At 31.5% G+C, this 72,089-nt stretch overlaps 8 protein-coding genes across 10 annotated transcripts; 2 read left to right on the top strand and 6 right to left on the bottom strand.

Moving 5' to 3' along the window:
• Positions 1 to 1,597: 1,597 nt before the first annotated feature.
• On the bottom strand, positions 1,598 to 3,712 carry LOC114187147 (endo-1,3;1,4-beta-D-glucanase-like). The gene is made up of 7 exons (XM_028075289.2): positions 3,474 to 3,712; positions 3,225 to 3,246; positions 2,870 to 2,996; positions 2,638 to 2,728; positions 2,419 to 2,508; positions 2,237 to 2,337; positions 1,598 to 1,882 (listed from the first exon to the last, which is right to left on the bottom strand). The coding sequence occupies exons 1-7, from the start codon at positions 3,622 to 3,624 to the stop codon at positions 1,742 to 1,744; spliced, it is 723 nt and encodes a 240-aa protein (XP_027931090.2). The 5' UTR covers positions 3,625 to 3,712; the 3' UTR covers positions 1,598 to 1,741.
• Positions 3,713 to 11,569: 7,857 nt separating this feature from the next.
• Positions 11,570 to 19,356, top strand: RFR1 (REF4-related 1). The gene is made up of 12 exons (XM_028075543.2): positions 11,570 to 11,845; positions 12,936 to 13,046; positions 13,337 to 13,684; positions 14,003 to 14,322; positions 14,423 to 14,514; positions 14,652 to 15,018; positions 15,309 to 15,519; positions 16,087 to 16,201; positions 16,316 to 16,477; positions 16,738 to 17,392; positions 17,620 to 17,826; positions 18,076 to 19,356. Exons 1-12 carry the CDS (start codon positions 11,598 to 11,600, stop codon positions 19,191 to 19,193), a joined length of 3,954 nt encoding a protein of 1,317 aa, XP_027931344.1. The 5' UTR covers positions 11,570 to 11,597; the 3' UTR covers positions 19,194 to 19,356.
• Positions 19,357 to 21,059: 1,703 nt separating this feature from the next.
• LOC114187224 (uncharacterized) lies at positions 21,060 to 22,132 on the bottom strand. The gene has a single exon (XM_028075409.2). The coding sequence runs from the start codon at positions 21,934 to 21,936 to the stop codon at positions 21,319 to 21,321; it is 618 nt and encodes a 205-aa protein (XP_027931210.2). The 5' UTR covers positions 21,937 to 22,132; the 3' UTR covers positions 21,060 to 21,318.
• Positions 22,133 to 31,440: 9,308 nt separating this feature from the next.
• On the top strand, positions 31,441 to 32,906 carry LOC114186962 (uncharacterized). Its single transcript, XM_028075050.2, has one exon. The coding sequence runs from the start codon at positions 31,699 to 31,701 to the stop codon at positions 32,638 to 32,640; it is 942 nt and encodes a 313-aa protein (XP_027930851.2). The 5' UTR covers positions 31,441 to 31,698; the 3' UTR covers positions 32,641 to 32,906.
• Positions 32,907 to 35,273: 2,367 nt separating this feature from the next.
• On the bottom strand, positions 35,274 to 37,635 carry MEF18 (mitochondrial editing factor 18). Its single transcript, XM_028074966.2, has one exon. It carries the CDS (start codon positions 37,579 to 37,581, stop codon positions 35,440 to 35,442), a length of 2,142 nt encoding a protein of 713 aa, XP_027930767.2. The 5' UTR covers positions 37,582 to 37,635; the 3' UTR covers positions 35,274 to 35,439.
• A 2,665-nt stretch (positions 37,636 to 40,300) lies between these two features.
• Positions 40,301 to 46,185, bottom strand: LOC114187721 (Ribosomal protein L34e superfamily protein). Of its 2 annotated transcripts, none has more exons than XM_028076043.2 (2): positions 45,428 to 46,177; positions 40,301 to 40,680 (listed from the first exon to the last, which is right to left on the bottom strand). In XM_028076043.2, the coding sequence occupies exons 1-2, from the start codon at positions 46,105 to 46,107 to the stop codon at positions 40,638 to 40,640; spliced, it is 723 nt and encodes a 240-aa protein (XP_027931844.1). In that variant the 5' UTR covers positions 46,108 to 46,177; the 3' UTR covers positions 40,301 to 40,637. The 2 variants fall into 2 exon arrangements, with proteins under 2 accessions (XP_027931844.1, XP_027931843.1); XM_028076042.2 differs by lacking the exon at positions 40,301 to 40,680 and adding an exon at positions 41,074 to 41,396 and having other exon boundaries at positions 45,428 to 46,185.
• Positions 46,186 to 47,578: 1,393 nt separating this feature from the next.
• Positions 47,579 to 52,240, bottom strand: LOC114187719 (Serinc-domain containing serine and sphingolipid biosynthesis protein). Its single transcript, XM_028076041.2, has 6 exons — positions 51,944 to 52,240; positions 50,993 to 51,229; positions 49,651 to 49,762; positions 49,410 to 49,584; positions 48,275 to 48,512; positions 47,579 to 48,133 (listed from the first exon to the last, which is right to left on the bottom strand). Exons 1-6 carry the CDS (start codon positions 52,116 to 52,118, stop codon positions 47,844 to 47,846), a joined length of 1,227 nt encoding a protein of 408 aa, XP_027931842.1. The 5' UTR covers positions 52,119 to 52,240; the 3' UTR covers positions 47,579 to 47,843.
• Positions 52,241 to 60,491: 8,251 nt separating this feature from the next.
• On the bottom strand, positions 60,492 to 66,069 carry LOC114186914 (DUF21 domain-containing protein At4g14240-like). 2 transcript variants are annotated; one of them, XM_028074993.2, is made up of 13 exons: positions 65,747 to 66,069; positions 65,520 to 65,596; positions 65,082 to 65,165; positions 64,872 to 64,985; positions 64,378 to 64,461; positions 64,172 to 64,243; positions 63,443 to 63,510; positions 62,535 to 62,622; positions 62,362 to 62,435; positions 61,605 to 61,980; positions 61,463 to 61,509; positions 61,297 to 61,378; positions 60,492 to 60,896 (listed from the first exon to the last, which is right to left on the bottom strand). In XM_028074993.2, the coding sequence occupies exons 1-13, from the start codon at positions 65,967 to 65,969 to the stop codon at positions 60,822 to 60,824; spliced, it is 1,464 nt and encodes a 487-aa protein (XP_027930794.1). In that variant the 5' UTR covers positions 65,970 to 66,069; the 3' UTR covers positions 60,492 to 60,821. The 2 variants fall into 2 exon arrangements, with proteins under 2 accessions (XP_027930794.1, XP_085531303.1); XM_085675177.1 differs by lacking the exon at positions 64,378 to 64,461.
• Between the last annotated feature and the right edge of the window lie 6,020 nt (positions 66,070 to 72,089).

Raw genomic sequence — 72,089 nt, 5'->3', positions numbered from 1 at the left:
AAAACGTGTGGCACCTATACGATTTCTTAATTTAACTGTTTGACCGTTCGATTCAAAGAAAAATGTGGTAAGGATGCACAATTTCTCTTTTAGAAAACGTGTGGAAGCTGCACAGGTAGTAAGATAAATGTTTTCGAGAGAAATCAACATTTAATCTAGAATTTGAAAAGCGTCATTGTCAACCTTTTGTCCTTCTATGTTTTGCAAACCATTGTCATTCTTTGTAAAATTAGTTTATTTATAAATATGCGAAAATTCTGTTGTTTAGTTTCTTTATAACGAAATTATTTTTTTTAAGTTTTTATGATAAAATCGTGTTGAAATACTATATGAAAACACCAAAATAAAAGAAATCGCAAAAGGAAAAAAATTATAAAACTTAAATTTATTGTGTGAATATAAATTGGTAATGACATTTGATAAAAGGTCGCAATCAATAATGAAATAGAGAATTATGACAAAATGAAGTTGTTACTTGGTTATATAAAAAACTTCTATCCTTTTATCTCTAGGTCCAAATTCTTCAATGAAATAATTTAATTTAATTAAGAGTTGCTACCATTGTAATGAACTTTCTATTCAGCTAACTAAAAAAAAAACACTTCCATCACACAACCTTCCAACAACCAAAAAAAACACCAATACCCAACAACATTCATCTCTCACCAATATCCTTTCACCCAACTTCTCCATTATTCCCCACTATCAAAAACTTGTTTTCAAATTGTGAAATTCATGTTTTTCAAAAAGAAAAAAATAATAAAAAGAAGAAGAAGAAGAGATGGTTGTCCGAAAATGCTTGGTTTCAGGGTCTGGTATAAGATTAGAACTTGTATAGCTTGACCAATGGTGCACATGTGTTGTTCACATACCACAAATGAAGTTGTTGGACGACCTTTGGAAGAGAAAATGGGGGTGCAACTAGAAATAGTTGAAAATGTCACATCCTCACACGTTTTCTAATAAAGAAAACATGCACCCCACAGTTATTTCCTTTTGAATTTGTGTACCCCCATAATCAATCCTGTAATTGATTACAAACACTTTGTAATCGATTACAATTTGAAATCGTTAACCCGCCACGCGATTTCAGCTTTTAAAAACGTGTGGCACCTATACGATTTCTTAATTTAACTGTTTGATCGTTCGATTCAAAGAAAACGGTGGAAAGGATGCACAATTTCTCTTTTAGAAAGGTGTGGAAGCTGCACGATTTGTCTGCTTTCATAATTTTTACAAAATTTGTTCATTTTTGTAATATCGAAGACAAATTTGCCTGCATGTGAACAAAACCTATAATGGAATAGATAATTATGACAAAATGAAATTGTGAATTGGTTGTCTACAAAAACTTACCATGGTAATGAACTTAACTTCTATTATAGTTTGAGCTACAAATTTTTACTCCTTCTTGAAACAGTATAAAATTGAAGTTATCTATCTAATCTTGTTATCTCCATGTCGAATTCAAGTCAGTAACATAAAGCATGAATCTTGACAATGTTAATTTGAAATAAAATTGTGGATGTAAAAATCTCTTCACATTTAATCTGTAAGAGTATCACTTTTTACAATTACCGAACATTTTTAAGATTCGTTTGTTTAACGTATCAATTTTTCAATAAATGAACTTTTACAAGAGTCAGGGTACAATTTTAGTCTTTCATCAACCAAATCAATCACGATCAGATAATCTTCCACATCCTATTTCAATATATCACAGACATGCATATTCTAACCTTCACTTCACATGTTTGATAAACCAGTTCAACATGTCTTGATGAGCCTCTTTTGCACTCTTCACAGTAGCTTCATCATCATCATTGTACCGGATAGTCCATCCATGCGTAACGCCAGGGAATAGTTTCACAAAGCTCTCTACCTGATACAAAAACATTAACAATTTGGAGTGAACACAATATCTTATAAGTAGATTTTAAGTCTAACTCAACTTCACAAAATCGACTTGTAAGATGAGCTTTGCATCCACTTATATACTATGAAATTGTTTTATCTTTAGTCAATGCGAAACTTTGTACACTTACGTTGAAGTATATACATCTCGTGCGTGAAACTATAATTGGATGGTCCAATAACTGTCCGACAACGAATGAAACGATATGTACAAGATTTTTTGCTAGAATAGACTTTAAGCTTACTGTGATGCCATCTTAGATTTCGTGATATGAAAATCTCATTTTTATTGATTGATACTTTTTATAACACAATTTCTTACCTCAGATCTTGAAGACAGTTTTTCTTCAACTTGCTTCAACCTTTCTGCTGGGAAAAGATGGTCAACTTCGGCTCCCAGTATAGCAATAGGAATCTTGACCTCTGAAGTAAAACTAAATAAAGTTTGTCAAAAATCTTTTGAAGTTATTTATTTAACTATAAGAATGAAAAACACAAGTTTACCGTTAATTTCATCATCTGATATTGGACCAGGATGAAGAATAACTGCAGCCTGAATGTCACTGGAAATTGCCAATTTTATTACCACACCCCCTGCACATGGCTAATAGGTTAAACTATTCCAAATACAACCCCTGAATCACGTCACAGTATTGTCTTAACATTTTTCATGTTGTGAATTGAGACAACGAAGTTGAGTAAAGGAAAAAAAGATTGAGTTACCTCCCCAGCAAAAACCAGCAGCTCCTATGGATTTAATACCTTTTCTCTTTAGATCAGCAATTAGAGGTTGAGTGTCTTCCCATGCCTTACCCTATTTTAGAAATGTTTATGGAGAATTTCGTTTCATCATACTTAGTGTTACAAAGTGATTGATTACATGAATGGTGTGGTGTGAATCAGTGGAATCGATGTATAAACAATTGCAGTAGTAAGCACTGAACTATTTACAAACCTTTTCGTGAGCCTTTCGCCAAGAATCTCGATCGAACTGAGGATTAAATAAGTCAGCATAGTCACCATACAGAAGATCAGGAACAACAACCAAGAATCCAGATGCTGCTACTTTGTCAGCTAGTTTCCTTTACAGTGAGAGAATGTCATATGTCAAAGCTCATGCCAAATAATTCCATACAGAAAATCTCATGATGCAGTAATGAAGTATTAGACTCCAACATTATAAGCTAAGTTATTGAGTTTTCAAATATGTAGCTGTCACATAAAACTTGGTCATTCTTTGCAAATCCTTGTGCAAGCATGAAGGAAATCATGGAACAAGGAGTTCAATATTCATGAAAATTTTCATTTACCTTAGATTTGGTGCTTCATACCCTGAAATAATTCCAAAACAACTGACAGTTAGATTTATAAGGGAATCAGTATCTTCAAAATGTGATGTGTTCTAATGATCTTGACATTTCTCCACTTTCCTTGATCCAAAACATGAGTGAAGATTATTAAGGTTTGGATATACCCAGATTCAGGATTGAATCAGCAGACATATATATGATTACTGAAAAACATGTTGAAAGATAAGAAATTGGAGATGGGTTTCTTACCAAACACATCAGAAACTAGGATGAGTGCCAACTTGGAATCAAAGGATCCTGTGACATAAGAACCAAGTCCTCCGAGTTCTTGGACAGTTCCTGCTACATGGATACCTGAGTTCAACTTAGGTGGGTTCTGAAAACAATGAGAGCTTGACATGGCGAAATTGAGGAATTGGTAGACACTTAGGTTGTGTTGTCAGAGAAGAGAAATCATATAATGGATCCATGGAAGGAGTTGACTCAAAATGGTGTCACCAAATACTTTTACAAACAACATAAGCGTCACTGAATACGTCAGACAGAGAGATAGGTACATATTAATCATTTGTTAATGTCAACTCTATTCCATAATGAGAATGACAAAGCACAAATCGATTACACACTTAAAACTTTTGGAATTAATATGGAAAAGTATTAAAATTTGGAAACGGGTTTTACTTTAAATGCTTTGTTTTTTCTTAAAACTGTACAACAGAAGTTGATTTTAGTTCTTTAAGTTTATAAGCATACTCGCTTTTTTTTTTTTATTCTTTGATGCAGATATGGGAGTTCCAATGATTAATAAGCACACCACGTGAAAATTACATCAAAGAAAATTTGAGAAAAAATTAAAATAAAAGAGGCAATCATGAGTTCCCATCTAGAATTTGTCAACTTCTGAGAACATGTTGGTTGGAGTATTGTGGAAACAAAAATCTATTTTTTTTCACTGTAATTTTTTTAATTATAATAATATTTGCTTTCTTTCTCCATAATTTATTTATTAAAATCACATTATGTGTGAATAATAAACATAATCATACTTTTGATATTCAAAAATATTTCACTCTTAGTTTTTAATGAGATGTATGATATGAAGAAGGGTGACCACTAAATTTGAAACAATTCGACTCTTTATGTCCTTTAAGATAAAACTTAGATTCACACCGAAGAGAAAATTGAAAATATAAGGAGGTCATAAAAATTGACACTTCATATATTGGATAATATAGAATTACAACGAAGCTGTCTAATAAGTTTCGATTTCAACAAAAACATTTTTTTTGAAAACAATTTTTTTTTTTCAAAACGCGGTAATATTTTTGATATTATTTATTCAATTAGAGGTTTTGGTTCATTCTTTTTTTAGGATTAAATTTAAAAAAAAGAGTTACTTTTTACCACAATTTTTTTAGTAGGTGTGTTTTCCATTGAATCATTTAAGACTATATAATCAGTTAAAATTATATATATATATATATATATATATATATATATATATATATATATATATATATATATATATATATATATAAACATGCAAATATAGCGGCATAAAAATATAAGTGGATTTTTTATAGTGATTTATTGTTTCAACAAGGATAGGAGTTAAAATGTGCCAGAAATTTTTTACTTTATTTATTTATAATAATATTTTAAAATTTTATTCTATTTAAAAAAATTGTTTAATTATTTTGAACCTCAATAAATAAATTGTAAAAGATAAATTCGGTTAATTTTATTGTATTGTTAATGACGAAAAAAAAAGTAGATCAAGAATCTAATAGGAGTAAATATATAAAGAGAATATCCAAGTACTAAATAACATCCTAACCTAAGAGGAAGTAAAATGCTTAGGCATAGGAATAGGGATTTGTGGTGATTTATAAGAAAATGTTAGGTTTTTTTTAATACTTGAAAGTCTGCTAAATTAGATATCTAATGAAATATGTGACAATAAATCCACAAAAATCAAGAGAATTTTTATATTATTAATAACACTTTCAAATGATTTGGTTATTGTTTTCATTGACTTGAGTTTTGTTTTGTGTAAAAAAAATAGTATAAATAGTATATAATAAAATGGAATATCATCCTTATTTGTACTTTACTTCCAATAATCAATTAATATATTTAGGAGTTTTTTACCTTTGGTCATAATTAATCTAATTCCAAATCATTTAGGCTCCTATAACTACCTCCAACATTTTAAATCCCTTCGCTTCTCACTTGTTCACAATAGTTATTGAATTTCAGGTTTAAATATGGACACATAGTCTTCTTTTAGTCAGTTTCTTTTGTACCCATCAGTTTTATTCATGCATCCCATTATTTTGGATTTTATTTTCTAGAACGTACTGAATTAATTTTAAGAATATTTTTTCGGAATATAAATACTGAACGTGTGGTGGTGAGTGCCTTCCGAAAAAAAAAAAAGTTTTCAAAATTGATTTAGTACATATCAAAAAATAAAATCCGGAATAATGGAATGGATGAAAAATTCTGTTAGGATAAAAAAAAAGCTGCTCTTCTTTTATTATGGAGTGGACTTGTTTCATTTTCTTTTGGGCCTTTTCGTGTTCTGTTTACATTTGTGCGATTCAAAAAAAAAAACAACAAAGAAAGAAAGTGAGAGAAAACAAGTATTATTTTCCCTCTTTTCAAGTTCTTAACTTCACTTAATCAAATATCATAATGACAAATTAATCATAATCGTAAATTTCAAAGAAGGATTATTTTGTGAAGAAATGAAGTGATAAGATAAATTAGGAGCAGAAGAAATTAATGCTTTCCAAAGACTATTTTGACTCTCCAACCTACTTTATCTGATTAGGTATGAAATAGTTGCAATTTCAGCACCCAAAATAATTACAATGTGCCAATTTCACCTTGGTTCGGTTTATCTTTAACTGCTTCTTCGGACGCCATCACAATCAAGCCCCAAACACCTACTTTAACGGAAAAATTGAGTTGATCCCATTCCCACTTTTAAAATGGGATTGAAAAACTATTTGATATTTAACCGGAAAAAGGAAAGATAAATAAAGTGAAGATGATTTAATTTACTATTAATATTTTATTTACGATTTAATATAATTATAAGAAAATAAATAAATAAATAAAAACTATGATATTTAATTGTGAGTGTTTACTATTGATGGTCGACAATATTTCGAAAATGTAATGATGGTTCTTAATAAGTTTAAATACTTTATACTTTCTATTTGTTTTTTTTGAACTGACAATATCTCAAAATGTATAGTGATTGACCCTAAAGATATTCTGAGATCAGAACATTAGAAGGAAACATAATTATTTAAACCGTCTAAATTTTTAACTTTTAAACGATATCAAACTATTCGATGTGGTAAGAGCAATGATGACTAAAAAATATTAGACTTGCACTTTCTTCCTCTTCACTCCTCTTTCTGCTACTATTAAACTACTTGGTTTCTTATCACTACTCCTTCTGTTTACCACTCATACTCTATATTCTTTTCACACAAGCTTGAATCTGAGATTGTGACATCAGTAGAATGTGTGGTGGTGCCCTTTTAAGAAGTATAGCAGTTTATTACTACCCCACTTGTTTTTCTATATTCTCTTTACACAACCTTGCCATGTGATTGTGACAATTATTAAGATAATAAGTTGTGGTGCCCTTTTAAGAACAATGTCCAGGGTAAGAGAAAGGCATCAAACTTCATTCATTATTCAATATCTGTAGTTGTTATGCATATACCAATGGAGAAAAGGACATTAATGTATGAAAAATTATGAGTGCATTCAATCAGGAAAATTTTATAGAGATTATCAGAAAACATATTCACTAAACAATTTCATTGTATCTAATAATTTGCAGTTGTTTAGGCATAATTGGCCAAAATTTATTAGGCCTCTGAAAAAAATTGAACTGCATAATAGGCATGTATCCTTGAATTGAAATAATTGATAATTCGGGGGGTCACTATAACCTAGCTAGAGTATTTGGTTTCCTTTGACTGCGGGAACTAGAAAATATTCCACTCCTAAATGCCACCGATTTGGATTAGTTGCTTCTTTTGTTCCTTTATCTAATACTTGTAATTTATAAGATACAAAAGTCAAACCAAGTACATCAGTGGGATAAATCAAACGTTACTCCACACAAAAGTACTTTCAATGTTTTCTATATTTTCATAATAAAACACAAATATAAAGTCTCAACATTATAAACACTAACGTAACTTCTCATGCACCCAAATAAAAAATAAATGGCACTTTGCTTCTTTAACAAACTTAATTGTATATCTTAACTATTTCAAGTTTTGTTGTTTTACATTATTTTTTTCCTAAGAGGGTTATTGACATTTATGAATAGTGTTTGTGTAACATTCATTGAAATCTTAATAGAATAAGTAATGAAATGAAAAGTCAAGGGCTTTGTTATGAGTTGCTTTTATACGAATCACATCATTAAATGGCGTGACATATGCACATGTTGTTCCGTAAAATCTCACCAAACTCCATTCCCATGCCCATAGACTCTATTATATACATATAGAATGTGTGTGATTTTATTTAATGTTAAAATATTTAATATATTTTAATTATATTACATTTTTTTTCAATACTTACTGTTAAATTGAAAAATCTTTTTAGATATAATATTTTTGTACTGATATAAAATTATTTAATGTCTTATTTATGTAAATTAAAACTTGCGTAATATATATCTTTAACATATCAATTGTTGTATAAGCTAAATATATTATATTATTATTGTTTAATTATAAAATAAAACAAAGAATAATCACAAATAATATAATATGAGATTTCACCAAAAAGATTCACTAACTTTTCTAATATAAGTTATCAATAAAACTCTTGAAAAAAAATATATTATAGTATTATACTTTATAGTTTTTGCATTGCATGTAATAATTAACATTTTTCTTAGTCAACGTCTATCCTAACTAACTAATGATAGTTAAAGTATTTTGTTTCAATGATTTCTCAAAGAAATCGAAGAAACATTGTGTTTTTAGCGCCCCTTTCGTTTTCAGCTTTTTACCAATATACCAAATTATATTAATAATAAATTTTAAAATTATGTTGTCACTGTTCACTAATACAAAACACAAATACTCATAATATTTATAATATTTAGCAGAGTGGAGAAGGAAAACTAGTTTAAAATTGTATAGAAATTATAAAATGTATTATCGAAAAAAATCTAACAATTTCTAAAATATTCAAAGAGAATAGGCAAAACAAAGCTTTTAAATGTCAAAAACAACAATGTAACTATCAGTTTAATGGACCTTTTTTCAAAGAGAAGATAGAAGCAAATATGCGGAGCTATGTGGAAAATAACGAAGGAAAAGTAGATTCCAAATTTAGATCAATATTTATGAATGATTAATATAAAGACTTCTCTATGTGAATTATTATTGAAGCAACTTATAGATATTTAGCATGACGAATGAAATTTTATCTACCATAATAAATATATTTTATATCAATTTAAATAATAGTGGACCTAAAACTTTATAACATTTATCATTACACAATCATAAAATCTTATTTTTAATTAGTAAATTAAGAAACAAAATCAATAGTTCATTTTAAATCAGCTTTTTCGGCACCAAATACTAAAATCGCATTTAATTTAGATGGAAGTACCAGTATGTTATTAATTTCAATAAAGTGTTAATAATGAATAGTATATTGAAAAAATAAGCTAAAATGTATGTGACCGGCATTTCTTATTTTTTTTTTCAGGAGTTTTATATAATGCTCTAATTATATAACTCTTGTTTCACATTTTGAAATAATTAATTAATTATAAAACCTCTAAGTCAAAGTCAAAGATAGTGAGTGATCTTCGTCTTCAAATGATAAAAGAACATTGGCTCAGAAATTCAACTAATCCTAGCCTAGTCTCTACTATAATTAATGCGTACCCAAACTCAAACGTTGCATTATTATTTTTTTTTTCATTTTACCTTCTTCGTCTATCTATCAGAATAAGTATATATAAACTAATAAAAATAATGGAAAAAAAAATTAAAAACAAGATACAAAGAAACAGAGTAGTTTCAATCGAAAGACATTGACTCCCAATGATATAACACAAAGAAGCTAACCCAATCAATCAATATCCTTTTTTTGGTTGGTATTGGCCACCATAACAATATCTTAAGGCCTAATTCATCAAATATTCCAAGTTTTACTTTAGGTGAGCCACTATCTTCCACGCACATAAATCTGAAGCCCAATGTAATTTTTCACATATATTAAATTTCGATTACATTCCACTTCACTCAATTACGCTTCCTTGCTTGCCTTTGCCGTCATGGCTTAGGTATCAAGGTTCATTCCAAAGCCATCTAATGGATCTTATTATTTAAAAAAAAAGAATTATATATCAGAATATTTCGTTTTATATGTTCCTCCTAATAAAGTAGGAACTAGGAATCATGAAAATTAATTTATACCACCACGTCCATGCCATGTCCCCTTTTTTTTATGTCATCTAATCCAATTTGTCTCGGCTTCAAATCAGATCATACCAACTGTGACGTAGAGATGGTGGTGCAGTTAAGCACTATATGAACCTTCTCACCAAATTTTTTATCTTATTAGATTTACACGTACCATCTTCCACCTACAATTACTTTGGCTTGAAAACTAGTTTAATCCCTTGTAATTTTCTTCCCTCAACCCGGTATTTATTTCAGTACATCTAATAGTCTTACATCGTTTAAGAGTCTAAGTTAAATATAATTTAAACATTCAATTTTTTTTATCTTTCAAGACATTTTTTAAAAATAAAATTGTGATAGAACTCTCCAAAACGTACAATATCTCGAGAAACAAATGTGTTCGTTGTTTTTAACAATACTGTCAGACGAACTTGGATCAGATCAAATAAACGATATCGAACCACATGACATCAGGGGCGAAAAAAATGAAAGGGAATGGTGCTTTTACCTGGCATGGTGGCCCCCAAGCAAAGGGCAATGAAGCTGGTAAGTGGTAACTGATCAAGGCACTAGTCCTCACCTACCAACATGTCCCATTCAAAAGATGAGAAACTAGAGAGAGATATTTGTGAAATGGGGAAAGAGTAACTGAGAGACCACATTTTCTGGTGATGAATGATTGAAGGTGGACATTGGAGTTTCCCTTCTTATCTCATTTCAATAGTGGGCATAAAGAAGCAACCCTTTCACACTCACCTTTACTCAAACCCAACCACTTGATGTTCTGGACCCACTTTCTGTGGTGCGGATAACACATGCACCATCTATGTCATCATCCCTACCTAACCTAACCACTTTAGTTTACAAACCCCTCTCACCCAAAACTTCACCCTTAAACAAAAATCATAACCATAAATAAATTGGAAACTCCCACCAACTTAACTAGCTCATGCCCCCTTCTTCAACCCACCAAAATGTTGCTCTAAAATAATACTTTATTTTGTTTCCACACGGCCTCCTGCTACTCCCATTTTCCACTCATAATAGACTTACCCCATAATTGTGCAAACATGAGTACCATTCTCAAATTCAAAATCTTGCACCAAGTAAGAAAATTCCCATCCCGTCAAATTACAATCCAACCCTCTTTCGACAACGTAACATCATTTCAGTTAGATAGTGTGGACATGAATAATCAAATCCACCTTACTCAAATCATCACCTCATCAATATATAATATTTATTTTACTTACTCACTATAGTAACACTTAATCCTACTCAATAACATATCACTTCATTCGCTTTATAAATGAACTTCTAACGAACACCGTTCATTTTTTAAATTAATCACTTAAAATTAAAATTATCGTTTCTATAATAGTATAGAATTCACGTTCCAAAACCAAAACAGATTATCGTGAAGGCCCTTTACCAAACATATTCCTTAAAATGATATCAAGGGTAATGCACTAATTAATAAAACTGGCAATATCTATCAATCAATTTAGTGTTTTAAATTAAAAAAATAAATATCAGTTGAATAAATGAAACCATCAAGTATCAATAATTTTAATCCTCTTTTGTATTAATAATTGGAACGATTATGAATTTTGTTAATCAAAACGACCACGCAGCATGGGAAGAGGAGTGCAAAGTGAGAACCCGAAGGGTGTGTTGTTTTGTACATGCGTTTACTTTTTTGTCGCGTTCACCGAGGATCTAGATACCCGAAGGCGAAATTCCCGAAACGCCCCTGGGGTGGTTTGACTTAAAATGCAAAATCCAACGCAGAACTTTGCATTTGCATAGAGTGAGATTGCAGGAAGGGTGACGAATAAGGAGCGAGAGGAGTGTTTGTGTGTGTGTATGTATGGTGGGAGAGAGGTGAAGTGAGATTGTGGGGATGGACGGCGTGGCGGAGATGACGAAGGCGGCGCAGCAGAAGGGGAGTGATCCTCTGCTCTGGGCCGTTCAGATGTATTCCAATTTGAACTCCGCCGGAGAGGCTCTTCCCTCCGTTGAACTCGCTCATTTTCTCGTCTCTTACATTTGCTGGGACAACAATGTCCCTATTCTCTGGAAGTTTCTCGAAAAGGCATTGACGCTTCAGATCGTTCCTCCCATGCTTCTCCTCGCTCTCCTTTCTGTCAGGTCCTTCTCATCTTCCTCTTTCAGTTTAATTCTTAGGGATTGCGATTTTCCTGTTCTCTTCTGTTCACTGTTCCTCCACCTCTTTCTTCTTTATTCTATTTGCATAATTTTTTCACTATGCCACCCTTTTCTTCTGTCGCCATAACTACCTTCTGTTACTGTTTTTGTTTGTACTTCGCATACCGGATCCTGGTTGGGACGCTGCTGGAAAACTACCTTACTGTAAATGGATGTAATTATGAACCCCCCGGTTACTATTGATGCCGTGAAAATCATCGATGGTGCAGTCTTTGCCGTACGAGTGGATTTTTTCTTTTTTATTTGTTACAAGCTAATTATTAGTGATGTTTTTCTTCTTGAAGTTAATTGTGCTTACAGAGATAATCTACCACTTTTTTTTTTTTGGCTTTTTCCATTCTTAGGCTTCCGAGTCATAACCATCTGGCATCTTTTTATTGATTTTCGCAGTGTACTAATTTCTCTTAAAAAAACGACCTCCCCTGCTGCTGCTGCTGTGTGGGTTTAGCTGCATGGATTTTAGTATATATTGTCTGTGTCATACATTCGTCAAGTCCTGTGTGCCCAAACACTCTTAATAGTCTATCATCGTGTCTGTTTTTGTCACCCTTTTTCTTATTCAAAGGAGCATAATCTGAAATTGTTTGTGTAGGTCCTCTTCCTTCTAGCCAAATCATCTTACACGGTTTTCCATAATTCTTTTTCTCTTCAGAAGCCACTTCAGTCTTCTCCCTGCTAATCACATTCTTAATTGTTCCTTTTCGGATATGCTCACCCATCAATTGCAGCATCTTCATCTTTGTAACCTTCATCTTCTGCTCATGATTTTCCGTTCATTGTCCAGCAGTCTGATCCATAGCTTGAGCTTGTTTTATTGTCAATGCAACATAAACATCTATTTTATAGACTACGATTTGGTAGTTTTATTATTTAATTAATTATTACAGTTTAGTGTTGGATAGAGACTTGTTTTTCTGTAAGAGTTTGGAAACAACATCTATAAGCCTGTGTTCTCCAATATATTATTGTTTTCGTGTGTTAATATATCGTATATCTTTATTCTTTTTGGCAGGGTTATTCCGTGTAGACATGTCCAACCTGCAGCGTATAGGCTATATTTGGAACTCCTCAAAAGACATGCTTTTGAACTTAAATCTCAGATAAACAGACCGGATTATCAAAAGTAAGTACGCTTTTATTGATGTAATTCTTCTTTTTAAATAAATCTTTTCTTCGTGTTATTTACACTTTTCAAGTTACACATACTGTGAGGGTTTAACATCTCTGTGTAAAATATTTTCTAAGCGGTAAATAGTATAATGTGATATGGTTTTGTTATTTGATACTCCGCTAAATTCTTCATAGTATGAGTAAATGATTGAGATAGAAATGAACTCTAAGTTTTAATAGGCTATTATGTCTGGCGCTGTGCTTTGGTTTTTTTGTTAATTCTTCTGCTTACGCTATGGACAGGGTCATGAAATCTGTAGATTCTGTTCTTCATCTTTCCAACATCTTTGGCGTGTCACAAAGTGAACCTGGCATTCTGGTGGTTGAATTTATTTTTTCAATTGTCTGGCAGTTGCTTGATGCATCATTAGATGATGAAGGCTTGCTGGAATTTACTCCTGACAAAAAGTCTAGATGGGCTACGCTATATCATGATATGGAACTGGATAGCCTTGATGATAATAGTGATAAAAAGACTGAACATCATGAGCAATTGCAAAATGCTAATACACTTATGGCTGTTGAGATGATTGGGCAATTTTTGCAGGATAAAATATCGTCAAGGATTCTTTACTTGGCTCGCCAAAATTTGTAAGTATTTGCTATTTTTATATCTGTTATCAGTACTTGCTGTCAATTTTTCCTGTTAACGTTGTCAATCAGAACTTATCTGTTCAGTTCAAAATTTCCTCTAAATCTGTTTTGGCGTATCATTTTCTGTGTCATTTCATTCCAATTTTTTGGGTTATTAAAATGATTTTCAAGTATCCATCATGTATTGCACAATTATGATATAGTGATTTTATCCGGCAATGTTTTCAATGATGTGTCAGCCGATTGCATCTTATGGATAAGGCTTCGTTATTGTTGTTGGTAATTCCACAGCTTATTTCTTTTTTTCTTTATCAGGCCTGCCCATTGGCTTTGTTTTACTCAGCGGCTGCAGCTGCTGGCTGCAAATTCATTAGCATTGAGAAAATCAAGAACTCTAAGCCCTGAGGCACTGCTGCAATTGTCTTCAGATTCTTGTATGGTCCTATCTCGGGAGTACAAAACAAATTCACAGCAGAAGTTCCAGACAGTTATGTCTTTTGAGTATCTTTCTTCTTCTGCCTCACTATGTCATGGTGCAAGTCATTCTGCTCTCTGGATTCCTCTCGATCTGGTGCTGGAGGATTCTATGGATGGCTATCAAGTTAGTGCAACAAGTGCTATTGAAACAATTAGTGGTAAGACTGTGAGAATAGCTATTGGAATTTGACTGAAATAGTTTATATTACCTTTTCATATTTAATTTAGGTACTTGTCGCATGAACTTTTTTGGTGTAGGTTTGATGAAGACATTGCGAGCAATAAATGGCACCTCTTGGCATGACACTTTTTTAGGCCTTTGGTTAGCAACCCTTCGTCTTGTTCAGAGGGTATAAGTTTTTCTCTGCAACTTTATCTGTTTCATGTGAGGTTGTGGTTTTAAATATATGTTGTCCAATTACGCTTTGGAATTAAGGAATTTTCAAAGTAGTTTACTTCTTTAATTTAAGTATGGTTTTGCTTACAGGAAAGAGATCCTATTGATGGCCCAATGCCTCATCTTGATACTCGATTATGCATGCTCTTGTGTATCATACCTCTTGTTGTTGGCAATCTTATTGAGGAGGAGGAGGAGGAAAGGATAGCAGTTGATGAAGAAGACAATGGTCCCTTTGATTGCTGGAAAGGGAAAAAGGTTCCAGGAAAATGTCGCAATGATTTAGTCTCGAGTCTCCAGGTATTGGGTGATTATCAAAGCTTGCTTGCTCCACCTCAGTCTGTTGTCCTTGCTGCAAATCAAGCTGCTGCCAAAGCAATTCTATTTATTTCTGGCATCACGATAGGGAGTGCATATTTTGACTGCCTCAACATGACGGACATGCCAGTTGATTGTTGTAAGTTGTATTGCTTTCAGTGCCAATTAAAAATTTGTATATGAATCTTCAACAGTTAGGACAACTTTTGTCTAAAGGAAAGCAGTGCATTTTGTTTGCAATTTTGTGATTCTGTGTGATTTTCTTCCAAATTTGAAAAAGCATGTCTCATATTTCACATGCTGAGATGAACTGTAACAACCAAAGATGTGTATGGTGATGTCTCATATTTTACTTAGAATTTGTTGTTCGTAATTATGCATATGTGTGTGCGTAAACTTAAATTAATTAAAATATTTCTTCCTTTTCAGCTGGAAACATGCGGCATCTGATAGTTGAGGCTTGCATTGCTCGCAATCTACTGGACACGTCTGCATACTTATGGCCGGGTTATGTAAATGGACGTATCAATCAAATACCTCAGTGTATGCCAGCGCAAGTACCTGGCTGGTCATCATTTATGAAGGGAGCTCCACTTACTTCAGTGACGGTTAATGCTTTGGTTTTAAGTCCTGCTACATGGTATGATCTAATTTTGGCTTATTTAGTCAATTGGCTTATATACATGTTGTAACCTGCAATGTCCTAATTTTTGGCAAAAGTGTTGCTGTACAATATTTATTGTGCTCCTTCTTTGTAGGCCCATAGCTACACTGCTATGACCTTTACCAAACTATTTTTTTGGAAGTTTTTATTTTTGAAACAATGTCATAATAAACATGCCATAAATGATAAAAGTAATCCTGCCAACTGAAAAGGTCAATCTTTTTCAAATGGCACAACCTCTATGTAAATTTGTTTTCTATCATTTCAGTCATCGAGTATTCTCACGCTTAATGCATCTGTCAGGACAAATTAACATGCTGAAACATGGATAATTTACTAAACTCAACAATAATTGATCATAAACTGAATTTTTAACATAACACGAATGACTATAAGTGGGTAGAATATAAATTACTAAATAAAATTTCATTGCCTGGTCTTCAGTTTTTCTTTTTCTTTCCTGAAGCCAGGTTCAGATGCTCTTTTTTGTAAATTTACCAAAAGGTAAAGCAACTGAATTTACGCTCCTGGATTTGATGGAAGCTTAGCAGAACTGGAGAAAATTTTTGAAATTGCAATTGGGGGATCAGAAGATGAAAAGATATCTGCTGCTGCCATTCTTTGCGGGGCATCCCTGATTCGTGGCTGGAATATACAGGTAACGAAGAGTTAGACAGTAGAGCATACAAAAACTCCAACAATTTGCTCAGTAGAATTTGGATCTCTAACCAACCTTCCATCTTGATAGAATTTGGATCTCTATTTATTGCAGGAACACACTGTGCATTTCATTCTTAGGTTGTTGTCCCCACCAGTTCCTGCAGAAAACACTGAAGGAAACAACTATTTGATTAATTACGCTCCAATACTTAATGTACTCTTTGTTGGCATCGCATCTGTTGATTGTGTTCAAATATTTTCATTGCATGGCTTGGTAAGTTTGATTCAATTCCTAAATGTTTAATTTAACCCCTTTCTACTTCGCTGCCTACTAAACAGAGTACCGGGCTTAGGTCCTCGTTTTTTCCTATATATTAGGTCAAAAGGAAACTAATTAAGAAATATTCAGTAGGAAAATTTATTGTTTATGCCTTATATAATGCTTACCTTGTACAAGACCCTTGTATGTCTACACAAGCTAGGATTATTGTTATTATCATTATAATTTGAATTCATACTCCATTCTCTAACCAGGTTCCACAGCTTGCGTGTTCACTGATGCCAATCTGTGAAGTATTTGGGTCATGTGTGCCGAATATCTCATGGACGCTAACATCAGGGGAAGAAATATCTGCCCATGCTGTGTTTTCAAATGCATTTATTCTTCTTTTAAAGTTATGGAGATTTAATCGACCTCCTCTTGAATATGGAATTGGAGATGTGCCCACCGTTGGTTCTCAATTAACTCCTGAATACCTACTATTAGTACGGAATTCCCACTTAATGTCAGCTGGTAACATCCACAAAGATCGTAATAGGAGGAGACTCTCAGAAATAGCAAGTTTATCATCGCCAAATTCTGTATTTGTTGACTCCTTTCCAAAATTAAAAGTTTGGTATCGGCAGCATCAAGCATGTATAGCCTCAACACTCTCAGGTCTTGTCCATGGAACCCCATTTCACCAGATTGTTGAGGGGCTTCTTAACATGATGTTCAGAAAGATTAATAGAGGAAGCCAAACTACTATTACATCTGGAAGCAGTAGCTCTTCCGGACCTGCAAATGAAGATGCTTCTATAGGGCCAAAGTTGCCTGCTTGGGATATTCTTGAAGCCATTCCCTTTGTAGTTGATGCTGCTCTTACAGCCTGTGCTCATGGAAGATTGTCTCCACGTGAGTTGGCAACAGGTATGTGCGTTTGATCGGATAAAATCCAGTGGAATAACTTGTTCAACTTGTGATTCCTAAATTACAAAAAAAATCTTACTGACTGTTAGCATGCATACTTCGAAAGTATGTCTGTCTCAAAATTCTTGGTCATGTATTTACCTCCAAATATAGCTAAAGCAGCCAAATTCTTGTTTATGTATATTCTCCTTAATCGATTAATACCAAAATGCTTTTCTTAATATCAGGTCTTAAAGATTTAGCTGATTTTCTTCCTGCATCTCTGGCAACCATAATAAGTTACTTCTCTGCTGAAGTGACTCGAGGAGTTTGGAAACCTGTATATATGAATGGAACAGACTGGCCTAGCCCCGCTGCAAATCTACTGAACGTTGAGGGACAGATCAGGAAAATTTTGGCTGCAACTGGTGTTGATGTGCCTAGCCTTGCTTCAGGTTTTCTCATTGTTATGACCCTGAATTGTATGAACTTTTTGAGATTCCGATTTCTAATGCATTTTCAGCGCAGAAAATTTACATTTTTAACTCACATTTCATTACAATTATTTCTATTAAGTTTGTTTTTTACATGAGTATTAATACCAACTGCCGTTTAGCTAATGTTTTCCTCCATGTTTCTCTGTCTCCCAACGCTATTATTAATTTGTTTATTAGTATTGTGACCAATGGTCTTCGTTTTCATAGGAGACAGCTCTCCTGCCACACTTCCATTGCCCTTGGCTGCCTTCACAAGCCTTACCATAACCTACAAAGTTGACAAGGCATCAGAGCGTTTTCTTAATTTGGCAGGCCAAACATTGGAGAGCCTCGCCGCAGGTTGTCCATGGCCTTGCATGCCAATTGTGGCTTCCTTGTGGACCCTAAAGGCTAAACGTTGGACTGACTTTCTCATCTTCTCAGCATCTAGAACTGTCTTCCTTCACAACAGTGATGCGGTTGTTCAACTTCTAAGAAGTTGCTTCACAGCTACCCTGGGTACGAATACCTCTCCTATCTCAAGCAATGGTGGTGTTGGAGCCCTACTAGGACATGGATTTAAGTACCATTTATGCGGAGGGCTTTGCCCTGTTGCTCCAGGAATCCTCTATTTACGTGCTTATCGGTCAATCAGAGATATTGTTTTCTTAACAGAAGAAATTGTTTCCATCTTAATGCACTCTGTGAGGGAAATTGTATGCAGTGGATTGCTAAGGGGGCGATTGGAAAAGTTGAAAGCAACCAAAGATGGCATAAGATATGGACAGACTTCACTTGCAGCATCAATGACTCGGGTGAAGCTTGCTGCTGCACTTGGGGCCTCTTTAGTTTGGATATCAGGGGGGTTGACGCTGGTTCAATTACTAATAAAAGAAACTTTGCCATCCTGGTTTATATCTGTTCAGAGATTTGACCAGGAAGAAAAGTGTGGTGGAATGGTTGCAATGCTTGGTGGATATGCACTTGCTTACTTTGCAGTTCTGTGTGGTGCCTTTGCTTGGGGAGTTGATTCGTCATCGTCAGCTTCAAAGCGACGTCCGAAGGTTTTGGGTACCCACATGGAGTTTCTGGCGAGTGCACTTGATGGTAAGATATCACTGGGCTGTGATTCAGCTACTTGGCGTGCCTATGTGTCAGGTTTTGTGAGTTTGATGGTAGATTGCACACCTAACTGGGTGCTGGAAGTAGATGTGCATGTGTTGAAGAGACTGAGCAATGGGTTGAGGCAGTTGAACGAGGAGGAGCTTGCACTTGCTCTGTTGGGCGTTGGTGGGATAGGTACAATGGGTGCTGCAGCGGAGCTCATAATTCACACTGGTATATAAATAAACTTTTTCTCTGTTCTCAGGCCACCCTCGCCTTTTAGGATGACTTGTACATTAGTTAACTTTCATGTTCATAACGTTGTGCAGTATTTTGGATTAACAGTTTTGTTTGGAATGTACCACACCTATTAGAATGGAAAATTTTGTATCCTTCATCTAAGCAGATATGGTTTAACCACATCCAATTTCATTTGGCATTGGTGTCAACCTCATTTCACCATTGCTTTTTCAACCATAAAACTTATATTGACATGAAACAGTGTTAAATTGATCAAAAATCTAAAAAACAGATTTACCATTGTTTAATGCATTTTAAAAATATTTTAATTTTGCCATAGAATATAAAATTAGGCTTTGCTGATAAAAAAAAAAAGAATAGAAATTAGGAATATGCTTGAGGTTTAAATTCAAAGATTATGAAATATTTTATTTTTGTTACCATTTTGATTGTTAAAAAACTTATAAAACTTGTTATTTTAGCTTTTAGTATTATTAAATTATAATATTGTATTTCTCTAATGTTATTTTATATAATGTAATTATTAATATTATTTTGACCATGGTTTAATTCCTAATCGACCGATAAACTTAAAATCGATGTTTTAAATGGTTTATTAGTTGGTTTGGTTATAAAACTATATTTTAAATAAGTCGTATAATTTAGTTTAATTAATACTAGTACTAAAAAGGGATTAATTTTATGATGAACTAGAAATTTTGCTATTGATACATGTTCTTTCTTATTGTTATTTTTGTTACTAGTCATTTCTTTCTTATCACAGTTATCCTTTATTTATTTTATCTGTGAATTATATCACTAAGTTAAGTCGGTAATTGTGGATATACAAATATAAAATAAACAAGCCATAAATTAGGTCAGATATATATATATATATATATATATATATATATATATATATATATATATATATTTTGCCTAAAGCTTATTCATTTTGTTTCTCTACCTACAAAAGGAAAAAAGTGGAAACAAATCTACAAGGTTATTTTATATGTATTTTAATTTAAGGACTTGTCTTTAAAATTAATACTAAAAGTATATTTTATCTTTAATGTGTGTCTAGTTTAATCTCTTGTGCCGTTATAAATGTATAACACTTTTTTTGGTGATAACGCCTTTAAATTTGACTTCTTTAAAATAAACATACATAAGCAAGAAATAAAAAAATAGTAAATTTGATTTTAATTAAAGTACCTTCACACATATCCTTAGCAATCCTTTAAAAAAAAGAAGAAAAAAAGACAACTGCTTATTTTCTTACTTTATACATGTTTAACTTTACAATAACCAAATACATTATTAAATATTATACAAATCCTTGCCTTGCATGTGATAGTGGTTTATATTTGGAACCATAACAAAAATTCCCTGATATTAAGTATTAAAAACTCAATGGCTGGTGGAGTTGATATATACCCATCAGTTGGTTAACTTTTTGTAAGTTGTATGTTATGATTGGTAGAGACAAAATTGTTAGAGTTTATGTTCCTTTTCAAGGCAGAATGAAAACATAGTGCAGAACAAGTAAAAGTTCTACCATTACCATGCAGATGAACACATGTTACTGTCTAAAGTTCTTACCGGATAAAAAAAACCATGATTTAAATTCTACAGTTACCATGCAGGTAGCAACAATGATACATTCTTGGCATAATTTATCACATCAGCCATTCAAATAATAGAGTAATGCGTGCGAAACAATAGAAAAATACATTTCTAGCATAGACCCCACTGGCTTCAGAATTAGTGCAGAAACAAAATAATTTAAAATTCATGTTGAGCCACAGAGCATGAGTGGGTGTGTTATGTGTTGTTTGTTCAAGCAAGAAGAAGACAATGCAGTCATGTTAGGAAGCAATCTTGTTCTGTTCTTCACATTCAACTAACTAAGAAGCACATGAACAAATAAAAAAGATTAATTTCACATAACCCATCTCTCAACACAGACAATGGCATCAAACCCCCCAAATAATTTACTTCCTTAGTCATTTCAAATCACTCTTTTTTCTTTAAAAGAAAAGAAAAGAAAAGGCAACCATGTGAAGTTATTTATAGATCAACAGTTGCAAAATTGGGAAAACTAAAGAAAAAAAGAGGAAAAGAGAATCACATAGAGTGTGAGTTAGAAGAAGAAGGAGAAGAAGAAAATGATGAAGAAGAAGAAGAAGAAGATCTTGTCTTGAGATAAATTTGAAGAAAACTCTGGAGACACTTAACTCTCTCCTTGATGGCTTGCACATCAAACTTGATCGTTTCCAAACTCCCTTTGAGAGAACGAACCACCACCAACATGTTATCCAACTGAGCCAACTCATTCACCAAAGAATGTGCGTCTTCTTCTTCTTCTTCTTCTTCCTCCCCTTCTTCTTCTCCTTCCTCACCTTCCTCTTCTCCTTCCTCACCTTCTTCTTCATCTTCTTGCGGTTGCTCGGCCAATGCAGGAGCGTAATTGAGCTGCAATTGAAACGCGTTCATGTCCTCCATGGCTTTGGAGGCGAGATCCGTGATGTCCGAGAACGATTTCTGGAGGTGCTTCTTCACGAATTGGGGATCCACCACCAACGACTTCCATCGCTTGCACACGCACCTCAGTTGCAAGGGGTTGCTAACCCTAACCCTAGCCAGGATCTCGATCATCAGATCCTCCGGCAGGATGGCTGTCACCGTCACCGCTGCCGCCGCTTCCACCATCATGCGCCGTCGTTTCCTCGTCATGATCGCCATCGAGGTTTGGATTCTTTCTTGGTTGTTTCTGGATCCCGTTCTTCAGCTTCGATCTTACATGCTTCGGTTTTGTTTGGATTCGGGTCGGAACTTTGTGTTGCACGTTTTAGGGCTCCGATTTTGATGCTTTCGGAATTCAAATCGTCTCCTTCAGTTACCAAAATTGCTGATAGTTACTAAAACCATTTAATTCCTCTCATTAAGTTTTTTTTCGAGATTTTGAAAATTCATTCCATTCTTTCATTCATTATTATTAATTATTAATGTTATATTCATATAGTACAATTGCATTAATATCTCACTGTTAATATGTATTTTTTTGGCATTGTGTGAATTAATTAAAATGGAATTGTCTGTCTCCTCTAACTCTAAGACAATTATCTTCAAGTACTTACATATATGTGGAAAAGTTTAGTATCAAGTTTTACTATATATATTCATTCTAAAAATAAAAAAAATAGAAATAATTTAATGTAATTTCGAGTTCTTTTTTAAAATATACTTGTTGGTCTTATATTTACTTATTTTAGTATTTTTCTTTAAAAAATTAGGATGTATTTTTTATCGTTAAATTTCTTATAATTTGTTTTTTGCCTTTAATGTTCTATGACTAGTTAGGTGTGCATGTCAACAAGAACTATCCTCTTTTGACAATTGATTTTCTCCATTTCTTTTTTTGTCATTTAAATCCTTTCATTTTAGAAAATTAATAATTTTGGTTAAATCTTAATTTTGCATAAGTTTATTTCTTTTGTTCCAGTTCAATTTGACCTTGGGCGTAACTTGAAATATCCCAATATTAGTTTAATTAATTAAGATATAAAAGATAAAAAAGAGAAACATATTCGAAATTGAGGGTTGAACCGAAGTTGTATTTTTTTTAAAATTTAGAAAAAAATGAGTTCTAAACTATGATTTAATCAAATTTGTTTATTTAAAACTATTTCTTAATTATACTATTTCATATTTTTATAATTCTTTAATTAATTCATTATGTTTTATCATAGAAATCTATGAAATAAATACAATGGATTGTATATGGATTGTAGATAGGGATGGCAACGGGTCGGGTCGGGTACGAATAGTGTCTACCCGCAACCCGACCCGTCAAAAAAAATCTGCCCGTTACCCGCTCGTTTACCCGCCGGTATCCACCTAAAAAATATCCGCAGATATTTTTAAAACCTGCGGGTACCCGTGGATACCCGATACCCGTAAATTTTTTAAAAAATATGTGTTTTATAAATTTTTTAATATAAAATTATAAAAATAAAATATAAATTAAATTAAATTTTAATTATATTATAATTATAATTAAATTGGACATAATAAAATATACTATTACTTCTAATTTTAATTAAATTTAACTTAATAAAATATAAATTAAATTTTAATCTAAAATTTTTGCGGGTAACGGATACCCGCGGGTACGGATAGTATGATACCCGTACCCGACCCGTTTATAAACGGGTATTAAAATACCCACTACCCGCTACCCGCGGATAATAAATACTCGCGGATAGTAACTATCCGTCGCGGATTTTATCCACGGATATCCGCGGGTACGGGTATTTTTGTCATCCCTAATTGTAGAGTTTGAAAAGAAGTGTTGATAATGGTGGTGGATCCCTCTCTAGTTCAAACAGGCTTTTATGCATTTAAGTGATAAATGAGAGGTAAAATAGTAAAGAAAATTGCAAGAAAAATATTATTGTTTTATTATTTTAATAGATATTCGTTCAAAAAATAAACTTAGACATTGCATAGTGGAAAAATGTAATAACCATGTACCGTGAATTCTATATCTATTAGCACAATTTACTTGTGTAAAATTAAAATGTTATATTATTTATAAATATATAATCTTGTATCTTATATTTGAGATGTTCATGTACGATGTTGGATATTTCATATATTGAGTTAGACATAACATACAAGTAACATAGAAACAAAATCAAATTACAGTATGCAAGTCAAGTGTAATTTTTTCTTTACAAATTGATTTTCTAATATATAAGAGTTCAAAATGTTAGATAGTCTAACTACATAAGATATTGACATCACTCTCAACCTAAAATCTTAAGACAATAAGTTCATAGATTTTTATTTTTATATAGGGTTCTACTTTCTTATTTCTAACCAATGTGAGATTTTGACTCACACTTGAATTCCTAACATAAAAAGCTGAAGAAACCACTGTAATAGAAATTGAAAATTTTGGAAATTTTATTTTAAGTGTTTTTTTTTTCTTTCTCATGGAAAATTGAAACATGTGTAGAAGAATAAAAAAATAAAAAAATAACTAATAACTTGAATTTGCTAAATTAACTAATATAAAAGAGAACTCGAAGTTTTCAAGTTCAAAATTGCATCTATTTAATCTAAATTCCCACTATTGCAATATACTAAGGTGGACAAACATTATAAATTGTAGTAATTAGCGTATAAATGGTTTTGTGATCCTTAAATTTATATATATATATATATATATATATATATATATATATATATATATATATATATATATATATTATGCTTATCGTAGTTTTTGAGGTGAAGGATAAACATGGCAGCATCTAAAAGTTTCGATCAGCAGCAACAAGTTGCACGTGAATACATTTTTAGGGAGATGGAATGGAACAGTTCATTGACATTTTTTAGCAAAATATTTGAATATATGCAAACATTTTTTTCATTCTAGAAACCTTCCCTGTGAATTGTATTCTCTATATTAATTGTTGCGTAATCCCCTTGACTTGTACTTTTTGTCATAAGCCAAATAATCCAAAGCTTATTTTTCTAATGTCTATGTTCATAATTGAAATGTAATATTTATCCAGAAAGTTGGTGTTTCAAATTACTCTTTCCTCAACTGTACACTTTACTGTGGAATTAGATAATGGCCGATTCTGACCGATTTCTATTTCGTCAACAAAGATATAATTATAACGTGATTTGGAAATTTAGAGTCTTCGCTCCTTCAAATTCTGCAAATAAATATAAGTTTTTATTTTCTTTTTCTTTTTATCATATTAAGCCACTTTTTCAAAATCATTTTAAAATACACATTTTCTCTAGCTTCTTTGGTTAAAATTTTAAACCCTAACTTTCACTTCACTTGACAAGAGACGCCAGCTGGTAAAAATTATCTCTATTGGTGTTTATGATCCATTAACATAATTGATTCAAGTTAATTTTAATATAATTCATAAGTTGAAGTGTTTTATCAAATATACCATAGGTAAACTTAGATAAAATAAATTGAATTCTTATAAACTACTCAAACATAAAAATAAGTTAGAAATAGAAAAATTAGAACTTATAAAATTGAATTGGAACCCGTTTGATAAAATTAGTTACTAAACTAATCAATAATTTTTTTTAAATAGATAATATTCACATAAATTATTCAGAATACAATAAAAAAAAAACTAATGCTTAGTAGAAACTTATTTTGATACGTTGAAATGGATAATACAAATAAATAGGAAACTATTAAAATAAGTTCACGTGTAAGTTCAAATTCACTAACAATTTGTTTGAATGAAAATTTCAACAATTTTAGGAGAGAAAAAAAGTAATTTAGACATAAACCAACATAAAAATTCAGAAAAAATAATAATATAATACTCATCCTAAATCCTAAAACATTCGTGTCAACTTATAAATTGTTAGAACAATTTTTAGTTGTGATTTTAAAAATACGTGGTTAGGGATGACAATCGATAAAAGTTGTGATGATTTGATTATTTAATCTTTCTTGGAAATAAATATTTATCTCTGTTCGCATATTCGATAAATTTGAAAATTTGATTTTCATTATCTTAAGTTCATACTCGTCACTTTAATATTTTAAATATTGATTAAATAATTAAAAAAAAATCACATTATATTATAAAGTATTTAATATAAAAATTATACATATTTTTTTCAACATCAAATATTAAAAAATTATAATAATACAAATATACTAAAGTCAATAATAAAATAATAAAAAATATATTAAATGTCAATCTAATATTAAGTTATCAGGTTGACAAAAGAGAATTAATATAAATTTTTTTAAATACAGGTAAAATTAAATGTATTTTAATAATATAAAATATAAAAATATAATAACCAGAACATCTATAAAAATAAAAATATGTGCGTATCATCTTACACAGAAGTTACATAAGAACATTTATTGCTATATTGGTATCGAAATAGTAGTAGTTAATTAAAAAAATAAATTAATGCATAAAATACGATTGAGGTCACATCCAATTTTTTTTTACCTAAAATAGGTGAGAAAAGCGATTTGGCAATCTTGTATTACGTGGTTGATGCTGGATTTTTTCACAAAGACAAGTATGGTCACCGTCATCCATCTCTAACATTAATGCCTGTGGCTGCTCAAACTCCTATTCATATTTAATTATTCTTTCTTCAATTCTTCATAATTATGTCCTTTTCTTCCTGCATACAAATTCGATCATTCAATTTCTGATAATATATTTAAGCTATATCCGGATTAGATTATATTTGGATAAATTGATTATCCAATTTAATAAGAAAAATTCAGACCAGATCGAATAAGATTGTGTATTCTTTTTGCTATATCCTAGCATAGATACAGACGTTATTCTTAACGTCTGTTTATGTACTTTTAAACTATATATAATATTATGTTAGTAAATAATGATAATATAATATTATTAAATATTAAGTTAATATATAAATAAAGATGAGAAACAGAATAAGAAAAATAAAGATAGACGGTGTTATAAAAAATTTGTAAAAGTAATAGTTAATTTTTTAAAATTTAATAAATAATTATATTTTAAAAGATAAAATTGATATTTTAAAATATGGACAAAAAAGAATCTTCTTTATATATTATTATAGATAACATATTATTAAAATTTTTTTTCTACATATCATGACATGTTTATACTTTTATCTCAGCTAGTATTTAAAATGTTGATTGAAAGCTAAACAAAAATTGGTTAGTGGAAAGAAGATGCTTTGGAAGAATTGAGTCAGAAAGTGTGATCTTTATTTAAACAAAAAATATTAGAAGGGGAATTTGGTGTCTTTTTTAATAAAATATGACATACTAATTTTTCAGATTTTTTTTTTTAAGAAGGAAGAGTGTGAACATGTAGTTTCAATTTTAAGGAAATTGATGAATATATTTTTAGACAAATATGTGATTTAAATTGAAGGTCAACACACAACAAGAGAAAGTTATGGATAGTGAAAGAATACAGAAAATTTCCACAAATAAAGACAAACTTGTGGTTTCTAAATTCAGAAAATAGATAAATAAGATTTTATTCATAATACTTCAGAAATATATAGATATTAAAAAGCTATTTTCTAAATTTTAATTTTATAAAATTAATAATTCTGAAGCTAAATTGAAGAATTTGTTTCAATCAATTTTTGTTGTTGTTGGATGTTAAGTAATTGATATTATTTACCTATTAGATAAGAAATTAAAATCTATACCCAGATAACAATTACAAATTAAATTACGAATTTTTTTCGAAGATTGATAACTTACTCTTTGTTTTCACATTATCAATTGAACACTCTATTTTTTTAGTCTAAAATGACATCTTATAATTAAGTGAATATGTAATTTTTTTGTCATTAAAATTTTCATTACATATTTAGTCCTCTAATTTTTATAATTAAAAAATTTCAATTCATTGTTAATAAGTTATTAAATTGTTAACAGAAAATATTGGCACATTTGTGGTACGTAATAACATATACTAAAGTTAACTGTCAAAGTTAACAACATTTGTGGGATATAATTAATTACTAATTTGTTAATAGAAGAATTAAGATTTTGTTAGTAGAATAAGTATTTAATTCTCTCATCAATCAATATTAGGGATGTCAACGGGGCAGGTAGGGTACGAGTAGTAGCTCTCGCGTACCCTACCCGATAGATAAATATCTATCTCGTACCTATATCCATATCCGTCGGGTATCCGTTATGCGGGTACCCGTCTATTTCTTTCATACCTGCGGATATCCACGGGTACCCGTGGGTATTTATAAAATTATTTAAAAAATAAATATTGAATCATAAATTCAAATAAAATAAAATACATTACTGTCAAATTTTAAATAAATTTCAAACTAACTCAAGTCCATACAAGTCCAAATAAATATAAAATGACGTTCAACACAATGGAAATTCTTTAATTAGTGTTTTGATCAACAAATTCACTTTCTCCGATTGATTGCTGAAAAATAATCAAATAATAAACTTCAACTGTCACGTGCCAAGTATTCTTATTTTGATTCAATCATTTGACAACAAGAGCATACCATAAACGTCACTATCTATATATGGTTTGATGTATATGCCCAATTTCAAAGAAGGAAAAGAGAAAAATGTCAAGGGATGTACTTGGAAGAACACAACGTACTAATACTTGAAGTTGGAAGAATAAAGACAGAAGACAAGATGTACAGCTTATAAAAAATTAGGACAAAATAGTTTTTACTAATATATATATATATATATATATATATATATATATATATATATATATATATATACATACATATATATATATATGAGTATTTTTGTGAATTAAAGTTTAGCGGGTACGGGTATCCACGGGTACGAATACTATGATACCCGTACCCGCCCTATTAACATGCAGGTATCAAAAATACCCGTACCCACGGGTAACGGGTATTTATTTTTAATATCTATTTCCTACCCATTGCGGGTTTTATTCACGGATACCTATGGGTACGAATATTTTTGACATCCCTAATCCGTACACTTTCTATTTGAGATTATTATTCTCTTTTTTTTTTCCTTTTTTCTCTTTCTTCCAATAATAAACCATGGATTATAATATTAGAACGATACCAATCATCTTAAAGAGTTTTTTTTTTTTCCACTGCATCGATCATTCTTGTTCTCATTTTCTTTATAATTCTACTACCTTTTGTTGTTTCCGCATAAGGAGTGTTGCTTTTGCTATGTCACTTTGAAGAAGATTTTGTTACTTTCGTTCTATGGATAACAACAATGAAGCCAACATCTTCACATATTTTGGCCAATTTTTCTTTAAAAGTTTAATTTCAAATTTTTTATTATTCTCTTTAAATATGTTTATAAAAGATTCATTCAAACATTACCCATAGTTACCATTGATTGAATCGTATAAGTCAACCAATTTTGACTGGACGTAAAGGTAATGTGGAAAACAGTTGAGTCAAAATGAATCTGTGGGATGGGTCACTAAATCGTGCCTATATTTATTTTAAAATATTGTAAAACTGAAATGAGGAGAAAATTAAACAGAAAATAAGTGTCTCATTGAGTCTGCATATATTATTTTTAAATTTAATTGAGTCTACTTGGGTCAAATTTAGTCCTATAAAATTTAATAAAGATACTCATAGCAATAATGTCTATACTATGCTTTCCGATTAACGTGAATAACATAGCAATGTGCAACTATTATTACAAACAAATATTAATTCAAGAACACAAAAATACATTTAACAAGTTAATGCCTTATATTACACAGGCATTTTCCTAGCCAGGTTTTATTCAAAAAATCAACAAGATCAGTAAACTTTGAATCTCTCCTTTACTCAAAGTATTCATGTGTTTTCAAGTTATTTTACAACAAAATTTCTATTTTATTTCTATTGTATTAAAAATTATACCTATTTCGGTATGGTTGGTCAAGTATTCATAATTCTAAGATAATTTGTCTTACGATGTTTTTTTCTTTTGTTCGTTCAATCTCCAAGATCTTCCGTTTATCCAAAATCGCTTGAATGGTATCTGTAAAAAGTATTTTGATACTAAAGTCACTAGGTGATCAATCAAAAGGGTAATAAGTATTGTAATGCATGTGTTGAACAACCATATCTTAGATCTTTACTTATAGTTGTTATGAGTTTTAATCTTTTTGTTATCTAATTATGGTCCAATCACACCTTAATCAACATTAGTTGATTTATTTGTGCTTATTATTGACTAAGTATTAATTTAACCTTTATTCTACAATTGGTCGATCTTGTTAATAGGTCGGGACAATCAATCCACCAATTAGTTAGTCAATCGATCAAATAGTTGACCTATCAGCCATTACAGTCAATCGATCTTACTTATAATAAAAAATGATACATATACAATACAAAAGATTTGCAATTATAAAGATGCAATGAACTTAATTTAATACACACGAAGAATATAATAATTAAAGTAATAATTTACTGGAGTATGTATAAATGTATTTTACCCAGAATAAAATTTGCTTAAAATAATGTAAAATATAACACAATAGTTACTGGCGATGAATTATATTAACAGCACACTCTAAATTGTTTCTCAATGTAAATTTTACAGTTACATAAAGCATGCGAATTTAAAAAATCCATATAAAAGGTAACTTTATAACAAAGAACCGGGACCGTTAATTTTGGTGCAATTTATATAAATTTATTCAAAATCTAACATAATATATAATGAGGTACATACATTTTTATTTTATTTTAATTTTGATAATGTTTTAAAGTTATAGGATAAGCTTTATAAATATGACCACTAATACTAAAAAGGAAAAAAAGTAAAAAAATAAATTATAAGTAACATTTGATTTTATATTCGATAAGGGAATGAGCCGCATTCGTAAACGTCATATACACAGTTAAAACAACAACAAAAAAAGTTGAAACAAAAAATAAAATCACAATAGTGTAATTTTTTATTTATTTATTAACAATATTAAAAGTCTCAATTATAAATAAAACAATTTTATAATATATAAGTGAAGATTGAATTAGATTTAAACTTCACTTTCCAACAAATAATACACTCAAAGTTTATAAATTATTTTTTCTCAATTAATTTTAATTATTATTATTATTATTATTATTATTATCCATTATAATTTAATTTTTGTATGAAATTCTATAAGTGGTATACTTTTCATTTTGTTATTTAATCATTCATTCTAAATAAAAGAAAAATTACTATAATCAAATGCCTAAAACAAAACAAAAAAGTAGAGTAAAATTGTTTATACCAAATTTCTAACAAATGAAAAAAATAATAATGAAACATTACGATTTAAGTAACTCCTCTTTAAAATCATTATTATTTATAAATCATACTTAAAATTTAAAGTCATGGATATTAGTATAATTAATTTTAAAACTGCTAAAATTAGCATCAAACATAAAAAAATAAACTATTATAAGATGAGACTTTGTGTGTGAATCTTCTATAAGACGATAAAGACAAACACAACACTTACTTAACATATATTATATATCGAAATGATATAGTAATTTATTTAACTAATGAAACATGTAACACGAGTTGGTGAAGTTCATTACTTTTACCTCTGTGTTTACACTTTACAGATATATTATGATATATATTATGTGATGAATGATTAAAGGGACAAAGAGGACAAGGGGTGCCAAACAGAGCCTTAAGTTCCTAATCCCATTTCAGGGTTTGTTTGTTCATCTAGAAAGTCAGCCACCTCTACCTCACGCCACTCGTCATCTCATAATTCATCATTCATTTCATTCATATGTTACACTCTTTGACCCTTATTCCCCAAGCCACCAATCTTGGACTCAACATTCAAATATTCTCTTTTTCTGTTCTTCACCTCAGAACCCTCTAGACCCAGTTAAGTCCACAACAACACACCTATATATTCAAACCAAACAACCTCTGAGACAGAACCACAACAAGAATACTAAGTTTAAGTTGTTATGGGTACTCTTGTAGGGCATGTTGCTCCTGGTTTAGGGTTCTTGCTCATTGGTCTCTGGCACCTCTTCAGCCACATCAAGCTCCATGCTCTCAACCCCACTTCCTACACTGCCCCAACATGGTTCCCCACCTCCAAATTCAAGTACTTGGAGCTTCTCCTCATCATGGCAGCTTCCATGGCTTCCATCTCCATGGAACTCTTCATAGGCCCCGATCGCCACCAACCCTTCGACCCTGATGGAACCATCCCCTCCAACCACCTCCACAACTTCGAACACTCCTCCATCTCCCTAACCTTCTTCCTCTACGCCGCCTTCGCCCTCCTCCTCGACCGCATCCCCACCCCCTCCAAACGCGCCCTAACCCAACTCCTCGGATCCATCGCCTTCGCTCAGCAGCTCCTCCTCTTCCACCTTCACTCCGCAGACCACACCGGACCCGAAGGACAGTACCACTTCATGCTACAACTCATAATCTTCGTCTCTTTCTCAACAGCCCTCATGGGAATCCCCATGCCCAAAAGCTTCGTAATCAGCTTCGTTCGTTCCCTCAGCATATTCTTTCAGGGCTTGTGGCTCATCGTCATGGGCTTCATGCTGTGGACTCCAGGCCTCATCCCCAAAGGCTGCTTCATCAACCGTGAAGAGGGGCATCAGGTCGTCAGATGCCACGACCATGAATCTCTCCACCGCGCCGTCGCCCTCGTCAACATTCTCTTCAGCTGGTTCATCGTCGGAGTCACCGCTTTCGGAATCGCGTTCTACTTAGGTTTGGTTAAGTTCTACGGCGAAAAGGTGCGGTACTTTGCATTGGGGAACGAGGAAGAAGACATGGACAAGGAAAGTGACGACGTGGAGTCGCAAAAGAGAAGCGTAGTTGGCAAACCCATGAGCTTTATTCGAGTTGGCAAAAACTTTTCGCCTCTCGACATAGAAAGGTAGAGCAACGACGTTGAAGATATTCATAATTTGTGATTAGTGGTTGGTTAATACTTGATTAGGTGTGTGTTTGTACAGTGGGATTGGAGTGTTAGCGTTTGGTGGGGTCCTCTTGGATTAATTAATTGAGGCAGCAATAATGTTGTTGGCTCATGGAAACTTGTTCATGTGGGTTTATAGTTCTGCTTTCTGAGGAAGAGGATTTGTTTCAATTGTGTGTACTTGGACCATATCATAGTCATATCACACTCAAAAACATTATTAATCAACTGTGACTAATTTTGTGCTTCTACGGTTGTGGAATAGTGCAAGAAATTTCCCACTTACGTCAAATTTGGGTTATAATCATCACTTTCATTCCTATTACCATTGTCTTTTTCGATCCCTTTGCTAACGACGAAACCGGGGGCGTTGGTTTTTGTGTAGTTGATATTACCATTGTAAAATTTCAAATTAAAACTATTTTATTTCTTTAAAGAGTTTTTTAAGATATTAAATCATTCCCAAGCACGTAACTTGAAAAATAAATAAATAGCTGCATTCGTGGAATTTAAGTTGTTTCAAACATTATCCAATCATCTTCAAACTTGAATATTTTAATATTTTGAAATATTAGTATCTTGGTGTGAATCGTGGGTACAGGTTCACCAAAAAATGTGTGGTGAGAGGTGTCTCGTATAATGATTGTAACTTGTAAAGGTGCGTGTACGCTGCTGCCTGCTGAGTTGCTTAATAAATGTGAGTATAATTTTGACTAAAATTTTATATTAAAATTAATTAATTTAAAATACAAACAGCTTAACTCTAAACACTTAGAAAGAGTTGAGTAAGTTACCAAATTAAAGTTTGATGTGGGGGAAACGGGCCCGCTTGAAATAATATAACTATCAATGAATGTGTTATTATATGTTTAAAAAATACACTACTTTAAATAAATATATATATTTGGTATATTCTGTAATCTAAAAAAAAAGAATACGATAGTTCATAGAATTTTGTGTACATATAATATAGATATGAGATGTCATTTTCCGATAGCTACCTGTAGCTAGATTTCTCTAGCCATCAAACCAAGCGTTGCTTTCTTACTAAACGGTGAAAACGTAGTAAAAATTGGTTGTAGCATCGATGGGAGTGAATAAAAAGAGAAGGCAAAAGGAAAAGTAACTTTTTCGTTGGTAATGCATGTGCAAATGGAGAAGAAACAAGAACAAAGAGAGGGGCATTCTATCGTTCCAAATGAAGCTAACGTCATTTTGAAGTTTCCACAAGTATTTTATGAAAGTAATCTTGTCAAACAATTTTTTGTAGACTTTACTTGTCTCCCAAAACATTAGATTTAAAATGAATATAATACTCATAAACCATGTTTAAGACAATTTTTTTTATTGAATCAATCAAACTAATGAGTATTAATAAAGGTCAGATGCTAGTGACTAAATGTATGTTTTGTTTACGATTTTTTAAGAGTGATTTTTTAGTTCTTAGCGTAATTGTAAAAGAATAATAATTCTTTAAGGTAGGCTAAGCAAAACAAGTACTAGTTCGTATTTTTTTTATCCGGAAAGGTAAAATTTAAACATTAGTAAAGAAATTTGTCAAAAGAGGTTCCTAAAGATAGACATATATCTAGTAATAGCATAAAATAATTAGACAAATGCTTAAGGTATAAGGTAAAGAAAATATCTTTTCTAAAGTGTTGGTAATGATTAGGCAAACATTTTTACTGTTTTTTTTTCATCATTTTATATTAACAATATGTTTAATGTATCAAAATATAATAGATATTTAATGTGATTCTAATTGAAAATTTTAATTATTTAACCGGTGTCCCGAGAATGTGTTAAAGTAATTTATGTAATTTGCAATACATTCATATGTTAACTTATGAGAATTATCTTTCAATCACATTCATGACTACAATCATGCTATTAGTTGGTTCGAAATCTCGAACAGAATTTTTTTCTATTGCAGAAGAAAAAAAAAATAGTGCTATAAGAACATTAGCTAACAAAAGCTTGTGAAGATCAGTACGTGTAACATGCTAACAAGTCAGGCTCTTTGTCCAAATTCACATTCTTCCTATGTTCAATTTCAGCACAATAATGTACACACAAACAACTTCTGTCATGTGTACAGGATATGCAGGAACTTGAAATTTCAGTGGTAAATATATTCAGATCTAGCCCTTCAAATTTGAGCTTGCGTGTTGACGGTAGATTATACAAGTCTTCCATTAATAAGATCATTAACATAAACATATATTGAAGACTTGTGCAAACAGCAATAGAAATTACTTCATGATCTAAAGGATTGCAAGCTAATGTCCAATGGTAATTTTAAAGATCATGTTTGACTTACATCTATTCAAACTCAATAGTTCCTTAACATAAATATCAAAAGAAACAAAGGAAATTTCCAAAAAGGCAGAAGTACCACTCATAAACTCTACCTACGATCTTAACAGATATATTAAATCTATATCATACATAACAGATATATAATGGATTAAATTGGATCAGAATCCACCTTTTGTTCCCGCAAACTTACCATTCTATATTTCCAGTAGCAGATGTAGAACAGGTATTCTCCCTTGTGTCTGCTATGCAAACAAATTATTTCGAAGCTCGTATAAATGATGAGTAATAGTATGATTAAAGCACAACCAATAAAGAGTTGTTATGAACAATATACAAAATCAGAGCGCAAGATGATTCTCCAAAAAAAAAAAGGTTTCGTTCCAAAGATCAACATCTTTTTCTTTTAAATTAGCAAAATCTATGAGAATTGAAACTCCTTTAGCTATCGAACAACACCACTACACCCAGGAATTCTCTCCATTCTCCGATTTTGCATTACTCTTCTAACTGATGATACATCTTCCCACCTTCCTGCATCTGCATATATGTTTGATAGGAGAACTTTACCTCCGCCGTGAGATGGTGCCAACCCAGCCAAACCCTCTGCAGCCCTCTCTCCTATATGGACATTTCCATGAGTTCTACATGCAGCTAATAAAGTTCCCCATATCACAATGTCAGCCTTCATTGGCATGCTCCTTACCATTTCCTCAGCCTCTTCTAACAGACCAGCTCTGCCCAAAAGATCAACCATACAACCATAATGCTTGATATCTGGTTCCACATTATATACACTCTTCATGATTTTAAATATTCTTCGCCCAGGCTCCACCAGCCCGGCATGGCAACAAGCACTAAGAACTCCAATAAATGTAATTGCATTGGGTTTAATATTATACCTCTGCATATCAGAGAAAACCTCTAGGCACATGCTTGCATGTCCATGTGAAGCTAACCCACATATAATTGCGTTCCAGGGACACACAGAAAAGGTTTTGTCTCGGTTCTGATTGAAAAATTGTAAGGCACTGTTGATGCTTCCACATTTAGAATACATATCAATTAGAGCTGCACGTAAATTGTCGTTCAATGGAATGAATTCATTACACATGTATTCGTGGGCCCATCTTCCTTCCTTCAATGAGCCCATGGAGGCAATTGCAGAGAATACACTCACCATGGTAACTTCATTTGGTTTGATCCCACTTGCTACCATTTTTTGGAAGAGTTCAAAAGCCATTCGAGACTGGTCTGTTTGTGCGTAGCCAGAAATCATGGTACTCCATGAAAACACGTCTCTTTCTGGCATCTCCTCAAAGATTTTCCTTGCTGGGTCCATCATTCCATTTTTTATGAATCCAGAAACAAGAGCATTCCACGATTCTAGGTGATCTTTTACACCCACTTCAAATTGCAAACAAGCAAGGTCCATCATCCCACAAGCTGCATAAAAATGGATGATGGTTGTCTGTATAAAATTGTAACAGTCAAAGCCTTTCTTGACGACTATTCCATGCAATTGCAAACCATCACCGATTGCATTCAGACGACCACACGCTGAAACCAAATTCACAACCAAGATTTCATTAGGTGCAAGCCCAGTTCGTAGCATTGCACGATGCATCACCAAAGCTTCATGCAAACAATTCATTAGGACATAACCATCGATCATTGTGCCCCAAGAAATCACATCCTTATCAGGAATTCTCTCAAACAACTCCCTGGCCATGTCAACAAGGCCTTCCTTTGCATACCCATTTAACATAACATTCCACGAGACCAAATTCACTTCAGGCATCTTGTCAAACAATCTTCTTGCTTCCCCTACACCTGAACAAAGACAGTACGCACGCATCAAATTCGTTGAAACAAGAACCAACCCCTCAAGAAAAAACTTAATAGCCAACGCATGAATCATTTGACAATTCAAAGTTTCACCAACATGTGAGCAAGCATATATTACATTCGCCAGGGTCAAATCAGTAGGGACCACCCCATCCGACCTCATGTCCTTAAAAACCGCAAGAGCTTCCCGAAAGCAGGCATTTTGGACAAGACCCATTATCATGGTGGTGTAGGAGACACAACCTTTGTCAGGCATTCTGTCAAACAGTTTGCGGGCATTGTCCAATTGACCAGCTTTGACATACCCATGAACCATAATGTTACAGGAGACAGGATCCAACGTGGGACAAGAGTCAAACAGAATTTGGGCATCATTAATGGAACCGCGTTTTGCGTACATGTTGATCAAACTGTTTTGAATGAAAGTATTGGAGTGGAGTCCGAGTTTCAATGCCAGAGAATGGAGTTGGCGGCCATGAACGGAGGAGGAACAGCATTTGAGTGTGGAAACCAATGCAAGCTCGCACTCGTAGTGGTTCTGGTGAAGCCTCGCATTGCAGAAAATGCGAATGAAGTATTGTGGGTCCTGCACCTGTGGAGGGGCTTCGGTGGAAGTGGAAATGAAAAGCCATCCTGATCTTTGTTTCGGCTTGAGCGATGGAAGTTCGATTGAAAGGGGAAAGGGTAGAGATCGAGGAAAGCTTTTGAGTCTGAGACTCGCAGAAATGAACACCAACATGAGGCGCGACCATTACACTCAGGTTTGATTCTAGTTCCTTTTCAGGATTAAGTTAAGGCTATTTTTCTTCTTTCCAAATTTGATTGTTTAAGCCTATTAATTTAGAGAGAGAAAACGGTTTTAGTTTCTAATTTGTTATTTTTTTTTAGTGCCTTAGATAAAAAAAAAACTAAAAATAAATATATTTTTTAAATTTAAAACTGATAAGATGAATTTGGTAGAACTGAAAAGTAAAAAAAGATTACTTATTGTTTTTATTTAGTTGAATAAGTTTTATGATTTAAAATTTCTCAAAAAATGTTTCTAATTATTCTCATTACATTATAAAAGCTACTTAAAAATTACCAAATTATATAAATTTATATGATAAATGTTAAAATAAATGAGATTTTTATATCTGAATAAATAATATATGCACTTATAAAAAGTAGTCACAAATTACCATGTATAATGGATTTGCTATTTCTTATGATAAACTAAATCTGGATATTATTCAAAACATAAATGATAAAGACTTAATTACAAAAAAAAAAAAAATCAGAATATAAGTATCATAAAATAATAAAACCTTATTGGCTTTTTTTTTTCTTTCAAGAATTCAATTTTCAAACATACATCCATTTAATTCACTCATAAATGTGAATCATTTTATACTTTTGTGAATTTCATATATACAAATATGTTATTAATTTTGTTTCTACTCACAAGTTGATACTAAATTAATCTCACATTACTTTTACTTTAGGCTTAAATATTATTTTGGATTTTATACTCATTATTTTTATTAATTTTAGTCCCTTATTTTTTTTCAATTAAATATTATTTTATGTTAAATCAATTCAGTTTAATATTTTTGTGTTAACATCATATTTTTAAATATCATGTGTTAGATTGTAATTTGTTTTAGAATTTTTAAGTTGTTTTTCTTACATGTTAGGTTTGTATCGTACAATGTGGTCATGTCAATATTAGTGTTAGTGTTAGAATTAAATTACAAAAAAAGTCTATCGTTTTGAAATTTGTAAAAGATTTTTTTATATAAAATAGATTTAAGTGGATAAATTATGTTAAAAGATGTAAAATATATTAATAATTTAGTTTAAAATATATTGATTCTACATTTACATTTTTAATATTTTGTTTTTGTTTTTCTTTAAAAAGTTAGTTGGTTTTTGTAGAAAATAGTTAAATTTAAATTAAAAATAAAATTAATTTCAATATTTGGATGAAGTGATTTGATGTATAAATTTTAAAAAAAATCATTTTAACATATATATATATATATATATATATATATATATATATATAAGTTGTAATTATGCTTAATTACTAATTTGATGTTTTTCTTAGAAAGACTACACTATTTAGTTTAAAAAAAATGGAAATCAATTGATTCAAAAAGTATATATAGTGATTGAATTGAATACAAGACACTCACACTAAATGACACTACCACGTGACACTCATAATCGATGACATTAACACATGACATTAACACTAACACGAACACATGACACAACATATAACTTACACGTGAAAAGAAAAAACTTAAAAAAAAATTTAAGAAAAATTTATGAACTGACATGCGACATTTAAACATGTTAACACAATTTATACAAGTCTAACCGAAATTTAACATAAAATAAAATTTAATTAAACAATAAAATAACAAATTAATAAAAATAACAAATATCAGGATCAAATAGTATTTAAGCTTTACATTTAAAATACATTTTTTCTAACTTTTTTTTTTATATAGATTTCTACTATCTTATATTCATAATAAGTTAATACCGTTTACAATGTATTTTAAAACCATTTGATATTAATTCTTTATGTTTTAGTATAATTTTGTATATGGTTAATACATAATAATAACATCATAATATTTTTTATATTTTTATAATTTTCCAAATAAATTTTAGTCAATATATTATTTTCAAATAAAATAAAAAGATAAGTGTCATTCGTTAAAGGAAAACATAAGAAAAAAATAGTGTCATATACTAAAAACATATTAGTAATGACAATCTATTAAAAAACTATAAGGGTATTTGAGCATATTTTTTTGAAAAACTTTAAAAGAGATTATTTTCTATTACAGCGAATATGAATGACATTTAGTATTATATTATATGAGTAAGGGTAATTTATCCATAAAACAAACTATCCATAATAGTCTTACCTTTATGATATGAAGGCAAGTGTTCCTCAAAGAAATGTGGACTGATTCAAAGCCTATAACAAGGAAAAATATTCCTTGTACAGTTTTGTCACACTATTTTACCAAACGTGTTTTCCTACACCGAAATGTCATCTTGTCGACATTTAGATTATTCATGCAGCTGAAAATAACTAATTATTTATATGAATAATGAACATACTTGTATTGACTCAATTTAAAAAATGATAAGAAATATTTTAGACAAACTGTTCCATTTATTTAATGACTAAAATATATAAATTAATAAAGTGCTAAAATCCTCTCTATCACTACTGCTAAATCACTTTCTTATTAGTAAAAAAAAGATACCAAATTAAAAAAATTTAGACGCACACACAGTTCACTCAATAGGAGAAAATATATTTAGGGTTTTCAAATTAATAAATAGGAAAATAAGCGAGTTGGAAACTAAAAGCACACAGTTTCTTGCAGGGTAGAGGGTTCCAAATACGGATTTAGCAGTTTCAAAGGTGTAATGAAACATAAAAGTCCACATTTGGTACAATCACGATATTCATTCACATCATGATCTATGGCCTGAGCATCCATTTCAATCCATAATGTATAGTTTCGAAGGAGTAAGCAATTTTAGGACATCTACAATTAATGAAATGGGTCGATGATGAATAACATATTTATTGCAGTTAATCCTGTACGATCCTTCCAGAGTTTATATAGACTAATAGATTGTGCAGATATAAGGAAGGATTGCTAAGACCAGATTGCTATTTTTTTTTTCTCTTAAAAAAATGGTTCTAATCAGTAGTTTTTCCAGTTAAAGAGAACCAGAGAAAGATATAAATGAGATGCCAGGTACGAAAACATCAGTCAATCAACGATGATCTCCTCCATTAAGAGTAGCACTGGGTTGGGTCCTGTTCAAATCATTAAAACCACAAGTTCAGATTTACCAGTCAAATAGTTATTCAAGTCCATGAAACAAAACTTCAAGTATGCAATTCAACTAGGTAACTTTTGGCCCAACTTTTAACCCCTTAAATGCATAAATTCCTCCAATTGGCTTTTGTAGAAGCACTGTTTTTTAGCCTTATATTAAAGAAAAATGTGTTTTTACATTCTCCGGAATAGATAAAAGTTTTAAGATGTCCACAACTTGGATTCAGTGGGATAACAACATAAATTTAAACAGTAAAGTTTGAGAGAGAAAAAATAAAACTAAGACAGTTTCAAAAAATAATTTACCAACAAACTTCATAGTCAAATGCAGGACAAGATAACAATCAGCAACAAGCACAACAGGTTGAAAATTATTAAACGCTTTTACTAATTCAGAAAACAATGATTATAGAACATAGGAAACACAGTCGAGGCCTCATGCTTTTGTACCAAAGTTTCTAGTCTCACCAATAATTGTAATGTTAATTAGTGAAAAGATATAAAATTGTGAGAGAATCAAATCAAATTTCCAAAACCAGCTGTTTAAGTTTGAGGTTACAACATTTCCAACTGGTGAAGGTAATAACAAAGACAAAAACAGGCCCATAGTAAACCAGGGTAGCATTTCATTGACGTCTCAAAGCCCCAATTTCTTCCATAGGTAATGTAAAACAGCCCTCTACAAGGCATCCACCTATTGAACAAACAGTCAAGACCCATTTGCAAAGTGATCATAACCAATAGGCATAATAGTCAACTTACAGATAAAGTAATACACACTGTACAACAAATTATTTATATCTAATATAGGCTAAGTTAGATTATATTGAACAATTATTTAGCTATAACGTTATGTTGGGCATAATAAATAGTGAAATGTAGTTCGTTGGTAGCTTTGTTAAGTCCAGGAGGACTAATAAAAGCCAGTGTACCACTACAAGCTTATATTATTGCCGTCATAATTGCAATCTGAACTATTGTATGATGAAATGAAACTGACTGATATAAGTTTCTAACCCTTTTTGAAAAATAAAGATAAGTGATAACAACACACTCTACAATCATTCTACTGTTGGCTAAAATTTAATGATAATCACAACTTTTGGTGAATTTTATTTCTTAATGAGCTTCTCCTAATTCTAAAGTGGGACCTACCAATTTTTTTTATTTTGAACAAATTTCAATCAGTAATAAAGGGAGTGTTGTTAGCACCCCTCATGTATAAACCAATAATATAACCACGACGAGGACAACAAAACCTTTTCCCACTATGTGAGACTTGGCTCGGGAAGGCTCATTTATGACAAACTTTGGTCTACTTCAACAAAGGTGGTTAAATTTGATTTTGTAAACTCGTGAAGGTTCTGTATACTCGACTTGTAAACTAGTAAAATTTTGAGTTACGTAATATAAACAGTTAAAAACCTATAATTGACTTGACACATATTAGCCTCTTTAAACTTGACTTCTCACAGAATAATAACTCAACAATTTAACTTCATACTAAAAAGAAAAATAACAAACTACAGTAATAAAATCGAAAAATTGGCAGTATTCAATATATAAAATTGGAGACAAAAATTCTTGAAATGAACTCATGAACAATAATAAAACATGGTATATTCATGACTAATACTTAAAAAACATATCTAGAGGATCATTTTAACACAAACATCAGATATGAAAACAAATAGACATTAACATGCTTCTAACTTTAGGTTATCTCATAAGTTGGGCCTTTAAGTTTAAAATTACAGCCCAATTACAATTAACTATTTAGAATAAACAAAATAAAACGTAACAAACACAGGAGTGTTAAAAGTCGCGTGACACACTTAACCTTCCTAGATATGAGATTTATTTATTTTTTAAATGCCATTTAAATTCTGAAGGCATGAAAGACCCAAACCCAAATCCCACATCTGATCCGGTTTTCTTTTTATTCCTTTGCTCCTGAACCCTGAACACCACCTTCTATACCTAACCCACTAGCTGGATTCATTGTATGCAACTGATCTGAACAACCTCACAAAGTATGCAATGCCTAGGATGCGGTTGCCGCTGTGATTGCCTTTGTCACAGACTTTGCGGCATTGTCAGATTATACTTGCATTACCCACAGTCAGAATTGTAGGATTCGCTTGGAGTTGCCTATAATACACGGATATGATACCATGCGCATTTAACATTGACACAATATGTCTCTTAATACGGCAATAAGATTATTATACAAATAACATGACACTATATTTGCAAGATACCTACTAAATTTTTTTAAAAATATATAAAAATTCATAAAAGATAATAAATATATAAAAACAATTGTGCAAATCCAAATTAAAATCACATCTCTTGGATCCAAAATAAAAAATTATAAAGCATTGTCATCATAAATTACTTTCTATTATTTACATACATAAATAAACACAATCAGTACTACTTTTTTAGAATAACTCATAAATAAAGAGCACAATTTCGCTCTTTGTTTTATGTAGAGAGCATGTTTTTATGTTCCTATATTACACATATAAATGTTTCAACAGCTTGGATACTTCATCAACACGCATGGATACGTGAAACAAATAAAAACATTGGTACTTCATAGGTTTGGATACTTTATAGATCTGTACTGGACTAGACACGAATACATGAAGCAAATTATAGTATCAGTGCTTCTGGGAGATTGCAATTCATTTGATACTTATTAAGCGATTTATGTAATACAATAAACAATTCAAACTCAAACAACACTCAGCGGCCATTACGATTCACATCATGAAGCTTCTAAATCCTATCGTATTGTATGATAATAACTCCTATTCATCTATGCACTATACCTAACAACAACATTATGGATTTTACACTTTTTGAAAATGAGATTACCTCAAATTATAACACAATTACCAAAGTAGATTGTCTTGTTAGTTGGACAATTAGTCCAAACTACGTTGTGTATGCAACAACAACAACAAAATGACCTCTATGTGCATATGATAAACCTCTTTTAAGGGATCCCTTGATATATCTCAGATTTCTACCCATAACATCCAAATAACTATGATAAGGGGAATTACGAAACTGAATAACACTACTTACAACAAACAAAATATAAAATCCCTTCATGGTTAAGTCATTCAGTTCCCAATTATTCTTCAATATCCTCCAGTAGTAAATTAATATTTTGGGTCAACCAAAAAGTCAATTGGCTAGCAATGCAGCATGCCCGCCTATTCCAAAGTTCCTTTGAGATATACAAGTGCTTGCCTTTGGTAAGCTACCTTCATTTCAAAAAATACTACAACGATCCTAGCTTTTGATAATGTCACTTCATCAACATAAACAACCAAGTAAATACACTCGTAGATGAACATTTTAGAAGCAGCGGTCTATTTCACTGTGGGTCATACTCTACTCAATCTCCCAAACAAAGCATCGAGTAAAAACCATACAGGGTATGACAAGAAATCTTACAATACGAATATGTTAAACATCATGTCCTCCTAGACCACCTTGACCATGTCCTTCAGAACCAAGGAAGAAACTAAAGTTGACAGGAGCCAAACAACAGGCAGAGCCAAACAGCATCAAACAACACAGAGACAGCACCAAGCCCCCACAGAAACAACAAGAGAGAGCCCTTAAACAGAGAACCAAAGCCCAAACTATAACAAAATAAAAAGAGGCACCAACAAACCAGGCAAGGCAAGCAGCACAGGCTTCGAGAACCAAAAAGGCAGCGCATCAACAAACAGCTGCATGTGAGTATGAGACGGCTGAGCAAGCAACTGTGATATGGTATGGCCAGATAGAAAGACATGATACTAAAGAAGGTGAACTGTTCCACAATGGCAGAGGCTGAGAAGGTGAACTGAACTAAAGAAGCTATGGCACCAACACATGAATTGAAACAGAAATTAGGGACAAGGATTTCGAAGAAAACTTGATTGGGTGGTAGCTCCAAGCCCTATCATATATATATATATATATATGTGTGTGTGTGTGTATAGAGAGAGAGATTGTACAAAGCTTTTCGTTCTCTTTATCAATAATAATAATAATTATTTTTCATCTTTCTATACTCTTTCTCACAATTAGGGTAAGAATATTATAAGATCTACAGATATTCAGCTTAATTGCGTACAACAAAAAAGAAAACAATTACAATGAAGACAATCAAAGATTCCAGTCCATATTTCATACAATCTCAAACAATGTAAATCTCAATAATAAGTACTGCAAAAAATTAAATGTAAAAAAAAAGAGTCAAAGCCACTATGGGAGAAAGTTGGATTCTACACTCTACATGCACATGCTATCTCATCTAATCCTATACAGTGAATTCTACGAGCCCCCAGATCATTCACTTAAATCCTCCGCAAGGCAAACTGATATCCCAAATCAGAATATCAAGCGCTCGAAGAATCCATTACTCCAACAGAGAAATGGACTACAAGACTATAACCAGCCTTTTACTTCGGCAGAAAAAGGCATCCATGTATGTATGTACAACTTAAACGCATCTCAGAAATAGGAACACACGGAAACTCACTCGGCGACACCGAATCCGAAACACAGAATCAACAAACTAACAGTATTCACCATTATAACCTACATGACTCAATATAATTATCGAAGCCCGTAAAACGAAACAGATCTGCAACTCGATCTAAACATTACACAACAAAGTGGCTACAAAGGCATAAGAAGAGAAAGGAAGAAACGAACCTCTTATGGCGTTTGCCCTTTTTGGGACCGGAGGCCTCGAGCTTGGCAACGGGGCAGCCGCAGGGCGCCCGGAAGAGCAAGAGGGCGCGTCCGTTAGGGGGAGCCATCTTGCGGAGTTCAGAGCGGAGACACTCGTAATCGGGGTTGGCCTCGGTGCCGCCCTTCCAGGGCAGGCGGTCAATTTCGGCAGAGGCATCAGGGGAGGGAGCGGAGCCGAAGCGGTGAATCTGCAAATCGAACTCCATGGCCTTCTTGAGGCCCTTGCATCCGGAGCGCTGACAGCGGCGGGATCGGGGGCCGCAGCAGAAGTCGGCGGCGGCGAGGGAGATGGCGAAAAAGAGGAGGAAGGGGAGGAGGTAGGAGAGAGGGAGGGAGGGAAGGAGGAGGGAGAGGGAATGGAAGATGTATGAGAAATACGAGGAGAGGAGGAAGGCCCCTGAGAAGAGAACGAGGAGCAGGATTAGAAGGTCCAAGGTTGCCGAGGGAGAGTGCTTGCAGTTGCACACATTGTTGTGATTATGGTTATTGCTATGGCTATGGCTATGGCTATGGCTGTGGCTATGGTTATGGTTATGGCTATGGCTTTTGTTATTCACATTGCACTGAACCATCATCCCTCTGCTCATTCCCAATCCCACCTCCTCCGCTTCCTCTTGCACCATCTTCATCTTCGTCTTCATCTTCTTCTTTACCCCAACCCAACACTCTTCTTTTTTTTTCCCTCTTTTTTTTAGTACTCCAACCAACACCAAATTATATTATTAACTAATACTTTAATTCTCACCCATGTTTGAATGAAATATAAATTTCAAGATTAAAAAATCAAATTTCAAATAATACGTGTTAAGGGATTTCGTTATAAAATACTAGTTATGTAAACTTCTTAATAATATAAACTTACAAAAACATATAAAAATATTTTTCGATCAATTATCTGTGCCTTATATTGTAAACTAAGAAAATTAAATTGACGGGTTTGATCTGTTTGACCAATGATTTTTTATATCCAATTACGTGAAATACGTGCTAAAATCTTGCATCGTTGTTAATAATTCGTATAAAACACAATTATCCTTCAGACAGAGAACATACTTGGTCTTTTGTAAAAAAGATATTAAATTTGAATTTAAGTTTTAAATCAAACTCGATTATAAAAAATAAAAAGAAATTTAAACGTTGTTTCAATTGGGATATTTATAAACGATAAACATATGACATCACCTTCAAAGAAATGCTTTATTTTAAAGTTGAGGACCTACATAGAAGAGATAAAAACATCACAATTTATTTAGAAGAGACAAAAACATGAGATCACTTGCACTGTTTGATTTAAGTAGGGATCTTTTAAGAAATATCTATATTTTTTGTCAATGACCTTCATAAATAAGAGTAACAAAGGCTCTTCTCACGAGTTTTGATAACAATTTATTTTGGTATTTATGTGAATTAAATTCAACACATTTTCTCTAAGTTTATTCAATACTAATAAATGAAGGAATCTACTGTGTTTTAAGGCAGGCTCTTTCCGTTCATTTTATGAATTTTTGGAGCTCTGACAAAGTCTTCTTAAACAATCAAGTTATCGTCCTCCTCGTTAAAACGAAAATAAGATAAAAAAAGTGATAGTTGCTAATATAAAAATGATTAAAAAATTACTTGGAAAAAGGTCTGCATCAACGTTAGAAGTCAAAATAAAATTTGTAAGAAATTCTAAAACGTTCTTTAAATATATATACATAACTCAGCGAGGAAGAGCGGTTGAATGTAATGAGCTTGTCGAAAGTTTCAAAATTACTCAGCAGGGATTTTGTGAATTTGACGTGTGGATGAATGTTTTTGATTTGGTGTGCGCGGTGGCTATGAATGCAAAGGCACGTATGGTTCGGTCTTAATACGTGGCCATTGGTCCTGTATGATTCTCTGTCACACGTTTTTCATGAAGTTATGATGAAGAATAATCTTGGTGCATAGAGATGAAGATGATCAAGAAAAAGGAACTTAGAACATTCACCATTTTTTATCTTTATGATGGTTTTTGCCATTAACGACAAACAGTGGTAAGTAGTGAGCTGAGCGCCAACATATTTAAGTGTCGGCAAGTAAATCATACATAACATAGTGGTCTTCAATTTAGAAAGCAAGGGTGCAATGTGGTCGATCATAAACTACAAAATGTTATTTATATTTCACGGATTTTGATTCAGCAGTGTACATAATCAAACAAAAAAGATGAACTTTGAAAAATGCAAGAAACTGTATTACATCTCTCATGAAGGGGTGAATCTATACATATATCATGTATTGAAAGCAACACACAACATTCCCAACACGAAGACACAGAAGGTCATAACTTACAATAATATACCCAAACACCATCGAGAATGTCACAAAGTAGTGGTAGTTTACAATGAGATAACTATGCAAATTCACGATCAGGGAAGAGCAGAGGAGCCGCGAGAGTCCAGATATACAATGCAGCAGTGACCCACTCGGTGCCGATTCGAACCCACACTGAGGTCCAACCAACATCTATGAGATCTGATCTCTCCGATGTGCTGGTCCATCCAGAGAGAAGCATGGCTGAATACATGCTAGCCAGGGCAAATATTAGGTGGAAGAATGAATACGAATAGCTAACGGGTCGTGCTTCCTTCTCCTCCTTTGTCTTTCCTTCTTCTACTTCTTCAAGAAGTGGTTTACTCTCGCCTGAAATATGTAACATGCAAAAGGAGACATAACCAGGATCATAATTTTGTCAGAGAAAGTAACAGAGTATAAAGAGAGAAGCTCTCAGAACAGACATCATAAGATAAGAGATCATAAAGGATAGCAAACAAGTTTTATTACCAAATTTAGGTGATGATGGTGGTGATAAGAATGTCTTGGAAGATCCAGCACGAAGGGCGGAATACAGCACTGATAGCACTGTTGTTAGCATGCCCAGAACGAGGGTACCTGTGCTAACAGCTCTGGACTTGTTGAGACCATTGCATTCGTAGTCACGAGGTTCGCTAGAAAGACCCGTGTAGCACACATAAGCACAGTAAAGGGAAATCACAGATGCAGGCAACAAGCTTCCATTCACCTGTTTTTGCACTTAGGCTATTACTCATTTTTTCAATGATAAAAAAATAAATTAATCTCCAAATGCACATTGATGAAACCATAGACCACACTCCTTGTGCTATCAAATATAATTCCCGAGGCACCAAATAAAAATAAGAAAATAGAACAGCATTATTTAGACTAATTTTCTAATCTTATTATCTCAACCCAACTAACCAATCTTTCACACAAACAGACACCGAACCAGACTCAACGATAACGGGTATCAACTAGCATCCTCCATCATCAATAGGGAAATATTACTAGAGTTAGGGTATAGACAAATGAAAACTAAGACAAGTAATATAGAGTATACTAGCCTCCTTAAATAATATTAGAGGACAGAGAAAGAAATAAAATCTTCCTTATTTGTGGGTGAATAATAATATGACAACTAATGTTTCATCAGAAATCATTTTGCTCTACTTGGTAAGATAGATATGTTAACAAGGTATTACCTGCTGGAAATACCCTTGATTAAAACTCATTATATCTGCCATTTTTCAATTTTACATATCCTATCAAAAATCCTGAGAATTATTTGAAAGGAAAAAAGAGGGTTGAAGAGGGGAATGTTGAACAGTTAGATATTACCTTACAATCACTCCTGCAAATAAATATTGCCAGAAAAAAGGCACAAAGCCACAGATACATTTAAAAATGCATGCGCCCATAAAAGAGAAAGACATGTGGCATTCATTAAAAGAACTATGTTTCATACGATGCTTCTTTCATGACACTCGTCAACATTAAGATACATCTTCCAAATTTTTACCAGTGCATCATTGTTATATGTATAGTTTGCTTCGTAATTGTCAATTAACAACTCATTCAGAGAGCTAATAATTTCAATTACTAAGAGCATTTCTAGTCTTACCTTAGGATGTAAGGCGATAATGGCAAACACAAAAGCAAGAATCATGGTCATGACAAGGAAGAAGATGTTGATGCTACAATCATATCCAGAAGGGTTGAACCAAATGAAAAGGATTCCTGACACTGTAAATGCTGCAATGTAGCATCCGACTGATACTGCAAGTAAAGCAATATACCTAACCAACAAAAATTATTAGAGCGATGGAGAACATTAAAATTATGGAGACAGAAATTCAGCATACCATTTCTGTTCATCTTTCTCAACCCATGCATCATTCCAAGAGTGAGTAAAGTCAAGTAAGATTATCACTTGAATCAATAAAAACAAGCCAGCCCCAAATTTTGCTATAAATCCTGTAAATATTACAGATATGCTCATGTCAATTTTAAATTAGGCTTCCCATTAGGTGAACAAAATCTGAGAAAAGAACGCATTCAGAAGTCAGACCTCCCATGCAGTTCTATATAGGTACTATAAGCAATTAGACAGCAGAATAAATCATACTAACAAGAAGATGAAAACCTTTAACAAAACAGATTCCTATACATCCAATAGTAAAACCTGAAAATGAGGAGATGAGTTTGTTGCTATTAAAATGTTTACATTTGCCAAAATACAACTTGTAGCCCTTGGGCAATCCTCCCCTCCTAAGCTAACATTTGGGTTAGAGTTTGACTCAATCCATTTTCAGTGTAATGTTAAAATCTAACTAGTCTTGGTGTTGGGCCACCGGCCATGTCCAGTATTTAGGCATAAGGGCAAGAAAGGTTTTGAATAGCACTGCTACAGGGGAGTAATGATCTACCAGGGTTGTGGTAGCGGAGACATAGCACGTGGAAATAAAGGGAGACCCGATAAACTCAATAAAACTTGTTAGAATAAACCTTTAATAATCTCTAATGTAATCTTAGAAAGTAGACTTTAAGTCTAACTTAATCTCATAAGATGAGATTTACACCCATTTATATATTATAATTTAGTTATATCTCTCTCACTTATATATTATAATTTAGTTATATCTCTAATTGATGTGGGATCTCCAATAGCAACACACACACACATCTTATTCTCCTTGAAACAAACCGATTCTAAGCTAAGCTGATATGAACCTTTCTTTTTAAGTCCAGCGTCCACAATATACAAGGGGCAAAGGAACAAAGCTATGACCCAGAAGAAAATTAATTTGATTTAAAGGTGATATAAGTGTAAAACAATTTTGAGCTTGCATCAAATTATATGTTGCCATATAATATAACCAACTAGATATACCACGTAGTTGTTGACAAAGTTAGACTTATTAAATTAAGTGTCAAGATTGGTAGATAGGCTAAAAGAATTTTACATTTAGAATGCATCAAAATGAAACTCAGACAAAAATTGTGATAGGTGTTGGGAAAGATGGGGTTATAAACATCTGGAATTCAGTTTCAGGGTCATGAACCATTGCCAGAAAACCTCTTTAAGAACTACTTTTCAATTTAAAATATAATTTGCCTGAACTGAATAAATCTAATCAGACTACATATTCAATCACCAATGCCAATAAGAATTGACAGCAAGAAAGTAAAGCCTACAAAACATACCATATACTAATATTATGATATCGGGAAGGAAGAATGAAAGGACCAGAAGCAAAAGCCAGACCACTATCTTTGCAGTCCAACCACCATGGTGCCATGAATCACGCCTGTCATTCTGGTCTTTCACACCAATCATAATAAGGGCTAGGAAACCAAAGAACAAGAAATTTCCCAAGCTCACTCGAAGAACTGCTTGAACTTGATACCATTCGTCTGTGTGGGTATCGGATGCACCTATCCCTGTATTTAAGAGTTAACATACCACTACCACATTATAAAGGAAAAATATTCAATATTCATTCCACACACCATGTAGCTTTTTCTGGCAGAGTGTCAAAACTCAACACACCTTATAATCATAATGATAATGATAATAATAAAATTCTTCTTAAAATATTATCAAAACTAAACATACACTTCATATTTTTCTTTATGTTTCCATTTGACAAAAAATTCAACCTTTTATCTGATAACCTAAATCATACAAATAAACACGAGGAGAATGAGGCTGCCCACAAATACAAAATCAACCTCTCAATTAAGAAGGAGTACGTCTGCTAGCTACTCATTCACTAACAACCTCTTTCTTACACATCCTCTTTTAATGATAAAAAATTGTCAGAAACAACAACAATATCTTCTAACGCATTCTCTAATATTGATTAAAATTTATTAGGAACGAAAAAATCACAAGTGGGGAGTTCACTAAATATGAAGCGGAACCTAAAAAATTACGTGATTTCCATAAATTTAAGATAATGGTAGAGATTGTGTAAGAGAGTATATTGATATAATTTCTCCTCAACAGTATGCATTCCAATTCTGAAAAGGCTAGGGCATGAATATGAAGCAAGATTGATCCATTTAATCATTCTTGAACCGTGATGAACACAAATACCCCCAATGGGGAATTAAGATGAAAGTTGAAAGATTTATAAAGGGAATGGAAAGTACATGGGAACTTCTCCAAAAGGGGTGCCCCAACTTCTCTGAGGATCCAAGAAACGACGAGAGATGCACCGAAGAGACCGCAGTAACCGATTCTTGCAGATTTTTGGGAGATGCAAGATGCAGTAGAGGTACAGAGACCACAGGCCAGAGACGCGCAGCAAGAAAAACAACACGACATGATGACGACGACACGATGACTGTTTGTTGAGGCAGATAAATCCTCTTCTTCACGCTTTCTCTCTCCTTTCACAGACAGTGATGATAATTTCTGTTGGATTCAACGGACACTGTTTTTGTTCACAGTATAAAACATTTTATAAAACATAATTAAAATAACTTAATGTTAATTAACCTATATAGACTTTGTCCTTTTTTACTTATTTTCAACTGACCAAAGTTTATGTGAAAAAAAAAATCAACTTTTGATCCTGAAAAGACAAAAAACTAAAGTTATTAATTGCTTGTACTTTTTTAAGCTTTGAATAAAATTCACTCCAATACAAGTGACTGATCATAGTTAGATATAGAATATGTATAAATATGATTTAATGATAAATAGTGTGTGTGTCAATTCTTTTCTTTTGGGTTATAAAAGTCTTCAGTTCAAAGGATAATATAAAAAATAAACTAACAAATAAGTATACATCTAAGAAATTTCATCTTTTTCATCCGCGTAATTTGGATATTCGCTTTAAATAAAAACGTTTTAAGACAGACCACTTTTCATTACATTCTGCTGTGTTTTTCAGATTAAGCATTTAATTTCGTTATCTTTTACAGCATTATTACCTGAATAAAGTTTTCTTAATTTGATTGTACATCTTTATATTATATTAAAATAAAAATATTTTTGGTAAACTTTTCTTTTTCATCTAAAATGTTTCTAGTTCAATAGAAAAAAGAAGAAAGTTATGTTATACATTTGTTGTACTTTTTTTAGTTTTAATTGGCTTTATTAGGTGGACCTTTAAATATTTACGTATAAATTTGAATAAAGGTCATTAGAATGATGACACAGTTCCTTTCTTAAAATATTTTGTTTTCTCGTACAACAAACTTTTGACCATTTTAATATTTAGTATAAAAACATCTTACATTAACTAAAATATAACTATCTTAGTATATTATATTAGAATTGTCAAAATTGATAATCCGGCTCGATTCAGCTCAACTCATCATAAATTGATCAGTACATTATATTAGAACTGTCAAAATGGATAATCCGACTCGATTCAGCTTAACTCACCATGAGTTGATCACTTAGTGATCAATCCAACCCAGCTTACTTATTGTGAATAAAAAAAAATTCGAACCGAACCCACAACAAGTTGGTAGATTAAACAGATTAGCTCACGAACTTACTTAATTCAAAAAAAACAATTTTTTTTTATTTTTTTTCAGTCAAAACTAAATTATAATTCTAATTAAAATCTAAGTAAACTTTAATATAATCCAAATACAAACAAAAATCACAAAAATACAAATTATTTATGTGTTGGCTAAAAAAAACAACCTAACAATCTAACCTAACCCAAATGCAAAACCTAACTTAACAAAAAAACATTTGTGTGACTCTTTATTTGTAGATTTGTGAACTAACCCGAGTGAACCGAATTTTAGATGAACTGAGTCAAAAATCAATCCGTATTGAAATCTTGTAAAAAAATTTTAACTCAACCCGACTCAAACTCATGGTGGATCGAATTGACTTGGGAGTTCTAACTCATTTTCACAGCTTTAATATTAATGTATTATTTTAATCAATGACATTAAGCGAGATAATAATGTGAAAATTAGCAATATTTCATTATGTTCGATGGAAGAATTTTTAAGTGTTTTTTTTTTCTTTTATAAGTTGTATTAAATTTTGCATTGAAATTAAAATATTTTTTTAAATGTTACAAAACATAATTTTTATGTTTACATATTTCTCTTAACGTTTCTTTATAATTAAATTTAAAGATTTCTATAAATTTGGATATTTTTAATTGAATTTTTACTCGATTTTTTATTTAGCAAGCATTATTTTATTTTTTTTTGTATTTTTTAAATAAGTTTCTATCGTTTGATTTTTTCAGAGTGACTTAAATTGGTATTCTTTTTCATCGTCTTGTTTATTTATATATGCATATTAAAAAAATCTAAGATGTGATGTTGTTAATATAAAATGATAGTATGTTTAATAAATTTTATTAAAATATGTTAGGTAACGAGATTAGTATCTAACGACCCCAACTTAATACGTATAGCTATATTAGAAATTATTATTATTGATGTAATGGATAACCACGGATTTTTATCATTTAACTTATTTTTAATAAAACCAATAAAAATCATTTGTCAGAAACAGATAAAATAAACAATAAATTTTCAAAATCTATTCAACTAAAATTTCCGGGTAAACCTTTTTTTGCTGAGAAGTTAGTTTCTTGTTATTTGGACAAAAGGGTAGAAATGGGAAAGAATGAAAATGAAAGAGAAATTTCTAATTAATTTCATTGATGACATAAAATAAAATTAAATAGGTAATATAATAAATCACTAAAATATTTTGATTAAAATTTAATAAAAAATGAGTGTGAATTAAAATTGAAAATTTATTAATTATAAAATAAATATTTTATCAAATTAGAAATAATTAAAAATTACGCACAACTTTTTCTCACACAACAGTTTTTAAAAAAAATTATAATAACATTAATTCATAAGTTAATTGATTGAATTTAAATTTTTTTCATAAAATTAATCACTAAATATTAAAGTAATTTACTTTCAGAATATATAAACATTTAAATGAACTTTTTTATTTTATTTTTTGTTATCATATTTTTATTTTAATTATTTTTTATATTATATTAAAAACGTAATATTTATTATATTTGTCTACACATGAAGAACATGGGACTTTAGTATGGATCAATTTTGTAATTATTATCACTTTTTATTATTTATATTAGGAAGTATTTTACTTTATCTGAAACATAATTTGCTTGTACCAACGCTTTTGTTGGTTAGGACGATGTAATCATGTGCTGTCAGTACCGATAATAAGTTGAACAAAATGAATAAGACACTATTTTCGTATTTTCGTAAGTGTGTGATCCATTATTATATATCTCTTATAACAGTATCTTATGGATTCAATTAACCAAAACTTCAAATCAAAGATTATATACTCATTAAATTCTTCTAAATCCAATTTAAAATCAGAAACATTCCCTTTGAATTTATCAAAGTATTGCATGCCAAAAGCTCAATTGAAATTATTCTACATTAAAGTTAAAAACCACAAAATTAATTATTAAATAATTTCATCATAATATATATATATATATATATATATATATATATATATATATATATATGATATTAGTCTTATATATATAAGACCTTTGACACCACTTTAACCTTTAAAACATTAAGGTAGTGTTATTATGAGTCTTTATTTTTATATAGTGTTTAATTTTATCTTTTCTATCTAATATAAAACTTTTTGATTTACACTTGAATTTTTTCAATGATCTTTCTTCAAAAATGAGTCCTTTATTTTTTTTTTCATATGGTATATACTTTTTGACTCAAATTTAGACTTTTTCCGATAATTCTTACTAATATTTTGTTTACAAGCAGTTAAAGAATCATTACAAATTATTTAGAAAACTTAATCGATGAAGAGAAAAGGACATAATGCAGGATCATGTGTTATTTTTGGATAAGGTAAAAATAGAAGAAAGCAACAGAGAACATGAAAATCACAAATTTTAATCATACTGCAGCCGCCAGCCTGCAAATGACCATTACAATTACTGAAACATCAGTTTTCTTCTTTCCCTGTACCAACTCTTGATAGTTCAGTCTCAGATCTCAACAACCCTTCCCCAGCATATCCATGTGAATAACTAATCACACTACTCACATAATTGCAATTCTCTTGCCAAATACTACAATTCTCAAACTCACTGTTAAGAAGATAATCATTTTATCATTCTCTACACTGATACACCAATTATCTTTTTTTTTTTGTGCATAGTATGTTACTTATGTTACTAACCTAGTTGATGAATGCGAAATCTGGTGATGTGTTCAAAAGGATAATGAATATGATAGGACCTCCAAAAGGGGTGTATCTGTGCTCTGGACTTCCATCTTCTGAGATATAATGAATTATAGATACACATGCAAAAACAACTTTTAGTATTTATAAACGTTGGACTTCGTTACTTTAAGGATGATTCTGATGATCTATTACAAAAATCTTATATATGTGCTAATTATTCAGTTCCATGTCTAGACTAGACATAGACATGTACTGTTTCAAATTCAATGGGACAAAGTATATCTTTCTCCATCACTCTGATAAACAGGTTTTCCTGACACACGGATTAAAACTTCTCTGCATGCACGATGTTTATCTAATAAAAAGAATGTTAGACAAGGTACTTTTCTTGTGTGGTCTCAGTTAGTCACATCATGAACTGCAAATATATATCATCTCACTCTCTCTGCTCATTATTGCATTTCACAAGACAGCCAACAAATTGAAGGCACAGGGTGAGACTTTCCACCAGCCTGGAGTGTTCTTTTCTTTCATTTCGGATGAAAAAACAGCACAAAAGTCCAACCCTTGAAGTAACATGTCCCCATGGCTGATACTCACCCTTCAGCAACTAGCTTCACTCTCATTGGTGCAGCACTGTTCCTACTCCTCTCCGTGGCTCACATTTCACCATGACTATTTTACTAGGCCCCATGATAGCTGGATATCAGTGGATTAAATCCTTAAGGTCCACAAAGATTAGTTTCATGTATGCCATAAGATATCTTATCTATGATACTTTTTCTTTAAGATAAGATACGCGGAGCGTTTCCTTTTTCCAATCTTTTCCGAAACAGTGAGACATTATTTGACAAGCATACAAGTCACATGCTTCTTCACCTGTTTGAGGAAGAACAAACTAAGCTCCCCATTATGACCAAGAGTCTGCATGGTGTGAATCTCACGTGAAGTTTTGGCAGCATCGCCCAAGGCTGGTGTAAAATACAAGCCCTTGCATGTGTCTCTCATTTGAAATTCTTGAGGAAGGAAGTTATAGAGACGCTTGATGTTTGAGAGGATAATGATGTGAGGTTAGTCACTGTTTAAGATAAGGGTAGTGCTTTCTGTACTTGTTAATCTTTTCTGTGGAAACGACAATCACCGATGACCGATACTGTTAAACTAAAAAGCTATGCATTTAAGATGGAATTTGGAAGCACGTGTATTGGTATACAATTCAAGCACAGGTGGAGGATTAACATTGGATGAGGCATTTCAAATCTGGATGTGTATCAAATTCGCATATTCCCTCTTGCCACATCGGATTTTAACCTTCCATAAATATTGTGCCTTACCAGTTATTAGTAGCAACGGATCGAGTAACAGATGTTATACAAGTAGAGAGTTTTATGATGAGAAACATGGGTGGAAGAAGATATGCCAAGTGGAAGAGAATCGTGCAGCAGCAAAGGGGGAAGCTTTATATTATGAGGATTTGTATCTCTATGCTGCTTAATTGGCATAAGTACTCTTAGCCAAAACAACTTTTTGAAGTACTTTCAATCAGGTTTTAGGTGCTGTATGTATCTACCTCACTGGATTACTCTATTTGACTGTTATCCTTAGCCACCAATGATCATTTGTATCTAACTTTTTCAGACTGTATTTGAGGTTTTAAGATCAACTCAGAAGTGTATATTCTCTCTCTCAATCTCGCTTTTTCTCTCTCTGGCCCCCTGGAGCAACCATCTGTTAGTGTGTGTTTGTGTTGGCTCAGAAACATACAAACACAAAAATAATATATTCAAAGGAACCTTTTTGCTGTAATTCCATGCTTGTTGCATGTCTTATGTCTTGTCTCAATTCTTGAACATGCTTAAAACCACTGATTCCAGTAGAAACTGATGTTACTTAGACAGAATTGCTATTGGTATTTACAAGTTAATGTCCTTATATTAACATGACTGTCATTACAGACTTCATATTTCAAGAATGTTTAGATAAATACTTGTATATTTTTCATACATGTGTAATAATTGAAACTATCTGAGAGAATAGATAGATACAAAGTAATGATGAAAGAAATAATAAATAAAGTGAGAGAGGTGGTGGTAGATAACATACATAGGCAAATACGGACAGGGTTGGTAATTGTATTAGTATGAATATTGCAGCAAGTCCTTTTCAAGTGACCTTGGGAGGGGACAATGTGACAGAGACCACTTTGACATATAAGATTCCACTTGAACCTATTCAAGCCACACACACACACACACCTACTACGCAATTTCTCACATTCTCCCACTACTTCCTTTCTATATATAGAAGTGCTGAACGTCTATGTTGTGAAGGCATTTACTGCATATGGCAGGACATTTGTTGTCATTGAGATCTCCCAAGTTTCAGTTATGGAAACGGTTCTCAAGGCTCTTTCGGGAGCAGAAAACTAGATTCTATATCATATGGAGGTGTATAGTGATCCTTCTAAGGTGGCAGGAACGGTTATGAAGGTGTGTATGATGATTAAGGGAAAGATCATCAAAAGGGTATGCTGGTGAGCTTTCTGATTATGTGCAAAAGTTATAGATAAGATACCATACCAATTCAGCAGCATGGTCCACTTCAATCAATTAGGTTTGAAGATATATGTATATTGTAATACTATATCAAAAGTTACTTTTGTGTTCTTTCTCTTCTCTATTAGTCCAGGATGTTAGTGCAGTGTTTATAACAGAAGGGTGTAGTGCAGCTTAGACACAGTAAAAGAATTTGAGATGACTTCGGTGGTTGAAAAAAAAAATTACAAATTAAGTATGTCCCTGGTTTGATGTTATGGAGGTTGTTTTTGTTGACTCTCTCAGAAAACATTTTGCAATTTTGAATTTTTGATATATGTTGAAAGAAATATCTAGATAATAATTTTTTTAATTAACTTTACAACTTCACTTCTTTGATTTATGTCAACATATATGTTTTCTTTATTTAAAGGGAAAAATTATGAAGAAAAGCAATAGAATAAAGAAGTAGGACAAAAAGACTGTTATTTTAAATGAATAAAAGCAATCGATGAAAAAAATTATTCACTTGTTTAGATTAGCGCAATCGTAAAGAAACTAAACTCAAATTGATCAACATGGCCACCAAGTTGATTATGAAAGGACATTGAAAGCTGATAAAAAAATTTGAAAGGACATTGAGTTGATCGCGATCGTCATTTTGGTCTCCATTTTCTTCCAAAGTAAAGCACGTTTCTCTAACTCCCATTCTAAACAACCACTCGTTGAGTTATTTCAAGATTTTTATGCATTCAGCTCGATGCAACCAATTGAAGTTTATGAAAAAATGTCGCTGAAAAGCAGAATATAACAAAAGCATCCACCAGGTTCAAGTGTACCGCTGGATGGTACAACACGAAAGGGTATGGACCAAAGTAGAAAAAGTAAAAAGGAAAAACAATTACTGTGAAAAATTAAACCATTTTAATGACAATATAAATGAATAAAAGAGTAGGATGTTTTATTTATTGCTTTAATATTTATTACTATTATTATTATTATTATAAAAAATCATAACTAATTATAAATAGTCAATTATGAATGTCCACAATCGATTATACATAAAAATATTACAAAACATCTATTATTTTATAAAATAAGGAATAGTGTTCTCTTTATCTAAAAGGTTAAAATATTGCGTTATGACACCGTGAAAACAAAAATGACTTGGTGAATTGTGACTACACATTATGGTATATGATTTTAACCAATTTTTATATGAGATATATTTGATTTATCAAGTTTAAAAAAGTAATACTTAATTACATTTTAAGTAAGTATTATGTTTTTCCATTTTACAGAGAAAATATAAAATGTTTTTAATCTTTAAAAATATAAAATACGATAAACATTTACTGTATGAAGAAAGTAATAAGAAGTAATAAGATGTGATAGGAGAATTTAAAACTAGTGGCCGCTCGTCGTTTCACCAAAACAGTGTATTGGGGTTTGTTATTCTCACCCCATGACTTTGCTAACTTCACTCTTATTTTTATTTTTAGTTTCCAAGCCATTTTTACCTCATATCACCACTTCCCTAAAACCTTTTATTCCTCTGTCACACCCTTTTTCTCTTCCAAACAACAAAAATCTAACATCTGATCTTTGCCTTGTTGCCAGCATGTATGAAGCAAAGCACTCACCTCCTTTTGGATGATATCATCTTCTCTTTATACTTTCAACCTTACTACTTATGAACAGAACAATGCGGATAAGAGATACACAAACAACAAAAACATATTTTTAAATTCTATGTGATTAAATTAAACATGCACATTGGATAATGAAAATTTCACCTTTCCATTTTTTTTATATTACAACAATTTGTCAAAGGAGGTTAATGCTAAATTATAAAGTTTAAAATAAACTAATGCACACATGTCAAAAGTTACATTAAAAACTGCAAGTGTCAAAAAATGTCTTCATACAAAATAAAATCAATGGTGACAATTAGATTAAATTTTGTATAATTATTAGTTGACATTTATATGAAAATTAGAATACAAACATATAACTAATTTGTTATTTGAAAAAAGTCAAAAAAATTTATATATTTTATTCGTACCTATAACATATTGTCTCATTTATGATGAAATTTGTACTTCAAACTTCGAATGCATGAATAATTTATCTTAAACGAGTGATGTATGAGATTTCTTTTTCCTGGAAAAAGGGTGGATATTGACCATTAATATAACATCTATCACCTTTGTATGACCATATCCTTTCGTATATATTATTTATGCACGAAAAAGGACGTATAATATCCCCTCCCGATAGGAGAAAGAGCTCACTGTGGCCTTGTATTCGATCCATCTTCCTCTGCAGATTTCTTCACAGTTAGCCCTGTCTTACTTTGGCTTCCCTGAATGATTAAAAATCAAGACCAAAAATTATTTGATGCCATAAAATATATATATATATATATATATATATATATATATATATATATATATATATATATATATATGAGAAAAACAAGGCCACTCCGACATACAAATTTGGAATCGACTAAAAAACCACTAATGTTCTCATTGAACCCATCATAAGTTCATTTTAAGTCTGCTGTCATGGTATGAAGCCTTTCATGGGAAAAAGTATAACAAGATATAAATCATTTCAATGTATCTAGCATACCTACAAATCATTCAAGGTTGCATGAGAAGTAGGCCATATTAAAATGAAAAAGATTATATTCTATGACAAACATGAAATAGATATTAAAATCATTTTTTTTTTAAAAGGACTAATAGTTTGTCACTTACAGCTCCCTTTAGACCAGTCAATCTTCGGATTGATGGGGCCCGTGCCACTGAGGAAGCAGCTGCGGCGGCAGCCACTCGTATTCTGAAATATAAAATAGGTAACATTCAAATTCTGATTTACAGCGGTTTCATACTAGTCAGCAGATTAAGATTTGACGATAATTACCTCTTATGAACATCAACATATTCATCTGTCTCATCCACAATCTCCTCCTGCATCATCGGAAACACATGCAATCAATATTGAGAGAAGAAAGATGTAGTAGCGTACTGACGATGGGGGAATATCTCAAAATACTGTAATTTACTTGCAAAAGTTCTTCAAATACATCTTCTAATGTGATAATACCAATCACTTCACCATCATCCATGTTATCCGAAAAGGAACCATTTGTGGTGGCATCACTACGTTGCAAACTAGTTGACTTATTAATGCTTGGAGGTCTTGAAAACTTATGAATGTCAACCACGACACTTTCCATCTTCTGATCATCCTGCTTCAGAAGTAATGGAGTAGTCAATTGTGAATCCCCATTAACCCCTTTATTTCTTTCATATGTCTCTGCACCAGTTATTTCAGGAATTATCTTTCCTTTCCCCCTAGCTCTAACAACAGCAGCCATGTGACTACTACCCTTCTGAAACTCATTCAATATATCGTAAAGAGGCATATCCGCAGGAACTCTGTAAATAAAATATAAAACATTATACACATTCCTTGTATTGAAATTAAATCTTAAAGAGAATAACAAGATTATAAATTAATAAATCAAAAGTTAAAGATATGAAAATCATTCACATGCTTATATCCAAAATCTCCTGGTGCTTTTAGGAGACTTGATTCTTGACAAGGGGTACACTTTATAACTAAACGAATAGGAATTTGATCCTTAAACACCCAAATTCTTGATTAAACTAAATTTGAGAATCAGCTAAAAGCGATAGTGTTTTGTCCCTATTGGAAGGCCAAAGGGCTTTGCAAGAAGGTGTATCAAAGATGTAAAATTCACAATTGTGACTCCATTTAAAATTTAGCTCAGTATAGTTACTCCCTAACAAATGTACCGTGGGATTCTCCTGATGGAAACAGCACTGACAGGCGTCTCTGTTTCAGGCCTTACAGTGAGAAGACTTTTGACCTAATTTTAAATAGAATTTAAGTGAAGAAAAGCGAATATAGAAAGTAATTAAAAGGGATAGACTAAATTCAAGTCAACGGGAGAGGATTTAACACCCACAAGTAGAAGCCCAATAATGTTTTTTGGATTTCCAGAATACACAGGAACTCGGCTGTGCCCACGAGCAAGAATTTTCCCCATTGCCTCCCTGATTTGAGATTCACAACAATGGTTAGGGGTGAAAATTGCAGAGAGTGAATACATACATATACTTTGTAGCCAATAATTATACTCTCAGTATGCAACTGACGTCAGGTCCTACTTATATTGAGGGAGACACTACCTAGAGAAATATTAGTCACATGTTCCAGTAAAAGCAGTGGAAAATAAATATATCTTCAGCAATCAAAAAGTCTTTATAAAAGCAAACGAATTCCTCTTCACTCAAAGATCCATTTTTCAAACAAATTTGAATAAACTATTTAAACCTATTCTATTTAAGAATATCAACCCCTTTGCCACAAAAAAATAAGTTACTTGACTGCCGCCATTGTCAGTTGAGTTGATCAATCTTAGCATGCTATAGCTTATAATAGGTGTTTTAATAAGTAAATCGACAAGCATTAAAATTTCTGACCATGATCTCTCAGTTCTATGTTTTCAGTAACTTGGGTAATGCATCCATTAGTTGCTAGTATCTGGATTTAATGAGAAGGATGCTAATCAGACAAGGGAACAACCCAGTTAGGAAATAGGAACAGCATTCGAAGGTACTTGTTAAACATTCTCCTTGTTAACTTTATACTTTAGAAAATATAGTATATGTCCTTCTTGTAACTGTAAGAAACCGTTACACACACACACACACATATATAGTGCTGAAAGGTGCAACTTGGACTTTTCTTCTGAATATCACAAATACTTGAATACAAACATGCACACATTAATGAAGAATTGGGGCTTTTTATGCTTGACTTAATAATTGTCCCTTTACAATATCCAAAATATAGAGTGAGATGCATACTGACCAGTCCAATTTTGAATTAACATCCAAAGAAAAAGTTGATTCGATAGGGGTCATGGCCTCCTCAGCAGTCTGCTCAAAGAAAATTCAATATTTGGAGAAATGAAAGGTGTACACAAGTATGCTGCTAAAACAGATATATAAAATATATCATGCACATGTCAAAATAGTACAGTATGATAATTAATACTAAAGGTAAAAAATAAAGAGAAAAGTTTAGTACAAAGAAAAATATATAATTTAGAGAATACAAGATCATGGAAACTGAATGGAAAATTTTGCAAAAGAATAAGTAATGCTTCAATAGGCCTATAGAATATTTAAAAAATACGACACTCTTTTAAGCATTTCTTATACCCATGTATCTCCAATTCCATGTCCATAACCCCTTGATCGTTCCTTGTATCCAAAACAGAAGACACAAACAGTCTGATTGGATAAGGTGTTTCTCACATCTTGATGCATGCTGAACGGGAATTCTACTCTCATAAATGTTCATGTGATGGGAATTCACATACGCTACAACTAGTTAGAAATTATCAAATCCATGAAGCAACCCTCGCCTGTTTCCACATTCCATCATCCTTAATTGGTGTTGAAATTATAAAATTACAAAATAGGTTATAAACATGAATCTCATATTTTAAATTATATTGTACTGTCATTGTGTCATACGAAATATTGATGATATGTTGATATTCAAAATATATCATGGGGGAAATGTGCTGTTTACCTTTTCAGTCAAATCTAGGGCTCCGCTGATAATTGTTGTCTCATCATGCGTAAGCTCTCCACCTTTCCCAGCCTGAAAACAAGAAAATTCAACATTTCCGAATCAAACAGCAATGACTACAATGGTGATAATTGGATAATTTTACCAATTTTGACATGACAGATTCCTCAACTAATCATTCATAATAATACATATTAATTTCACACCTCCTTGCTGTGGATTGAGACAAGAGCTTTTAACTGAGCTCGCCTAAATAAAGCCTCATCATGCCCCAATAACCTGTCTAGAACCTGGAACAAATATCAGTGAAAAAAAGAAAATGTATGCCGTGACCTTTCTATAAGTTGTTCCTATATACATTTTAAAAGGACTATTACTGTCAAAAAAGACGAGTCTAATCATCTGGTTTTTGACCAAGGGCATCCTATGTCGTTACTACTCAGTTGCTTACATACTGATGTAAGAAAGACTAGAAAAAGCCTTATACACGCGATTCGCAAACTGAAGTTTCATGAAAAGATCATGGCCATGACATGAAATGCTAATTATTTTCACTTTTCATCCTCTACTTTGTTATATATCATAATGGTTATCCGATAGAATACAAGGAAACATAACTTCTACATTAATGCATAATCAACTGCATCAATTGTTCATATACTAGAAAAGATGCTAATTTATCCAATATATCATTAATTACCTTTCCAATGGGATAAGCAACCGGATAACAGATTATCATTAAAATTCGGACAAGCCATACGAAGTTAGCACCTACAGCAAGACCATATCTACTACATATTGATTGCGGAATAACCTGAAACCAGAGAGGAAAAAAGTAGTCTATAATATTCATTGCTTACGAGTGTTGATGGTAAACCACAGAACCATAAAATATGACAAAACCACGTACCTCCCCGAAAAACAGAACGAAAGTCACGGAGAGAATGATGGCAACAAACTGATTGAACATCTTATCTAGGTATATTGGAAGGGCCTGCGATTGCAAGTTTCAAAGCAACAGCTGCTTAAAGATTAGGCATGATCAACTAGCCAATGCAAAGAGTATATATGCATAATCAATACATACAATTACTCCGCAAAACCTCCAACATCCAAAAAGAAGATTCGTCTATCATTCTTACATAACACGGCAGTGTTTCAATTTACGCGCCTACAACCTTTCCCAAGAAGCTAGTTTCACAGTAGACCTCGTTTCAAATTGATCTCCCGTAAAACATCGCATGAAAGTAAAGTAGTCTACTGAGTTGTAATAACCTCTTCTCCAACAGACAAGTTATAAATAGAAATTCATACGTAATGGAGCATAGCAATCCAACAAATTACCTACCTCCATGGCAGCAGCATTACACAGAAGCAGAGTCACAAGAAGCTGGTGTTGTTTTTGAACCACAGGAAGTATAACGGCTGCATAAGGACATAAAAAATTATGTACAACTCCTTAGTTATCAAAGAAAAGCGCTCGAAACTACGTAATCCGATTAGGTTATGCGAAAAATCGACCGCCGAAAACAGAGGAACGGAATAGAAGACAAAAAAAAAAGGAAGAGTATAAACCTGCTTGTTTTTTCTCGGAGGGAGAACCGCTGCGCTGAAGAATCTCGAGGTCAACGAGTCCGAGAGACATGAGACCTAGGGTTAGACCGGACATGATTCCGGCGAAGATGACAAGGAAGCAGGAGATGCCGGCGTAGACGAACCACCATACGGATCCGAAGGGTGTGCCTTCAGGTTCTCCGAGTTGGTCCTGAGTCACCATTAACGCACTTAACACATTCATAGTCGATCTTTGTATTATTTTTCTTCTTCTCACTTCTGTTTGTTTTTCTTCTAAGTCTATGTTGTTCTCTGTCCTTTCTTCTACTGTCTGCAAATGCAGACTTGCAAATGCTATACCTCCAATTCAACTCCTTTAACACGTGGCGGAATCAAGTACCTTTTGCGTCGATTCAGTGCATTCAATTTACACGTGGATGACGGGACTGGACTTACTAGAATTTCGGATTTGGTACGAGAATACAGTAAATCAACGATGTTAACTCATTTTTTCTATTTATTTTTAATTTATTATTCTAATCATCAATCAATCATTACATCATTAAAAAAAATTAAAATAAATAATTTAATACGTAATAAAGTAAAATTGGTTTAAAATATCATTATCTTAAATCACTATTGTATTTAAAAAATATGTTTAAACAAAAATTATGAAAATGGATAAGTTCGTTACAGCAATTATGTTTTCAGGTAGATTTTTTACAACTTTTAAAAATACAAAGAAATGGCTCTTTAAAATGCAATTTTTTGAAAACATAAAAATAATTAATGGGAATCATAAAAAGTATAAAGATGGACTTCTTATTAATAGTTATAGACATAATAATTATAAAAAATAACTTTGTATTATTTATTTTAATATGTAACAAAATTATCCTCGTAAATACTATGTAATTTATTCGCTAATCAATTCTTTTTTTGGATATTGGCGAAAGTATAAAGTTGATTAATAAAAATAAAGATAAAAATGTAAAAACTAAGATTAAAAATGTATTTCAAAAACAACAATTATAAAAATTCATTTCTTTATTTTTTGTTATAGATATAAAATTATCTTGGTGAAAAAATTATCTTTATTATATATATATATATATATATATATATATATATAATAAGAACATTTTCAATATTTTATTGTGATAAATACTATTATCGTTAATAATTTATTCATTCCTAGTTTCTATTATATCTACAAAAAAGTTGGATAATAAAAAATAAATATATGAAAAAAAAAGGTAAAATTTATTTGCAAATAATAGTAAACAAATTATTATTGATTACAGCTAGGGATGTCAACGGGGCGGGTAGGGTACGGGTAGTAGCTCCCCCGTACCCTACCCGCTGGATAAATATTTGCCCCGTACCCGTACCCATATCCGTCGGGTATCTGTTATGCGGGTACCCGTCTATTTTTTTCATATCCGCGGGTATCCACGGGTATCCACGGGTATTTACAAAAATATTTTAAAAAATAAATATTTAACCATAATTAGTGTTTAGATCAACAAGTCCCCTTTCTCCGATTGATTCTTGAAAAACAAACAAATAAAAAATCACTACCAATTTATATTGTAGTTTATTTTTGAATGAAATATTAAAGAAATTACTAACTTCATCAATGTCAACCTCTTACAACATTGTATAAAGTTTCATGTTGTCCAATTTTAATCTAGAAGAGCCTTAAAACATAAGAAGTTCAGTCAAAATTTCTAACAATCACTTAAAAGTGTTAATTTCATTACTTTCCATGTTGGTCCATAACATCAATACCTCCACAGTATATGGAAGTAATTTACTCATTTGTGGGGTAAGAATCTGACCACCATTATTGGATGAAGATTCATAATGTTGTTTACTAATATATATATATATATATATATATATATATATATATATATATATATATATATATATATATATAAAGTTTAGCGGGTACGGGTATCCACGGGTACGGATATTATGATACCCGTACCCGCCCCGTTAACATGCGGGTATCAAAAATACCCGTACCCGCGGGTAGCGGGTATCCATTTTTAATATCCATTTCCTACCCGTTGCGGGTTTTATCCGCAGATACTCGCGGGTACGGATTTTTTTGACATCCCTAATTAGAGCTGTCAGTTTAACAATTTCAAAAACAATAATTTTCTTTACAGAAATTGAATATAGTAGATGGCTTTTTACAGGTACATGGTAGATAGTTTTACAAATAAGTGTTTATGAATAAAATAAAAATGAAAAAACACTTTGGACGAACGTCGGTGTAATTGATCTTTTTAAATTAATTAATTTAACGGAGAAGATAGAAATAATTGTTTTAGTATGGATATGAATTTGACATACTAAAATTAATTTTAAAAACTATTCAAATAATTTTTATTATCAAAATCTGAGTATTAAAATAATTATATTTATACTCATTCATCCAAATTTAGGGAGATCTGTGCGACTGATACCTTAGGATGCTAATAAAGATGTGAGGTATAAATTATGCAACTTCCCAACTACAAGTCAATTTAAAATTGTAAACCACCGTAAATATTTGGGTTTTCAAGTTACTGGTCTGATCCTATATAAACTATAGAGTATTCGATTAACTAGCTGTATATTATTTTTTCTTTACCTAATTACATTCTACGATGATATTGATAGAATTTCTTTGTGTCACATACATAATTAATCTTATTAAAAATCTTACCTAAACTTAATCTTTTTAACATGGTTTAATTTATATTCAAAATAACATATCATAATTCAAACCGTTTCAAATTAAGTTTAAATCCATTTATATTAAAATATCACTAGATAATTATTAAGTATAACACGTGTAGTAACAATGTTAGCTTTATAGAAAAAAAAATATTATTCATCAAAACTTAATAAAAAATTATTTTTCTCTCAAATGTTTTGGACGAATAAGAATTGCATATAAATAATTTTTATATTAAAACATTACACAAAATTGGATAGATCAAAATCAAAATGCGTTATATATTGCTGACTGTTTTAGTTTAAGGACTCGTATAAGACGAAAATATTTTAAGACTAAATTAAATTGAAGTACGACATAAATTTTGATATATTTTATTAAGTTTATATTAAATATTTTAAGTGTATTGAATAGTAATTTTTTTTGTAATTTTTAGTTGATTTTATAAGTTTAATTTTTTTATGACATGGTTTTTATATAACTATGTATCTTGTTTAATTATACCTACATGTTATAATATAATTAATATAAAATAATATCACAGTTAATGTAAGACAACCAAAAGTTATTTTTATTACAAATATATTAAATAATGAAATTGATTTTATCGATCATGATGATATGTATAGTTATTGATTATTTCTGGTAATGACAAATGCCATCGACCTTACTATCCAGTAGAAATTTAATTAAAATAACAAAAGTTATCATAATATTATTTTTATATTAATTATAAAATCTTATATTTCTTAATACTAGAGTATGATTATGAACTAGGATAACATGCATGGAATAAATTCAATTAAAAAATTTGGGTACTTATAAACCACAATAATTTAATAAAAAATTAATTAAAAAATTATTTAATTTATGAAAAGTTTGAAATTAATTAAGTCTACATATTGCTAAATAAATAAACTTACTATATTTTGAAGTTTGTATATTTAATATGTTTTGGGGTACATTTAAAATGTTAAAATACACGGCATTGGAATATTCATTAGGTTGAAAATTAGACTATTGCTTCTTGCACCTATTAAATTTCTCTCTGCATTCCATCAAAGCTTTCCGACTTCCAAAAAAAAAACATATGGATTTGTTTTAATATGTTCTGGCAAATAAAATCTAAAATATGGGGGTGTTGAGGGAAATTTGATATGGTGCCGAAAGTAATACCCTGAATTTATTGATCAATCAATGCCCGAATGCGTTGTTTGTATAATAGAATTGAATGAGGCCCATTGTAAGAAAATGGGCCAGAAAAAGTATCTTATAGTACTGTAGCGGAATTAAGTATCATGCTTAAAAGAAAAGTTAAACATGTTTTTATTCGTATATAGCATGAATGAATTACGGTTTTTCTAATTTACTTTTTGTAATGAATTTTGAAGCTGACAACCATACTTTTATCTTTATAAACGTAATACAAAAATTAGTTTTTATCCAAAAACTGAACAAAAACATATAAAGAAAATAATTTCAAATAAAATGTCAAAGATTTATACTTCCATCAATAAAATAGATAAAAATAAAATGTCAAAGGCTATACTAGAACAGGAATGTGAATAAAATGCTATAAATTATAATCCAAAGAGATATACAACAACTAAACATTGCATGTCAATGGGTAAAGGAAGAACAATCGGTGAAACACTAGTGCCGTCACAGAAAAACGTTTAAAGCAAAACATGGGAGATTACATAGTATGGTTTGTCTTAGAGAATCTTATATTCATTCAATTTTTTTTTTATTATCTATACTATTATATAAAATATTTTCTTTTTGTTTGAATGTTTTATTTATAATTTTATCTTTAAGTATTTCTTTTAAATAAAAATAATCATTTTATCAATTTTACTTGTGACATTACAAAAAGTTTTTTGAACAATCATCAATTTAGTAACAAAAAATAATTAGTTACTATAATGACCAATTTAGATATCAATTTGTAAATTAAAAGTTATTGTTGGTAACTAAAATAATTTCAAATAATTATAATTGGTTTCTAAATTTATAACTTAAATATTTTTCATTATGAATTTATTTTTAAATTAGTCACTAACTCAGTTATCAAGATTTTGACTACCAAATAAATTTATCTTTAAATTAGTTTTAAATTAATAAATTGGTCTCTAAACATACTTTTTGTCATTAAAATTAATCATTGTTTAAAAGTTTTAATGTAGTGTGATTATTTTCTTAAAATTTAACCCTAAAATTTAACTATTTTTTAAACTAAAAAAATTATCATAATAAAAATTTTATCTTAAAATTAGAAACATTTTCTATAGTAAAATTTCAAAATTTATTTAAATTTTTATTTATAATCATTATAATAATTTTTTTATCATAAAAAGGTGAACTCAAACATAGCAAACATAGATATAATGTGTTTTCACTGGTTTTCTTTTGTATAGATTACTATTATGTATATTAATTGGATTATCTCAAATACTTTCTTTTTTATATATTCTTTTAGTAGATAAAAAATAAAATAAAATAAAAATGCTTTTTCTTTAATATTATTTAAACATTTAAATGATTTAATTTTTAAAAGACACACCTTTTGGTAAATTCAATCATTTAAAAGTGCTTTTTTACAAAATTTAGTTTATCTAAAAACAAATTTTCACATTACAATTTCTAAAATTTCTTCTCCTACCAACGCTTTTAATGAGTTTATTCAAACAGAGTTTATATACATACTTTTACTTCAAACGTTACTTTTATTTAACTTACTGGTCATTCACTTTTCATAAAAACTGTATTTCATTTAACCAACCATTTTCCAGGGATTACGTTTAAATTATTTGGTCGAGAGAAAAAAAAAAGACTCATGTTTACTATTTATTATATATTTCAGTTCATCTCTTATATTTATCATTGTTATTCATTTTAACGGAGAAGATGGAAATTGAAAAAGATGAATTGTTGAATGACTCTATTAATGGAAAATAAAGAAAGGAAGAGGTTAGAGGTGAGTTTTAAGCCTATTTAGTCGATGTGGGACTTCCAATAGAAAAGTGATTTTTAAATCTATACTATATTAGAAGTGAGTTTTAAGCCTAACTCAACCCCACAAAATCAGCTTGTAGGGTGAGGTTTGCACCTCACTTATATACTATGAAATTGCCTTATCTCTAGTTGATGTGAGACTTCCAACAGAAGAAGATGATCAAAGTGAAAGTGGGGGAGGTAAATGATGGATATGATGGAGAAAAAAAGGAATATGAAGATGAAGGTTAAGAAGGGAGAAGAAAATGACTAGAGAAGAGACAAAAGAAAAAAATGTAAAAGAAAAAAAGACTTAAATGTATAAAAAAAAATGTATAATTTTAAAAAAAATATATCAAAGAATAAATGGTTTACATAATATACTGCTTGCCATATTATAGAAATTGTTAATATCGTTTAATATTGAGGACCAAATCCATGTATGATAAGGACAACAAATTACTAAACTCAAACTTTAAAATAGGACTAAAACCAAAATCATATTATAGTTTAAAGATTAAAAATATAATTAACCTTTATTTTTCATCAAAATTACTTAATTTTTAAAACACTTTCTTTTCTACTTCTTTTATTGCACAAAATAAATAAACATCTATAATTATTTTTAATGTCGGTATA

This window comes from Vigna unguiculata, chromosome 6 (genome assembly GCF_037176805.1).
Source record: "Vigna unguiculata cultivar grain cowpea cultivar isolate G323 ecotype 2 chromosome 6, ASM3717680v1, whole genome shotgun sequence".
Classification (NCBI taxonomy): domain Eukaryota; kingdom Viridiplantae; phylum Streptophyta; class Magnoliopsida; order Fabales; family Fabaceae; genus Vigna; species Vigna unguiculata.
This window is presented reverse-complemented; position numbering and strand designations above follow the sequence as displayed.

Bases quoted from the DNA above. Each gene is read 5' to 3' on its own strand.
- MEF18 (XM_028074966.2), bottom strand. From the start codon at position 37,581: ATGTTGGTGTTCATTTCTGCGAGTCTCAGACTCAAAAGCTTTCCTCGA.
- LOC114187147 (XM_028075289.2), bottom strand. From the start codon at position 3,624: ATGTCAAGCTCTCATTGTTTTCAGAACCCACCTAAGTTGAACTCAGGT. The intron at 3,247-3,473 runs GTAAGAAACCCA...GAATTATTTCAG, and splicing joins CCTAGTTTCTGATGTGTTTG to GGTATGAAGCACCAAATCTA. The intron at 1,883-2,236 runs GTAAGAAATTGT...TTTTTGTATCAG, and splicing joins AACTGTCTTCAAGATCTGAG to GTAGAGAGCTTTGTGAAACT.
- LOC114187224 (XM_028075409.2), bottom strand. From the start codon at position 21,936: ATGGCGATCATGACGAGGAAACGACGGCGCATGATGGTGGAAGCGGCG.
- LOC114187719 (XM_028076041.2), bottom strand. From the start codon at position 52,118: ATGTCGTGTTGTTTTTCTTGCTGCGCGTCTCTGGCCTGTGGTCTCTGT. The intron at 51,230-51,943 runs GTACTTTCCATT...TCTTAAATACAG, and splicing joins CCTTTTGGAGAAGTTCCCAT to GGATAGGTGCATCCGATACC. The intron at 48,513-49,409 runs GTAAGACTAGAA...GTGCAAAAACAG, and splicing joins TTATCGCCTTACATCCTAAG to GTGAATGGAAGCTTGTTGCC.
- LOC114186962 (XM_028075050.2), top strand. From the start codon at position 31,699: ATGGGTACTCTTGTAGGGCATGTTGCTCCTGGTTTAGGGTTCTTGCTC.
- RFR1 (XM_028075543.2), top strand. From the start codon at position 11,598: ATGGACGGCGTGGCGGAGATGACGAAGGCGGCGCAGCAGAAGGGGAGT. The intron at 14,323-14,422 runs GTAAGACTGTGA...TTTTTGGTGTAG, and splicing joins TGCTATTGAAACAATTAGTG to GTTTGATGAAGACATTGCGA. The intron at 15,520-16,086 runs GTATGATCTAAT...ATTTGATGGAAG, and splicing joins GTTTTAAGTCCTGCTACATG to CTTAGCAGAACTGGAGAAAA.
- LOC114187721 (XM_028076042.2), bottom strand. From the start codon at position 46,107: ATGAAGACGAAGATGAAGATGGTGCAAGAGGAAGCGGAGGAGGTGGGA. The intron at 41,397-45,427 runs GTTCGTTTCTTC...TTTGTTCAATAG, and splicing joins AAGGGCAAACGCCATAAGAG to GTGGATGCCTTGTAGAGGGC.
- LOC114186914 (XM_028074993.2), bottom strand. From the start codon at position 65,969: ATGAATGTGTTAAGTGCGTTAATGGTGACTCAGGACCAACTCGGAGAA. The intron at 65,166-65,519 runs GTAGGTAATTTG...TTGCAATCGCAG, and splicing joins GTAATGCTGCTGCCATGGAG to GCCCTTCCAATATACCTAGA. The intron at 63,511-64,171 runs GTAAACAGCACA...TTCTTTGAGCAG, and splicing joins CCCTAGATTTGACTGAAAAG to ACTGCTGAGGAGGCCATGAC.